At 36.7% G+C, this 72,089-nt stretch overlaps 2 pseudogenes; both read right to left on the bottom strand.

The window, feature by feature from the left end:
• Window positions 1–16,592: 16,592 nt before the first annotated feature.
• Window positions 16,593–17,723, bottom strand: LOC149160895 (adenosylhomocysteinase pseudogene; annotated as a pseudogene).
• Window positions 17,724–18,436: 713 nt separating this feature from the next.
• On the bottom strand, window positions 18,437–21,853 carry LOC149160894 (putative helicase MAGATAMA 3; annotated as a pseudogene).
• Between the last annotated feature and the right edge of the window lie 50,236 nt (window positions 21,854–72,089).

Genomic DNA, 72,089 nt, shown 5'->3' with positions numbered 1-72,089 from the left:
TTGGTTTTCTGAAAGTCAAAGCAGAGTATACAGCAGCTGGCATTCTCACGCTTTGGAACCCCCAAAAAATTGACATTATAGATGCAGAGGCAGCCGGGGATTATCTATCAGTGGTCATACAACCAGTGGGAGATAAGGAAGTCTACCTGGTAACGAATGTGTATGGTCCCCAAAGAATGGATGGCAAACCCAAGATTTTAGATTCACTGCAGGATCTCAGGGAAAGACATGAAAGTATCCCTTGGATCTTCGAGGGTGATTTCAATATGATCAAATCTTTGTCGGAGAAAACGGGGGCACCAGAACTCTAAATAAAGATTCTTGTGCTTTCCAGTCATTCATAGACAATATGAAGTTAGTGGATATTGTTATGAGTAATGGTACCTTTACTTGGAACAATAAAAGAGGAGGAGAGTCTCAGGTGGCTTCCAAATTAGATAGATTCATTATCTCATAGGATCTTAAGCTCAAGGAAAAGGACATAGTTGCAAGAGTTCTCCCCTTTGGAGGCTCTGATCACTAGCCAATGCAACTGGAAATTCAAGGCATTGGAACCCCCACAAATAGACCTTTCAAATTTGAAAAAATCTGGTTGTCCCACCCATATTTCGTCAACAACATAGCCATTTGGTGGGCCAAATTATTAAACATTCAGGGCACAAGCATGTTCCTACTTCCAAAAAGACTAAAACATATCAAACTCAGGCTCAAGGAGTGGAAAAAGAAGGATTTTGGTAATATTTTTGAAGGAAAAAAATATGTTGAGGGAAAAATGCAGGAACTCAACCAAACCCTTATCAGGGAGGGTTCTGATAAGGACAGAAATGAGTATGCAACCAAATATCAATAAGAATGGGAGAAATTCTGTAAACAACAGGAGATTTTTTGGAGGCCAAAATCTAGAGTGCAATGGCTAAAAGAAGGAGAATGTAATACCAGATTTTTCCACAAATCCACTATGGCGAACAGAGCTCACAACAAGATTTCTTCTATCAAGGATGAAGGAGGTAATCTTCTCCATTCTCATGAATAAATCAAAGCAGTGCTGGTTCATCACTTTCGTGGTATTGCTCAGGAATCCTGTTCAGATAGAGAACAATCCATTAGGGTTATATCAAGACATATACCTAAGTTGGTTTTCGAAGAGGACAATTTCAACCTTAGTAGACCAGTGTCGGAAGAGGAGATCAGTGAGGTCCTAAAAGAAATGCAAAATGGTAAGGCACTAGGTCTGGATGGTTTCAATGTTTATTTCTTCAAAGCTGCTGGAATATTGTAAAACAAGACGTTCTGAATGCAGTGGAAGACTCTAGGAGGGACAAAACCATTCTGAAGGCACATAATACCACCTTTATTGCCCTGATCCCTAAACAGAATTTAGCTCTAACTCCTGACAGGTTCATACCCATTGCCTTGTGCAATGTTGTCTACAAGATAATATCCAAGGTTGTGGCCAATAGGCTCAAACCTCTTCTTCCCACCCTGATGTCGGGGGAACAATATAGATATGTGGAAGGTAGGAAAATCCTCGATAACATAATTCAAGCTCATGAGGTGGTGCACTCACTAACAATCAAGAGGAAAGCTGGTATGATCATGCAGTTGGATATAGCCAAAGCTTATAATAAGATAAATTGGAATTATATCAGAAAAGTTCTCATGGCTTTTGGGTTTGATCACAATTGGATCAGATGGGTAATGGCCCTAGTAACTTCTCCTAGTTTTTCAATTCTTGTTAATGGTTATCCTTCGGAGACTTTTATTCCTTCAAGACACCTTAGGCAGGGTGATCCACTCTCTCCCTTTCTCTTCATTCTCATGATGGAAGGGTTGGGTAGATCTATCAAGCATGCTAAAGAAGTTGGTAAAGTCAAAGGTCTCCAACTTTCTGAAGATGGTCAAGCCTTAACACATCAACAATTTGTGGATGATACCATGCTGTAGGGCATCCCCATGGTCAAAGAAGCTCTAGCTTATAAGAAAATCCTGAGAGACTTTGCTATGGCTTCAGGTATGGAAGTTAATCTCTCCAAATCTAAGATTTTTTTCTTTAATACTCACATTGCTATTCAGAGAAATATTTCCAGAATTTTGGGCTTTCAAAGGGAGATCCTCCCTTCAAAATATTTGGGAGTCCCTCTAACGGCCAAACCTTTTCACAAGAGCATATAGGAGCCAGTGATTAGCAAACTACAAGATAAGATCAGGAAATGGACTATCAAATCTTTAAATTTGGCTGGTAGGTTGGTGCTAACCAAGGTTGTCCTTCAATCAATCCTAGTCTTCATGCTATCAGCTCTCCCAGCTCCCAAAGGTGTTTTGCAACAATTTATAAACGTGCAAAGAGACTTTCTTTGGGGCAAGGGGGAATAAATAAAGAAATGGGCCTTCGTAGCATGGGAAAAAATCTGCAAACCCAAAAACTATGGAGGACTCAGTCTAGATGATCCTGAGATTCTAAGTAAGGATTTAGGAGCTAAATTATGGTGGCGATGGGTTAAAGACCCCGAGGCTCAATGGGAAAAGATATGGAAAGAAAAATATGCACACATGTGGCAAAACAATGATCTAATAAGAATGTCGGGTTATAATAAGGGCTTTCACATCTGGAATAATGCTTGGGATAACAGGGGCTTATTCCAAGGAAATAGCTTCTAGGAAATCAGAGAAGGAAACCTCGCCCTATTCTGGGAGGATAGATGGCAACAAGAACCTATTTTGTTAAAGGCATACTTGAGGGATCTCAAGGAAGATACAAATACTAAAGGGTTATCTAAAGTAAAAGACTTTTGGGCCCAAACCAATAGTATTGGAAAATGGAGAACTTGGAGGAACTTTGATTTTAGGGATGAAAGCCCCCTGAAGGCTAAATCAGAAACTTTAAAAAACATGTTAGAGCAAAGAAGGATTTTGAAATCACAGGGGCAAGATCAACTAAGATGGGGCTACAAAAATGAGGGTACCTTTAATCTCAAAGAAGCAAAACTCATTCTCCTTGACATTAACTCACAAGCTGCAGATAAGACTTGGCAAGACCTATGGAGACAACAAGGCTAGATGAAGATTAAACTCTTCATGTGGTTGGTTCAGCATAAGAAAATCCTGACCTGGGATAATATCAGGAAGAGGGGTGTCCCGGGGCCTTCTAGATGTCAACTTTGTGAAGCCCAAGAAGAAATTATGGAGCACCTTCTCAACAATTGCATCTTCACCTCCGGTTTTTGGGATTCTTTTGCCACCATTTTCGAACAGACTGACAGGGACAAAGGGAGCATCATCAATACCCTAAACAGATGGAGAAGAACATTTTCAAACAATGAGATTCTTAGCTCAGCATGGGCCGTCATGCCAAGTTTCATTATTTGGAATGTCTGGAAAGAAAGGAACCACAAAATATTCAAGAGTGAAAAGAGGCCATCCCAATGCCTTTTTGAATAGATCTTAAAAAAAATCAAGGAAATGGTTGGCACTATTGTGCAAAATCTCCCCAAGAACCCTCCTTCAATGGCGGATTTGAGAACTCTCGGTGAACTGGGTTTGGAGGGACTTATACCTCAGGGATGGGATAGGAAAGAAATCTCCCTGGATTCTGAGCAAGACTTTTAGCATCCTCCCCCCAAGGGCTTTTTGAAATTCAACGCTGATGGGGCTTCAAAGGGAAGCTCGGGATCCATGGACTATGGAGGTGTGTTAAGGGGTGATAATGGTGGAGTACTTTTCATCTTCTAATGTCATTTAGGAAGAGCCACCAATAACATGGTGGAATTGATGGCTATGGAGCAGTGTTTAGATTTCCTGAAACAGGATAACCAACAAAATGTGATTGTTGAAGTTGATTCGGAGTTAATCATCGAATCAGTCAAGATGATCAGCTGGGGCACAAGACCGGAAAAAGTCTCAAGGAACTGGCGTCTGATCCAGGGCTTTCAATGGATTCAACAGCACCTCCAGAGCTTTCGGACCGTTAGCTTTAAACATGTACGAAGATCAGCAAATAAATTGGCGGATCTTCTTGCCAATCAAGGGGTGATCAGCACAGAGAATAGGGTTGCATTTGGCTGGCAAGAAATGCCTCAGAGTAGGTTAAAAGTGAAATGTTATGACCAGGCAGATGAAGACAAAATTGTGTTTCGAAGTAGGGCCATGGAGACGGAATCCAGTTGATTCAGGTGTTCTATGTTTCTTATATTTTCTACTTTCAGGTCTTCAGGGGGTTGCAGTTCATTTTCGACCATAGTAACATGAGTTAGCATTGTTTTTGAGATTCCAGTGGATACTTAGTTGGGCGGCCCTAGTTCTTCAAAGAAAGACCAGTTGGCAGGTGTTTTGTCCTTCTTGGTTTCTGGTAGAGAAAACGAAATGATAGGTAGGATCCCGAGGACTCTCAGCAACTGCAAAACTAGGGGTTTTCCATCCAGGATCAGATTATCGAGCCGGAAGAGGTTTTTAGGTGATCGTCGCCCTCACAAGCAAGATATGGTATTGCCGAATTTGAAGCGATTCCATACAGAGGGCTCCACGTGGCGGTGGGGTTGGCTAAAATACCGCCCTCATCGCGCACTAAAGTTCAGTGAAATTAGTCAATGCGAAATGATCCTCAGCCGTAGGATCATGCGAAGTGATTCGATGACCAAGATAGATCGTGCAGGTTATCGATCTAGTTGGCGAGAAGTGCTAATGTTCAATGATATTAGTCGGTGTGAAATGATCCTTAGTCGTCGAATCATGCGAAGCGATTCGATGGTCGGGATTGATCGTGCAGGTTATTGGTCTAGTTGGTGGGATTTCCGACAATGGCAATCTACCTTGAATCCACTTTCGGAATGGAAAACCATGCACAAAGCAGTTTCAAGGTGATCGCATGGCTCCTGAGCAGTAAATGGTATTGGAGATTTGGAAGCGATCCCATTAGGCTTCCAACACGTGGCAGGGGGTGGTAAGGCATATCGCCCCCCATCGCTCACTAACGTTTGGTCATCTTGGCAGCGTGAGATTGCTCCTGGCCGTTGGATCTTGCCGACCGAATCTACAGTCAGAAACAACCGTGTTGTTTTGTGGGGCCAGGTCTTTTTTCTCCACGAGTATTTTCGGGGTGTTCTTTTCCTCGACTGGTGGTTGGCGTGAGAGGTATGGACGGTGGAAACTATTGTTGATTTTCCAGGAAATGGGGAGTGGAATTACTGGAGTTTTCCACGTGGTTGGAGAATCATTTAGTCCAACTTTTTGCGCTTTTTGAGAGTCTGGTAATGACTGTTGTAGGGGGTGGGGCATGTCTATGGCAGGATGCCCTTTGTTTTTCTTGAGTCCATGAAGATGGACGATTTTTGTGTATATTTTGTAACTTTATTTTTGGATTAATGAAATAGAAGGATCATCTCTTGCTTCAGCAAAAAAAAAATAATATTCATTATTGGTCGAGAAAACCTCAACATGATGCTTCTATACCGTTTTTATACAAATATTCTTTTGTAAGTTCTATGGCAGTTCAAGGGCATATGTATAGAATATCATCCTTGAAATCAATATTTATAGCATGATTCCCGAGTTTCATGTCATGGAACACCATTATAGGGCCTTGCAACTCATTAAGCATGCACGAAACATAATAATGGTTCTAGTATACTTTTCATAGGAAACAATTTGTTAATAAGATTACATGGTGTTATGGGATTTTACACATGATATATGATAATTTAAAGGAACAATTAGGGATTAAGACATATTATTTAGTCCTAGATAATGTTTAGGTCCATATTTAAATCCTTGATACATTAATATTTAAATTTATGCACATATATCTCTTTAGCTAAAATTTTTGGGTTAATATCGTGGTAAATGTTATCTACATCACCCATGAGTGATAAAATTAATATTTATGTATAATTTTTGTTCTAATGCTAAAGTTTATCCCCGGTAGCCATGTATTAAATGAAAATATTTGAAATTATTTTCTTATAAGACTTAGTGGAATATCCCCTTTAAAGAGACTATATAGTGCCTATACATGGTATATCTATATTTTAAGAAATAATTAGCACATTAGACAATAGTTTTCATTTGTAATCTATGTATTAAGCATTGATGCAAGTCATAGTGCATAAAACATTGAAATATATCTTAAAACATGTGGGACATGTTTAAGGCCCAATACCACCACATAGGTCCTGCATATAAAATATTCTCCCTCTGAGTGAGATGTTGTGGCCATTTGACGTCATCTAAAGGGAATATTTTCCCTATGGGTTTGATATTGTGGTCACATGATGTTTGGAATGTTGATGATCATTTTTAATGTCTAATACATGATGTGGTGCCAAAATCTAGGTTGTTGAGCAAGCATATTTGACTTTATGAATCATTAGACATGTGTAGGGCCTAAATCCATAACATGTTTCCCTTTAAACAAAACCTTTGACATGGAAGTAATGCTTTTAAAATAAATCATCTTAGATTAAGTGAGGAAATGGACACTCTAACATGGTATCAAAACAAAAATAGAGGAGAATGCATTTCTTATCTTAGTTGCAAGGCTATACTTGCTCAAAAATTATGAAAGCCTATTTTAGAGTGGAAAAAAATTCAACTGCTAACATTTCTAAAAAAGATTGAAATCTGTCCTTAACTAGTTTTAAAAAATAAGAATCTTACATGGAAAGTATTACAAATGAGGAGTGGATTACGATTTAGTGATTTGTATGTTGTGTAGAAATGAGATAACGATTATATATTATTCGTTTCTTTATTATTTATATTCTCATTAAATTTGGAAGGATGTAGAACAAATGTTAGGGCTATGAAATTTGTGAATTGGTAAGTCTGTGGAAGAACATTTGAAGAAGAGATTTAATAAAAAGAATAAAAAAGTTCATATGTATTCCATATCTAGTCACTTGGGATATATGGCTCACCAAAGCTCCTAAATTTTCAATGGAAATTTGATTCCATCCTCTCAAGTTTATGCTCCAATGGGATCTATGATACTCAACTATAGATTACATATCAAATAAGGCGGTTCAAGATAGTTGAGTTTGTTGCCAATTGACAAATATGAAGCTTTAGGTTTTTTAATGAAGTTAAGGAAAGCCCTCTAAAACTAGGTGGTGTTGAAATAATACTTTAGTTATTTAATTCTTATTGTGTTAATTTAAAAAGAAAAATTGAGAAATAAATCCAATAATTATGCAAACTTGATAACATTCCAATCTCTACTAAAATATGGGTTAAAAATAAATGTAGTTCATTTTTAGATATTTAAAGATTCTTTCCGAATATTAAAATTGATGAAAAAATATCTTAAATAGATAATATACTTGACTTAATACTTATTAAAAGAAATTATAACATCTTTTATTTTTATTTTATTTACTCATATGTTTAAAATATATATATATATATATAATTAACGAATTATTATTAATAGAAAATTAATTACTTAAAATGGTCACTATGATTATGGAAGAAATTTGGCAGGCACTTTATTATTCCTTTAATTAGAATATAGCATGCTTTAGTCCCAAATATACATAGTATTTTCAGTAGCTATAGGATAAGAAGCTATGAATTTTGTTTAGATTAAAGACGTTCACTTCTGTTATCCTAATTGAATTATAAATTGTTTTTCTTTTTACTTTCCTTCTAAATATATTTTGTATTTTGGATAGCCTGCGATGTTATGTTTATATTTATATGATATGATTTGCTTTTTACTTTGCTTCTATTTTGGATAGCCTGTGATGTTATGTTTATATGATAGTAATTATGACTTTTCTTTGGTCCAGGGGCGTTGTTCTTAAGTTAATATTTTTTCGAAGATGTATTTTGAAAGCAAATTATGTAATATAATTTTTTTACATGTAAGCTCGCCGAATATAAAGTGAATGGTATATGTTGAGATAAAAGATTATAAGGGCAAAACTGTTTAGTTCTAAGTTGAGTGTTTTGTTTATTTTTTTAATTTAATTTATTAATAATAATAATTAAAATGGTAATCATTATCATATAAATAATTAAAAATAATAATATTATATATTATTTTTATAATATTAAAGTTGAATTAAAATTATTTTTAATATAAAGTTATATTAATTTTATTTTTATCATGATTAATTTTGTTTTTATTTTATTATTATTTTTAAGTAAAAACGTTATGAATGAAAAAAAATTAACTAATTTTATACATAATATTAAAAAGTAAAACTAAATAATTATATATTGTTATTATTATAGTAAAATTTTAATTAAATATTATATTAAGTTTAAATAATGTTGATTTTCTTCACTATTATTTCCCTGATTTTTGTTAAGAATTATGATCAAATGTCAAAAGGTTAAAAAGTTTAGACTTTGTCAACATTAAATTCCCTCTATATTGTTGATAATAGAATTAGATTTATATTTTTATAATTATGTAAAATTTGTTTCTTTTAGGATTGTAAACCATCTAATTTATTGTCATAATTGAAATATTTTTATTTTATTTTATTTTATACTATGCCATATCTTTAACTGATGAATTCTTGCATTTTAATTAAATTCAACACAAGTGCAAAATGAAATAGTAAAAAAAAAATTCTACAACACCATATTTTTTTTCTTTTTACTTATACATACTTCACCATAGTTTTAATGTCATCATTCTATGACAATTGAGAGTCCAAGTAATCACACTTTTCATTAACCGTGTGCATTCATTCCATGGCTTTCTTTTACTCTATATTTGCACTTAATTTCTTATGATTTCTGTACTGATATCTATCTTTTATTCCATAATATCTATATATATATTCTTGTTCATATATGTTCATGTATCTATAAGTTGTCACATTGTTTAACTTTGTAATGTAATTTAACCCCGCACATTACATGACCCAATGCATATACATAAATTTCAACCCTTAGAACACGGTTAATACATACATATAAAGTTTATTATAAAATTTCCCTACACCTTTCGTATTCCCTTCGCATATCACTCCTACAGGATTCGAGTGTCAATACAATGTTTTCCCGACTTGTCACCACGATGAAATGTTATGTTAAATTGCTTTACCACATTCATTAACATTTACTACCATTTGACAATGGTCACCTGAAGTGACACATCTTTCAATTTAGGTTTCGAAATCGATGATTAGTCATTGCTTTCATTAAATAATGACAGAGATTTAGTTGGTGAGGGTTAGGGTAACTACACTACCCAACCTTGCTGACGAGAGTTCATTGTGGTTCTGCGCTCGCAAAGGAATGGAGCTTTGTGCACTCATTCAAAATGGTAATTCTTTACCCTTGTTTACTGAAGGTCGTTCGAAGTTTTTGGCACTAAATCTCATAAGGAAACATTCGAGTGCTATTGACCGGTAGAATTTCACCTTGGGGATTTCTCACGGGTAACTTAATAGAAAATGGTTTTCAAATTTCTTTACCCTAATCTTTTGATTTGGAAAATTTACTCGCGAAGATAGATTTTCAAAAGTTTTTTTTTTTCATTGGCTTTTCCTTGAAGTGGGCTTGTTACAGTGTTTCCCTCCTCGATTAGGTTAAGGGTTTATAACCCTACCTTAATGTCTTGACACATTCTGGCAGCTTTAGAAGAGACACTCTTTGTACAAAATATTAGAGGTAATTTTGCAAACTTGGCTTTGCCATAGCTACATATCAATTATACATTAATAATTATACATTTTCGTTTGATAGTAATTTGTTTTCCAGGTTTCCTTTTTCTTCTTGTTATTTCTAGGGATGAACTAACCCCTTTCTCCTTGTGGGTTTTTACTACTGGAGAGCAACACTTTATCAATTATTATTATAGGTAATTTCTAACCCCAAATAGCTAGATACTCAATATTTTTAGTTCAATCTTTTTAGTGCAATACTCGAGGAAAATAGTATTCCTCACAACTCTTCTTGCAAGTAAATGTATTGTAAATGTCCATTATTTACATAGTTACTTGAAGACTTTTATTACAGAGTTATATTCATCGCAAATTATGCAAAGTTTTCATGTTTTCTTTTACTTTTCTTCCATGATAATGTAAATGTCCACTATTTACATAGTTACTTGAAGACTTTTATTACAGAGTTATATTCATCGCAAATTATGCAAGGTTTTCATGTTTTCTTTTACTTTTCTTCCATGATAGGTGTTGGTCGTTGCAACTACTTGCACTTGTTTATTTTCTCTACTTATGAATTCAGGAAATAAGAACAGCGTTGGCCATGGGTTTTTCATTGGGTGGTCACAGCTCAAAAGGACAGGGGTCGTAATTTTTTTTTGTTTTACTTGGCATATATCAAATGTATAATTAGTCTTCTATTAAATACTCTTATCCAGTAGCATGAGGATTTCTGTAGTGCAAAATTATAGTTTATACATATATAAAACTTTTAAGGGCCAAATCCACAACCCTAGGGGTTTGTAATGTTAATTTTATCTTGGAACAAGAATTTGATATTTTCTTTTATTTGATACATAATTATGTGTGTTATACGATAATATGGGTTCATTTTGTTTTATTAAAATTTTGTGTTTTTGCCCTGAGCAATCTTATGGAAAACATTTCCTTATTTCAAACTGTTAATAATTTTGGGTGTTTTACTTTTTCTAATTTAGTCTAGTAACTACTTTTGGCATAACTATAAATACATAGAATTACTAGTGTATGTTTTAATGAAATAGGTCTTTGTTTTATGGTTATGCAAACGGTAATTTTCTTTCTCTTCTAAAATGTAGCTTTGTACATTCTTTTACTTTGTTCATGTTTATTTACACCCATTTAAATTCTTATGTTTTCAAGAAAATAGAAATTGAATGTAGCTTTGTACATTCCTTTACTTTGTTTATGTTTATTTACACCCATTTAGATTCTTATGTTTGTAAGAAAATGGAAATTGAATGGTTTTTTATTCTAGTACAAGAATTTGTAAATTTGTGCTAATATTAACTATATAATTACTCAGTTATATATAAGCATATAAAGACTTAATTAGTCCAGAAACTCAGTATACTCCTATAATGGGAGATACTGTTAATTCTGAGTCCTATTTTTCCTCATGTTTAGGACTGAGTATGTAATGCTTAAGCCTAAAATATTCATATCAGAAATTACATACCTAACCAGAACATAAAACCTAGAAATTTAACCATATTATAATAATAGTAATATATGTATTTATCCATACTTATGTTTCCTATTTAATTCCATATCCAAGATGTTTCTTTGTGCAATTTCACTTCTGAAATTGTCAAAGATCAGATTATAATTTTGATCATTCATTGCTTCCCTTTTCATATGTTAAGAAAAATTATTATTTTTTGATTTTAATTATTGTTATCTCACTTAATTGTTTTAAAATATAACTCAATGTATCAACAACCACTTTATTTTCCTTTCCGTTTATATGCTTTATGTCAAAATGTTATGAAACCAGCTCACAAAAAGATAGAAAAGATAGATCAATGCCTTAGAAATAAGCCTCTTTGAGGGGGAAACCTCCTTTACATTAGACAAATGAACAATTCCTGGATGATACAAACGACAAGACCTCCTTTTTATATATAGGAGTCTAAGAGGTCATAATATAATCAGAGCCGACATAACAATAATAATATAAAGGCACAATAATAACAATATGGGGACTAAATGGGCAAAAAAATATAATAATGGGCTTGTACTAATAACAATAAGGGGTTACACTAGTTGTATAGGGACCTAACATGCCCCTCTCCTTCAAAAAGTGTTCTCCTCAACGCTTGAGTAGTTCTTGATGCTTCTGTATAAAATTCTTGTCCTCCCATGTGGAATCTTCAGCGGGTAAGTTCTTCCACTTGATGAGATACTCTGAAATTGATTGATTTCGTAGCTGTCGGGTTCTTGTTTCTGTGATTGCTCTAGGTTCCAATATGATTTTTCCTTCCTCATCAAGTTCTGGCAATATTGTTTGAATTGGGACCTTCTGCAACTTTTGAATGAGTGGCCACACTTCTTCATCCTTCTTCCATTCATCCCCTGCTTCGCTTATCCAATCTGGTTGGATAATAGAAATAGCACAAAACAATGCTTCCACAACCTCATCCTTTCTTGCGAGTGCATCTGCAACAAAATTTTTCTTCCCTTTTTTGTAGATGTTTTCAAAGTCATAACCCAACATATTTGTGACCCCTTTTTCTATTCTTCTAAAGATAATCTTTGTTCTAAAAAGTATTTAAGACTATCATGATCCATTTTTACCTTGAAGTGTCTTCCCATTAGGTAAGGTTGTCATTTCTTAAGTGCATGTAATATTGCCAACATTTCCTTCCCATAAATAGAATTTGCTTGAGATGTATCCGTAAGAATACCCAATCACCTACATCAAAACTTCTTTCACTGCGATGTTGATTTTCCTATTGTTTCATTTGATTATACACCAAAGTGGCGTTATCCTTTAAAAGTTGGAGAACTTCTTGTTGATGCTCAATGTGATCTTTCACTTCTTGAATCCTTTTCTTCTTGAATCCTTTTCTTCTTGATATGTTCTTCTATCTTGAGAGTTTGAGGAGTGGTAATTTCTTCCAATGCATTACAAGATATGGTCAGATTCATTTCTTGATGCTCGATGTGATCTTTCACTTCTTGAACATTTTTCTTCTTGATATGTCCTTCAATCTTGATAGTTTGAGGAGTGGTAATTCTGGCCAATGCATTACAAGATATGGTTGGATTCATTTCTTCTTTCTCAATGTGATTTTTCACTTCTTGAACCTTTTTCTTCTTGATATGTCCTTCTATCTTGATAGTTTGAGGAGTGGTAATTCTGGCCAATGCATTACAAGATATGGTTGGATTCATTTCTTCTTTCTCAATGTGATTTTTCACTTCTTGAACCTTTTTCTTCTTAATATGTCCTTCTATCTTGAGATTTTGAGGAGCGCCAATTCTTGCCAATGCTTTACAAGATATGGTCGGATTCATTTCTTCTTTCTCTGGGGTTGGTTCCTGGTGTATATCCTATTCTTTTGATGTTTCTTGATCCTTTTCTTCCTTCTCTTCACAATCAATGTAAAATAATTTCTTCACAGCACACTTATGACCTTTAATGTATTTTTATCACAATTGTAACAAAGTCCTTTTTCTCTTTTTTCTTCCAATTGTTGTGGTGTCACCCTTGTAGGTTGTGGAAGGCTACGAGAAACAACAGTTCCATCTTTATAGTTGTGAGGGGTAGAATTCCTTGTTTCCATAAAAAAAATTTCCACTTTTCTTGCCAACCTGAATTCCTTCTCCAATGAATCAAGTTCCCAAAGACGAACCTCATGTTGAATGTTATCCTTTAAATTTCCTATGGAGACATCAATCCTCTGCTTCTCTGGAATATCATTTTCCCTTACATTCAATTTTTGAATGTCCTCAATGTGCTCTGCCATTGAACACTTTTGTTTGAGATTTGTCAATTGGCTAAAGAAGGTGTTTCTCTTTGTATCCTCATAATGTGCTATCATTTCCTCCATGAAAATTGACCACGTGACAAGTGGTTTACGAGAACAAAACCATTTATACTATAAAAATTGATTCGGTTCTAAATAATTATATGCAATACGTACCTTTTGTAACAGTGGTACACCATGTAGATCAAAATATTTCTCCATCTGTAGTATCTAATTTACTGGATCCTTGCCATCAAACTTCCTCAACTCACTTTTTCTTGATTTTAGGAGCTCGATCTTGAAACCACTGTAACTATGTACTTTCATACCTTTAAGTTCTAAAATTCTTCCTACAGTAACCCTCTGAGCAATATTTCTAACCCCGCAAGTCTGATCAAGGTTGGATTCTCCAATGAAGAGTTATGTCAAATCTCCCATGATGACCTAAGTATAGACTAGTTCAATACAGTGAACATTTACGACATGATGCAAGTCACTGTTTCAACCTTAGGTTTTGAGAATGATACTCGAAACACTATAGTCTGTCGTATTTTTGTAACTTCGTACGAAAATTCAATCTAATGCTCAGAGTGAAAGCTATGACGATTTTCCCAAGGTGACCTGTTTGGAATGTAATTCGGGGGTCTACAACAACTCTAACTTCTTCAGATTATATCTCTAAAAATATAGCGAGACAAGATCTGAAATTCGGACCTGAGATTCAGATTGTTGTCTTCTCATATGGATTTTTGTTTTAGCTTCTGAAACTTCGTAGTGAACAAGTTATAGCAAACCTTCCACGATTACCTATTTTAGATGAAATTCTAGAGCTTGCAAAAACCCTAAATTACTTAGATCATATCTCCAAAAATAAAGTGAGACAAGATCTGAAATTCAGACCTGAGCTTGAGCAAGCTTTTTTTCTCAAATGGGTTTTTTTTTTAGCTTTTGAAACGTCGCAGACAAAAAGTTATAGTGAAAATTCCATGATGACCTGTTTGGAGCAGCGAAACCCTAGAATCCAAAGCTCTGATACCAAATGTTATGAAATCAGCTCACAAAAAGATAGAAAACATAGATCAACGCCTTAGAAATAAGCCTCTTCAAGGGGGAAACCTCCTTTACATTACACAAATGAACAATTCTTGGATGATACAAATGACAAGACCTCCTTTCTATATATAGGAGTTTAAAGGGTCATAATACAATCAGAGCCGACATAACAATAATAATGTAAGGGCACAATAATAACAATAATGGGCTCTACGGGGCACAATAATAACAATATGGGGACTAAATGGGCAAAACAATATAATAAGGGGGTTGTACTAATAACAATAAGGGGTTACACTAGTAGTGTAGGGACCTAACACAAAACCATATTCGCTTAGAATTTTCATCTACCTAGCCTACCTCGAATTCATGTTAGGTCAGATAAAAAAATATTTCACTCTTATATGATTTGTTATTAAAGTAATTTTCTTACCCATTAAATAATTTCTCGACATCTTAAAGACGTGAATGACCACTTCCAATTCTAAGTCGCAGACTGCATAATTTTTCTCGTCTTTTCTCATCTTCCTTTAATTTTTGAGAATCATAAGCTATCGTGTGTATTTTTTCCGTTAGTACTCCTCTAAGACCTTCCAAACAACAATCATTACACACAAAAAATATTTATCTCAACATGTTATCTTTAACACAGGTGATACTGTTAATAGATGTTTTAGTTTTTCAAAGCTTTCCTGACATCTTTGTGTCCATTCAAATTTCACTACCTTCTTCTGCAAGGAAGTTATGTGATGTGTTGTCCTTGAAATACTTTTATAAACCTTTGTTAATACCCAATAGTTCCCATGAATGACCCTATGTCTGCCACATCCTTCGAAACTAGTCAATCAAGTATAACTATGCCCTCTTTGGATATCACATGACCAAGATATTGTATCTTCTCCTAGTCAAATTCACACTTGCTATATTTGGAAAATAGCTAGTGGTCATGTAGTGTCTGTAACACTATTTCCAAGTGTTTTTTTACTCTTCAAATTACTTGGATTATATTAATATATCATCTGTAAAGATTAGTATTAAGACAATTTTTGAGACAATTTTTGGGTAAATTCTCTTAACTTGAGACAAAAAAGGCTTGTTGTCTTAAATATTGTCTTTAAGCAGGTGTCTCAAAAATTATTGTCTTAAAGATTATTGTCTTAAAAAATATTGTCCTAAAGATTATTGTCTTAAAAAATTGTCTCTATAAAGACAATATATAACACAAGCATTATTGTCTCTTAGGAGACAATTTCATTTTTGTCTCTCTAGAGACAACACTCAGATTAGAGACAATATGTATTTAATACTAGCTATTGTCTCTCTAGAGACAACACTCAGATTAGAGACAATATGTATTTAATACTAGCTATTGTCTCTTTAGATAAAATAAAAATTTTATTTAAATATCACTTTTGTCTCTCTAGAGACAATATAAAACAATGAATATCTCACCATTGAAATAAATTGATATAAAAAACATTTAATTAAAAATAAACTACAAAATCGTTGATTAATTCATGGTAGTGCACAATGGAATCGAACCACCAACCTCCTGCTTGTAAGGCAGACGCTCTTCCATTGAGCTAGAACACCTTAAAGAATTACGTGAAGAGTTATGGAAATCCTAAAAACTACATTTATAACCATTGATTAACACAACAATGAAAAACAAAAAAAACAAAAAACAAAACAAAACAGAAAAACAAAAATACTGACACATGATTTATAACCTTTATTAAATCTTTACAAATAGGTCCTAAGAAAGGTGCATGTGTTTTTTTTCTTTGGGTGTTTCAAGACCATGCTTCCTTACAACGAGATGCTTGATGTGATGCTGCAAGAAATTTAGCAACCACATATACAAGCGATAGAAATTTTTTATTATAATTTTACCTAAACAATGGAGATGCTGACAAAGAGAGGCCAGATCTTTATATGTCGAGGATCATTGCTACTTGATACTCATTGAGCAGGTCTCACCCAAAATGTCATCTCTTCAGTATGTAGTCAGGAGGCTTGTAAGGTCCCTTGAAACAATGGCGCTGTAAAAAATAAATGCTACAGTTTCTATTATTTGCAAACAACGAGGAAATTTGCTACTCGTCCAACAAGCCATCCCAAATGTTAGATCTTTTCACTATTGACAGTGAGCAGGCTTGTAAGGTCCCTCAACAGGAACATTGATATACTCTGCCTGATCAGGAGAAAGCTTTGTTAGCTTGGCACCCAACTTGGGCAAGTGCAGAGCAGCCACCTTCTCATCTAGATGCTTAGGTAGCACATAGACCTTCTTCTCATACTTCCTTGATTTCTTCTCGTTCCAGAGCTCTAACTGAGCAATGACCTGCAACAAAAAGTAGAGATTATGCACCATCTATGGAACATCCACCTATGTAGCAATGGATCATATGCAACAATATAATCAAGGGATTGGTATGCCTAAGAAATCTAGTATGTACAAGAAATGGTTGCAGGGCATTAGAAATATTTACCTGGTTTGTAAAGGAGCAAGACATGACAAAACTTGGGTGGCCAATTACACAACCCAAGTTAATCAGACGTCCCTCTATAAGAACAATGATGTCACTGTTGGTTTCATAGAACACCCACCTATCAGTTTGATGCTTGATGGTAATCTTCTTAACACTAGGGAAAGTTTCAAGGCCTTGAATATCAATCTCGTTGTCAAAGTGACTGATGTTACAAACAATGGAATTTTTCTTCATCTTCTTCATTTGATCTACCATGATGATGTCCTTGTTGCCATTGGTTGTCACAAAGATATTAGCAGTGTTAACTACATCCTCAAGGGTGAGAACTGGAAGGTCTTTTGTAAGCACTTACAAGGCACAGGTAGGATCAATCTATGTAACAATGACCCTAGCTCCAACGACTTTGAAGGCTACAGCATAACCCTTGCCAACATCTCCAAACCCACAAACAACAACAACCTTACCAGAAATGATGACATCTGTGGCTCTCATAAGACTGCCTAGGAGAGAGTGCCTACATCCATACAAGTTGTCAAACTGCAAAAGAAGAAAGAGAATCAGAATCAACACAAACTGCATCTCAAATAGAATTTTTTTGAAGAAAAAAAGATCTGAGAAATCTGACCATGGATCTATAATTCACAATAATTCAAAACTTCGATACAAGTCCAATCTGCTTATAAAACCTTAGCTAATATTAACCGACCATAACTGGATAATTGAATATATGTAAAGGTCCTTGATTTTAAATATGAAGATGTTTCTACACCCGCCATGAACTCACATTGATTCAGCACCCTGAAAATTGATATTTTTTTTAATGTAGTGGAAACTAGTGAATCCTAAAATGTAATGCAATGCAAGATAACTATACCAAAAGAATCATGATGTTATCTCAATGACACCGAAGAATCAAGGAAACTAACAAGAGCAGTGCAACTCATAACATCATGAATGAGACCAAAATGCCCTCAAGGCCATATCAGATCCAACATCAAGAAGCTCGTATTACATGATTAAGATTAGCATTAATATTAAGATACTTCCTAATGCTCTAAACAGATATAAGATAATACTCTCAAAACTGATAAATTGTGGTCTAAAATTTACCATATTATACTATAAATCTATATAGCAATTTGATGATGAGATCTTGAATGCTTTAACACAACCACAAAACTCATTGCTAGAATCAAAAACACAACATCTAATCAAGATTTCACATCTCAAACACCCTGACAATATCTAAACAACAACAAAACCACCAGAAAAGTGTGAGTTAAAAATAAATAAGAACAAATTTCAAATCCAAACCACAACACATAGACAAGATCCTACTTCAAAGCACCATGACCAAATCTCAAAAAATCACGCATCTACTTCATAACATCTATTAAAAAACAACAAGCAACAAAGAAATGAAGCAAGAATCTAAATCCATATCACAACATATAAGCAAGATCCCATTTCAAAAAATCTAGACGAGATCTCAACATCCCCACCATGCCCACCTGAAAACATCTATTAAAAAACAACAGAATGTTTATGAAAAAGCACAGAGAGCATGGTTATGACATTAATTGGTGAAATTGGACACTGCTATGACATGCATGACCCACTCCACCATATGTTGCATGAGTTTTAATGTAACGGGGCTAGGTACAGGGAATGGGGATTTCTGGAAAATAGCAATGGATCATACGCAACAATATAATCAAGGGATTGGTATGCCTAAGAAATCTAGTATGTACAAGAAATGGTTGCAGGGCATTAGAAATATTTACCTAGTTTGTAAAGGAGCAAGACATGACAAAAATTGGGTGGCCAGTTGCACAACCCAAGTTCATCAGATGTCCTTCTGCAAGAACAGTGATGCCACTGTTGTTATTAGGGAACACCCACCTATCAATCTGAGGCTTGATGGGAATCTTCTTAACACCAGGGAAAGCTTCAAGGCCTAGAATTTGTAAATAAATGGGTACTTGCAAGAGTTGATTTCAAGATAGGAGGGTTTCTACTAATGGCCATACAAGAAAACAAGTCAGAAAGCTTTTAATCTATATTTGAAAAATAGAAAGTGATTTTTCCAGATATCAAAGAATATATAAAACCATAAATGTAGGATTTGCAAACTTCGTTTTCTTGTGAGAGATTATAGAAACTTCAAATGTAAAAAGAAAATGTCCAAATAACTATTCTAAATTGATATTCATAGTGCAAAATTCAGAGTATCTTAAAGTGCACTCAAGCTCACCAAACCTCTCTGGTAGTGAAACGACAACATGTTTGACCTACAAAATCAAGAGCATATAAATTCTATTAAATTCTATTATGCACACTTCTGATTATGATTATTAAGTCTCATCATTTTCTCCCTACTAAAAGAAGTTCTCCCAACTTATGTTGATGGTACATTCTTTCCAACAAAGGGAGTAGATGTTATTGATGGCTACTAGTTTCCCAAAGGGGTTTAGACCCATTGGTGAGGAATTTTGAGCTTTTCAATAATGACCAATGTTCAATTCCCATGTGAGCATTTGGCCCTTGATATTTCCATGGGAGAACCCAAAGTTAGTGGTCAAACATGTGAAGCTTGCACTGCACTAACCCTATAAGCATATCAAAGCCAACACTCTTGTCATCCTTAAGACTAGACACTAACCCTTTTGGCTACAACCAAAATTTCAGCCCTAAGAGTTAACTCATTCGAACCATCGGCCCAAGGCATGTTGCTAATGAGGAGACTATAGGTCACAAGTTCAAATCCAACAAGAGTCCCTCGAGATTACCAACCACCATTATGGCTGGTAGTTCAAATGCCCTCCACCCAGATACTCTAAGGAAGAAGAGAAGATATTTGACAATTTTTTCCTTGGAACTGATACTAGTTTTCTAAAAGAAAAGAATGAACAATTCTTAACAAATGAAAAAAGGTATTCTCAATAGAACATGACCTTCTATAAATTCAAAAATCACGGATACAGACATTACATAACACGAAATCTAACTAATGCACATTTTTTTTTATGCTTTTCCTCTTTTAATTTAACAATAAGATTAAACAACCTTTAGAATGCATTTCTTCTTATTATATTCAGTATGAAGGGCCAAACCAATCAATTAACAAGTGCATTATTATAAATCACTTGAGATAAGCAACATACTTTTCAAAACTTGAATAGTCAAGAAAAAAAGCATTACTTTAGGACACATATGTACCCACTTGAAATTGTAAAGGTATTTCACTACAATAATATACCAATTTGAAAATGGTCTAATTAGACAAGTCACTACACCAATTTGAAAATGGTCTAATTAGGACATAAGAAAACACATTCGTATACATACAAATCAAACATAACAGTGAAATTACCTTTGTATATATTAGAAAGTATGTACATGACAACAATAGCCTCCATGATGTTCCTCTTACTCTTCCAAAAATTATCTTCCTCCTCTCTTTCGTCCTTTATATTAATAAATGTGTATGCTCCATACATTTCTGATGTGAGATAGCCATAGCCATATGGCTTCATTTCCACATTGGGACCATTCTCAATACGGTTGTCATAAAACTCCCCATTTGGGAAAAGACTTATCGATGGATGCATGCGATATTGTACATTTAGAAGATGAACTGGGTGTCCAAGCCTCTCCAATCTTTCAAAGAGACTTCTTCCATATTTCATTTTCTCCACAAGCTGATGAACCAATCATTGCATGGAATTAATAAATTTATAAGAACTTTTAGGAAAATGAAATTGGGAAGAGACTTTTGAAAAGGCCACTGTAAACAAACCTTGCTAATTACTGTTGTCGGTAGCTGCTTTGGATCTCCTATCAGAAATGCATGTGTTACACCTTCAATCTATAGTGCAATTGTAGATTCGTCCTCTTTGAGCTGGGCCACCTCATCAATAATCAAATAGTCAAATGGTGTTGCCAAGTTCATGCAGCTCTTTCCAGACGATGATACAGTTGAAAAGACCACTTTAGCACCTGACAAACACATTTTTAAAATGTTTTGCCTGGGGATTGTTCTTGCACAGTGTAGCTCCTTCCTTAGGAGATGGATACATTCACTTCTCGAGCAGCAAAGGGATTCTTTTAAGAACTTTCTATTGTTAATCACTCTCTCTCTAAATATCTCTGTGCACTTTGTTGCCTCTTCACATATTTCTCCATCACCAGAAAAGCATGCTCTAAGAATTTTCTCCTTACATGCATTTTTCTGAATTAGATTTACAAAACACTCAATAGCTTCAGTCAGATAATCCAAATCCTGTTTCTCTGAGATTGGTCCTGGATAATCATTCAATAAAATCCCCACACACTCAAAAAAGTCTGCAGCTAAGTTTCCAAGCCTTTTTCTAACAAATTGTAGAAAGTTAACTGATTGCGTCTTCTCTGTTGTTTATTGCATATTCTGTGTTGTTTCTTGAAAAACCTCATATTGTGAAACTACCGATTCAAGAAAATCAAGAAAATATGCCACTCTCTACCTCCATCCTATCATTGGCACACAACATTTTAACAGGCGTTCCTCTTGATATGGAAGGAAAATATTTTCTAGAGGACCTTCAACATCCAAGCGCTCCTCATTTCCAACTAGTAGAAGGTCACTCAAGGTCAAAACATAGGGAAAGTTGCATATATCGAGGCACTGATCAGATGGACTTGTAACTAATTTCAAGAATCTCAACGCAATTTCTGATATTGCAGCATTTGTTGGTGCACACACTAGTACTTTGTACCTCTGATGAAGTAAGACAAAAAGAAGTGAAACCAGCATCGAGGTCTTCCCTGTCCTAGGGGGGCCCTGGATCAGATTTATACAGGGACGCCTTTTCTTCTTAGCAGCATTAACTGCACTAAATATAGCAGAAGCTTGAGAATCATTCAACATGTGGGACTCATAATGTTTGTTTCTCAATATATCTATATCATCTTCATTTTCTTTGACATTGTCTTCATTATAGTCCTATAAATCGTAGTTAGGTTAGGGCTCATTTTCTAGCTTTTCCACTCAACTAGTGAGATTACAGTTCACTCAAAACCGATGAAAAAAATAGATATTTCAAATCCTATAGAGACCTAAAATAGTACAAGTGCACACCTTTGTATTATAGTATACTGCCTTCCCAAGCATAGCCAAATTGATTATTTCATTGCCCAACTCAAGATGCAAAGCATTCCAAATTCACAAATTTGTTGCCATGTTACCAAGATAAATACCAAAACATTCATTTCTCATATTGCTTTTTTTGGCACAAAAATGATGCATATCTGGAACACATATTTTCACCTCGAGAATACTGCTATCTTCATATTCACCACACTCTGTCCTACTTACTAAAGCCAGCATGGAGTCATGAAGATCTTCCACACGTTGAGGTACTCTTGTCGAGAGTATAAGAATATCATTTGGTTTGGGCGTAAAGTTTTGTCCTCCCTTCCTCTCTTGGATGTCATATTCTCTGTCAATAAGCATCTTGTATACCTCCATTGCACCATGTGATGGCCGTATTTTTTCAGGAAATTCTACAGCTACATATGGAGCTTCAGAGATGGATTCAAGGGTATTGTGGAATGTTGTGTCGTTTCTTCTATTAGATGTGAAATAAAAGAGGTACTCTTCTATGGATTTAAACTTCTCAGGGATACATTAGACCTGAAAAAGTCATCAAAATCCTTTGTTTGAAAATTGTAGATTTCTATCATAAACTTTGCAAAGTACTTTGATCACTAGGACTGACTCTATGCAACACATTTAACCTGAAAAAATCATCAAAAGCCTTTGTTTGAAAATTGTAGATTTGTATCATAAATTTTGCAAAATGGGAGTACTTTGACCACTAGGATTGACTCTAGGCAGCAAACTTTAGAAAATCTGTGGAATATTAATGGCAACTATTCTGCAAAATTAAAGTACCTCAAACCCACCAACAGTAGCAGGAGGTGCTCAAAGTCTACCTCCATCCTATCATTAGCACACAAAATTTTAACAGTCATTCCTCTCGATATCGAAGGAAAATATTTTCCAAAGGACCTTCAACATCCAAGCGCTCCTCATTTCCAACTAGTATAAGGTCACTCAAGGTCAAAACACAGGGAAAGTTGCATATATCAAGGCACTGATCAGATGGACTTGTAACTAATTTCAAGAATCTCAGCGCAATTTTTTATATTGCAGCATTTGTTGGTGCACACACTAGTAATTTGTACCTATGATGAAGACAAAAAGAAGTGAAATGAGCATCTAGGGCTTCCTTGTCCCAAGGGGGTCTTGGATCAGATTTATATAGGGATGCTTTTTCCTCTTAGCAGCATTAACTGCACTAAATATTGCAGAAGCTTGAGAATCATTTTACATGTGGGACTCATAACGTTTTCTTCTCAATATATCTATATCATCTTCATTTTCTTTGACACTATCTTCATTATAGTCCTAGAAAATGTAGTCATGTTAGGGCTCATTTTCTGACTTGTCCACTCAACCAGATAGATTACAATTCACTCAAAAACAATGAAAAAAATAGATATTTCAAATCCTATAGAGGCCTAAAATAGTACAAGTGCACACCTTTGTATTATAGTATACTGCCTTCCCAAGCATAGCCAAATTGATTGTTTCATTGCCCCACTCAAGATGCAAATCATTCGAGATTCACAAATTTGTTGCCATGTTACCAAGATAAATACTAAAACATTCATTTCTCATATTGCTATTTTTGGCGCAAAAATGATGCATATCTGGAACACATATTTTCACCTCAAGAATACTGCTATCTTCATATTCACCACACTCTATCCTACTTACTAAAGCCAACATGGAGTCATGAATATCTTCCACACATTGAGGTACTCTTGTCAAGAGTATAAGAATATCATTTGGTTTGGGCATAAAGTTTTGTCCTCTCTTCCTCTCTCGGATGTCATATTCTCAAGTGGGATTTATTTTGATTAATGAAAAATCTTCGACATACAAAAAAATTAACACACTATACTCACACACAATGTAATAAGCAAGCCCCCATTGATGTTATGCACTACTTTAAATGGGTTTAGTAGCCTTGGATGGCTCTAACAATCATAGTTAAATATATATGATGTTAACTAATTTAACCAATAAAACATGCCTTTGACAATGGTAAGTAGACTTACACTCCATTTACTACATTAACCAATCAAGTGAGGCTTTAATAATTGTAACCAAACATACAAGTCATTGATCAAGTTAACCAACCTAACACACCTTTAATAGTGATAACCAAAATGTACATGTTACTAATCAAGTGACCATTGTGGCATGCCTCTAACATCTGCAATTGAACATAAATGTTGTTAATGGGGTTGACCTATCTAACGTTTCTCCCACAATTGTAGTCAAACATGCATGTTGATTCGGTTAATCTCCTAGATAATGTTAATAAAAAATACATGTTAATATCCAACCTAACATGTTACTAATAGTGACAATGGAATGTGCATGTCAATGACTAAGATAATTTACCTGATATGTTGTTGACTGAGACTATTAACACATAACTCACTAAGCTAACCAAGTTGACAAACCATTGGTTTTGTCATTGAACTAACATGCCTTTAATAGACACAACTAAATGTACATGATGTTAAACCAGTAAACCATCATGACATGCCTTTAACAATAGTAACAAAGTGTGCAAGTTCTAGATTGGGAAAACCAAAATAATATACCTATGATAATCATAATTGACCATACATGTTTGTTGTGATCAACCCTTCAAGTTTTCCCTTGCTTCTATACAAAATTAAGCATGTCGCAAATCTCAAAGTAACTTTGATACATATACAAATTAAGTTTGTATTTACTTGTTTGATTTGTGTTAAAGTGTTTCCTCTTTAAAGGTACTAACAAGTAAAAGCAGAAAGCAACTGAAGCTAGCAAAGTTAACTAGGAGGTGGTTTGGCTAGCCCAGCTTGGCTGGAGATCTCATACAAAGATCGAGTTGGAGCTTGTTCCTGGGGATTCAATAGTGCCTGCAACCACAACTGAATTATCCTTAATGGAAGGGTCCCAATCCACCACCTGAAACAGAACCCAAATGCTTCTCCTTCTAACCCCATGAGTGCTTGATTCCAGATTATTCTTGGGTGTTTGGTTAGCCATGGCAAAAGTGGTGCCGACAATGTAAAGGTAAGACTACAAACAGAGTGTGTGAGTGTGTGTATTTTCAATTGGGCCTAGCCCAGGCAGTTGAGAGGAGTGTTAATTTTGGAGATCAACCGTGTCAAAGTCAGAGTAACTCATTTCAGCCTAAAAGTCAACATTACAAGTCAAATGATTTATTTGCATTTGGGCTTAATGTTAAATCAATCCAAAGCTCAGGCATGGTTTTCAAAGTTGTAGCCCTACAGCAGCAACATTTTGTTTTGAACATTCAAATCTTTGGCATATCAGAAGTACTCTAGATATTATGGGCTTCAAAGTCAAACCTTCAGAAAGAAGGATATTGAAATTTAAGAATGAGGCGCCCCTCCAGAACCTTAGAAACTATGTGTAATGTAAATATTTTTAGCTATACAGGTTACAGTGATATAATTATTTTATACCAAAAACAAAAAGATAAAAAATAAAATAATAACCGAAAAATAAACATAGTTTTAGACTTTTTACTAGACAAACATATGTTAACTATTTTATTGCAGTTTATCAAAGGAACATGTTGGAACAAGGGGTGTCAGATTTATGGGAGGAGCCATGGTTTGGCCATGCTATAAGTCACATCTCTGTTATAAAATCTTCTTAGCATTCTACACTCGTGACTCCTCTATTATGGCAAGGTTGGTGCTAGAGTGTCTGGTAGGTAAGGGCTTTTTGGTTGTACGCAAAGTGTTTGGAAGAATGCTTGAATGAAAGGTGGATGTCTAAAATATGTTTGTAAGAAATTTCCACTAGAATGAAGAGGGTATACATGCATTTGTCCCTCTCTCCCCATAGATAGAACTTGTAAAGAAAGGATCTTTAATTTCAGACCTGCCCCTTTTCACCATATTTGTAAAACATCTATCAAAAGGGACTCTTTGTATTACGATGTCAGCAGTTGACTCGGTAGAAAATCTTGCTACCAAAATCCAAGAAAATACAAGAATTTTGGCTACGCTTTTGAGATTTTTATACAAAGATAGAATACTAAGAAAGGAATGCCTTATATGTGATTATTATATCACAAATGAGGCTTCAATCTCCCTCATTGTAGAGCTGAAAGGTTGAGCCAAGGGAGGGGGGCGCTTCTTCTATTATTACGTCCAAGTATTTTAGGAAAGCCCTTAAGCTTGGTCCCAACTCTTCAAATTTTAAGGATCTTTCAAGTCTAGGTTTGGTGGTTGAGCACTCACTGGACACTCCTACCCTTGAAGTGATGGATACTGACATTACTATGAGGGTGGTAGAATTTGTAAATCAGCGAACTAGGAAGGGACTTTATGTGAAGTTCCCAATTGATTCAGAAAGCATGGGGAATTTTATTGATAAGGATTGGAAACAACACTTATGTTCACTAAAAGTGTCATGCCATGAAATTGAAGAATGTGAAACTACACTTGAAGCAAAAATCATTCAGTTCTTTTGTTTCCCATTTAGAATAGTACCAATCAATGTGTCTTGGAATGTCTATAATTTTCTTGTGTAGTGAGCTTGGAATAGAAATTAAGATCATATGGAAAACTTCTGAATTCATTAATTGAAATTCTATTGGGATTGGGATTGCTATTGTAATATATGTGTGCACACTTGGAATTAGCATTGTTTGTGATCTCCTAAATGCTTGAGTAGGTGGAGATCACTAACCAAATGGTACTCAGATAACAATAAGATATGATAACTGACAAGGAATAGAGATTATAGAATTGAATTTATGGAATTGCATGAAATTTTCATAGATTTTGTAACTGTAAAAATTATTGTACCCAAACTATCAATGGGAAAGGTCCAACTTAAAAGTACAACCCTCAACATTCCTTTCAAACGCAACTGATGATAACGTGAAACTCCATTATCTAAAACTGGATTTCATTTGGAAGTCCATTATGTAATAGTGGATTTCATTTGGATTTTTATATGTTGACAGAAGCCATGGTTGGTAAACAAAAGAAAAACAACAACATTGGTCAATAATGTCATATGGATATTATGTGGAAATTAAGTACTGCAGAGATACCCTACCAGTTATCAGGTCTGAGGTTTTGTCACCCAAGGAGGATAATCAGAGGAAGATAATCATACTTATCTTTAGATGATAAGTAATCCAATTAGAATAATATGAACATAATATGAGAAGATAAACATTGATTTTCATGGATGGGAAAGTGTTGTGGTTCATGTGGGCATCAATCATATATTCCCTTCTCTTTTAGAACCTTCAAAAGTGTTTCCAAATAATGTTACTACATCTAGAAACATACAAGTTTCAAAATCAAATTCCAACATCTAGAAACACACATCATTTTCCTCTAATTTAAAACTTGAATCGTTCATTATTAGATTGTGTCAAATTTGTATTCTAGTTTGAAATTGATGTCAACTGCATAGTTAGTAATCAACATTTGTTAAGAAAATAGTTACTGATGATTATTTTCTACATCACTATCAATTTTCATTGTGAAATAAATAACATGAGATTAATAAAAGTCTATGCACAATTTAAGGATGGTTTTGGATTATTTATATATTTCTATAATTTGGTGAGATTTAAGTCTTCTAAGCATAGTCATAAATAAATTAATGAAAATGTATTTTTATTCAATCAAATTCAAGTCATACAAACATGGGAGACTAAGGACCACAACTCTAGCATAGATAAAGAAAGCAACATGGACCAAGAACTGGGATTTCCAAGAAGGAATGGATGATATCCAGATCAGAGATTGCAAGATTTATGCTTAAATTTAAAAATTACTAGTCAAGCTATGTCAAGTTAGTGTAAGCTCAAATCTGAATGTACACAAGAAATCGTACTTCTTACCTACTTCCATTACTGATTACATAAGCTAGAAAAGAAGACACGAGCATTGTTGGAGAATGATTGGAATTTTATAGTGGAAACAGAGGAAGACATTTAACATGACAATCAATAGAAGTATGTTGGTCTCTCTATGCTAAAGGATGTAAGAGGATAATAATATTTGTATAATTTTAATCATACATGTACTCAAAACTATCTTTTTGATTATTGAATCATGCATCTTTGCAAACTTGATCCAAAATCTGTTAACCTATTGCGTCTATTACTATCATAATATGTTGCCTCTAATATTATCACTATTTAATTATGATATTGGAACAAAAGCTATAAACCCAGCCATTTTTCCATTGATTATGATAATTTGAAAGTATGAGTTGCGTAGTGTTAATGGGAGAGGCAAACGCAGTAGCATCCTATCACAGATAATATTGATGACAAGTCCCCAGAAATATAGATGATTTATTAGACAAGCAAAAATAAAAACTGCATCACACTGCACTAATATAGAAACAAAGCTAAACACATAAATGGGCTGAACTTAATAAACTCACAACTGAGTTAAACATTGTTATATATGGAAAGCATAAGTGAATTTTGACATATAAAAATGTTTTTCTTTGACCCTGTTGGAGTTGGGAAAAGGCCACTTGTCAAGGAAAGCTAGTGGGTAACGAAAACATTATTTTGGTTTTGTTTGATTGGACCATTTCTAGGTTTCATCTTGTCATGATTTGTGGCATTGTCGGAGTAAGGAAAAGAGTAATACTAAGCACAAGAATAGTAAATTGAGTTTGATTTTTATTGGCTCTTAGCAAAGGATGCGACCTAATTGCTTAATGTCTGGAACTTGGAAATCTCTCACTGATAGACTTTAGTGGGCTTCAAATAGATCTTGAGGTTGGACGATTCACAGTACAATGTTATAATCAAATCTCACCTATATTCTTTAATTATAAGTTCCAGAGTATGTCCCAGTGAAGTACTGTGGATGGCTGAATAAGAACTATTAGAATACCTTTAGGATGGCTTGGAATCTCTAATAGTAAAATCTTGGTTGAAGGAGATGTGGGGAAAAATGATGGTTGGTCACTTTTATATAGATATCAGAGCTATTATAGAGGATTACTTCCGATCAGGATTCATTCTGTGAACAAACTATGGATGAATTGGCCACCTAGAGGATGCATAATGCAACAAAGTGATTGTTCATAGACATATGAAGCATTTTGTTAGATGAAAAAGTGAGGACAATAGTTTACAGCCCAATCATACATTTCAATCAAATTTATGGAAGCCTATATGAAAAATTGAAGAAAAGCCATTCTGTACTAACTAAATCTATGATCACTAGGTAATGGTACCTTGTTGTTAATTCTTATCTGAAAGGTGATTTGGGAAGATAAATTTCGATGGAGATCTCTAGCGTACTCAAATGATAGTGAAAAATGTTCATGGTGAATTACAAGTAGCTACGGTCACCAAACTAAAAACACCTTATCATTAAGATTATAACCAATTTTGAAAGTTGTTATTTACTATGTTTAGGGAGTGACTCAACTACCCACATTCAAGGTAGTTGAAGTTTTTCTCGTGTGTTGTAATCTCCCCAAATTCTTTTTTAGTTAGTCTCTTATCAAATTATCCTTTTCTAAAATGTAGACATTAGGGTTTTCCATAGTAAGAAATAGAGAAAGGTATGTAACTTGTGTCTATATATATGGTTAACATCAGACATGTTGTCCTATTTATGATTTTCACTTTGGGGCACGAGTCACTCTACCTATTAATGGCGTTCCATTTTACAGAACTCTCAACAGAGTCTTTTCCAAATTTATGTTGTGAAGTACATATCCTACTATTCACATTAGAATTCTGCCATTAGAGTCCGATTTCAAAAAAATAGAGAGGAGAAGTGGTTGATGGAGGGGTTTTGTAATTCTTCCCACTCTGTTTTGATTTTGTCACAACTGCTTAATTAGACAGAGAAATCAATACAAATACAAGTGAAGCTTCCTCGTTATGATCAATTTGATGGTGAAACACAAATGTTTCCATGAGGTATTGCTAATAATTTCACATGAAAATAAAACCGAAGCCCTCATGTGTAACCATTAACATAACCTATCATGGTGATTAACAAATCAGGCTTGTTAACTAAGCTAAAACTACACCATACGACAAAAGTGAACACACAAGCATATTGAATTAGGGTAAAACTACACTAATGGCATGGACAAACAACAGTTAAGAAACCTGACCCTCCACATGAATGGGATGATGTTAAGGAGACAGAGTAGCGTTTAGATACCCTGCCCCTTCCCATCATTGCAAGGCTGGAAATCAGTTTGTGCCATTAACAGAAACAAAGCTGGACATGGGATTGTTGAAACTAATAAAAGAAGATTTGGACCTAGGATTGCTAAAATAAAAAGGGTTGGGGCTTCTGAGAGGAAATGTACCTGAAATATAAGCTTCACGGAAGCCTCACAATTGTTGAGAGAGAGCATTGATCATTGGATTGATCATTTTTTTCAAATGGAGGTTCCTATCCAACACAACAACAAAACATTAAAATATTGAATGAAACCCTCAAGGCAATGCTGAATAATTTTGACAGAATGAATTGAAGGTATAGGAAAGTCCTCAAATTGTACAGGAAAATCCTCAAATTATATAACAGACTAATAAAATTTAAACAGTGGAATATAAAGGAAAATACTAAAGCCATATAACAATTTATATAATTTGAACAGTGAGATATAAAAAAAATTCACATTCTAATTACAAAATCAGTGGATGAGTTTATATTGATTGTAGTGGAATAAAACCATCAAACCCTGACCAAGAACCTAGAAGGTATCAAGAGGGTTTCACCATATTGAAATAACCTAACCACGACCTTGAGGAATAAAGGATGATTTCTCAAACAATACTACAGTGCCGCATGGAAAACAATGAATTTCCAATCGAAGGGATGTACCCTTATTAAGATGCAGGGAACCAACTCAAGAAAGAGACTTGGTGTTATAAGTAGACTACTCTCAACCCACACGCATACCATCAGGGTGAAGGTCCTAAAGGAAATCTCACCCGTTGAAAATTCAACTAGAAACAAGTCAATTCATGAGAGGCATTTTTTTAAACAAAATGTAAAATAAAGAAAGACAAAGACTCATTTTGCAACCTGGGACGCTGTCTTTAAATTTGGTGGCACCATAGTTACTACAAAGGCATCAGAAAATTGGTAATTAAAACCCTTTTATGCAATCTCAGAGTTTGTGTCTCTGTGAGCTTAAGCATGGAGAATACCTCGTATGTTGTGGCCACCATTACTCTGCCTAAATGTTAATGAGTGAGGAATGGGGAAACTCGGTGAGAAAACCATGCGTTCAACCCAAGCAACCGGAAATTAACCCGGCATATTCCAACTGGAACATATGTAAGGTACTGGGCGCAGTAGGAGACTCTACCTTATAAGAGTTTCATCGTCTTCTCAGGAAACCTCGCGATATTGCAGGGCACCTTCAACCCTAAACTGACTGCCAAAATTCCCATCAGATGCAGAGCTTGAGGTGAAAGTGGTTACCTCAACTGTCCCACCTGAAGTCTTACCATTAGATCATAAAGCTATGATCACACAATGCATATCGGTACAGGTGTTTAGGGGATAGAACTCTCCAAAGACCACCCTTGGGATTTATAAATAAATTACTAAAGGCTGGTACTGTCAAGATTTATATACATCGAGGTTTTCAATGTTAATTAAACGACAAGGAATGTGACGATAAACCAACCTCCATAATATGTTATATATATGTGATAACATGGATATGAGTAAATAATTGTAAATTATTAAGTTAAGAAAATGTAAAGGGTTAGGTTATGATGGTAAATTATTTCAAAACATTTATATAACATTAACATAAATATCCTTAATCCTTACCAGAAGACTATTTCCAAGTAGCATATCAAAATTTATAAAATTCATATGGTAAGAATATGGTTGTGAGTATTTTTTTGGTATTCCTATAATTATTACAAGTGGTATGAGAGCCAAGGTTCCGACACCATGGCATCTTGGGAACTAAAGAAAACAACATGTGAATGAAGACAGAGACAATGAGAGACAATATACAAAGGGGAAGTATACCACCAAACACACCAGAAGCATCTTATGTAGGGGCCAATCCTTAAATGTGGATACAATTGGGAGAGGAGTCTTGCGAGGGAAATGTATCTATGATAGAAAGAGTCCAACACTTGCTTGCATAAATGACTAATTTAAGAACTCACAAGGAGAGGCTCATAGAAGAACATGAGAGAATTTTGAAGAGTTTGACCCATAGATATAATCAACAAGGGCCAAACCACAATGCTCGCAATGGAAACAAAACCCCAACCTTTCATCAAAAGGAGGATAACGACGAATTGGCATGAGGATGAGATGAAGATGAAGTACGATTTCTAGGTTTCATCTTGTCATGATTTGTTGCATCGTCGGAGTAAGGAAAATAGTAATACTAAGCACGGGAATAGTAAATTGAGTTTGATTTTATTGGCTCTTATTAAAGGATGCGACCTAATTGCTTAATCTCTGGTACTTGGAAATCTTTCACTAATAGACTTTAGTGGGCTTCAAATAGATCTTGAGGCTAGATGATTCACAATACAATGTTATAATCAAATCTCACCTATATTATTTAATTATAAGTTCCAGAGTATGTGCCAATGAAGTATTGTGGATGGCTGAATAAGAACTATCAGAATACCTTCAGGATGGCTTGGAACCTATAATAGTCAAATCTTGGCTGAAAGAGATGAAGAGAAAAATGATGGTTGGTCACTTTTATATAGATATTAGAGCTATTATGGAGGATTACTGCCAATCGGGATTCATTGAGTGAACAAACTATGGATGACTTTGCCACCTAGAGGATGCATCATGCAACAAAGTGATTGTTCACAGATATCTGAAGCAATGTGTTGGATGCAAGTGTGAGAACAATAGTTTACAACCCAATCGTACCTTTCAATCAGATTTATCGAAGCCTATATGAAAAATTTAAGAGAAGCCATTCTGCACTAACTAAATCTATGATCACTGGGTAATGGTACTTTGTTGTTAATGCTTATCTGAAAGGTGATTTGGGAGGATAATTTTGATGGAGATCTCTAGCATACTATAATGATAGTGAAAAATGTTAATGGTGAATTACAAGTAGTTATGGTCACCAAACTAAAAACACCTTATCGTTAATATTATAACCAATTTTGAAAGTTGTTATTTACTACTTTTAGGGAGTGACTCAGCTACCCAGTTTCAAGGTAGTTTAAGTTTTTCTCATGTGTTGTAATCTCCCCAAATCCTTTTTGAGTTAGTCTCTTATCTAATTATCCTTTTCTAAAATGTAGACATTAGGGTTTTCTATAATAAGAAACTAAAAAAGGTATGTAACTTGTGTCTATATATATGGTTGACATCAGATATGTTGTCCTATTTATGATTTTCACTTTGGGGCATGAATCACTCTGCCTATTAATGGTGTTCCCTTTTATAGAACTCCCAACAGAGTGTTTTCCAAATTGAGGCTGTGAAGTACATATCCTACTATTCACATCAGAATTCTACCATTGGAGTCCGATTTCAAGCAAATAGAGAGGAGAAGTGGTTGATGGAGGGGTTTTTTAATTCTTCCGACTTGGTTTTGAATTTGTCACAACTGCTTAATTGGACAGAGAAATCAATACAAATACCAGTGAAGCTTCCTCCTTATGATCAATTTTATGGTGAAACACAAATGTTTCCATGAGGTATTGCTAATAATTTTACATGAAAATAAAACCTAAGCCCCGATGTGTAACCACGAACATAACCTATCATGGTGATTAACAAATCAGGCTTTTTAACTAAGCTACAACTACACCATACTACAAAAGTGAACACACAGGCATATTGAATTAGGGTAAAACTACACTAATGGCATGGACAAACAACAGTTAAGAAACCTAACACTCCACATGAATGGGATGATGTTAAGGAGACAAAGTAGCTTTTAGATACCCTGCCCCTTCCCATCCTTGCAAGGCTGGACATCGGTTTGCTACCATTAACAAAAACAAAGCTGGACATGGGATTGCAGAAACTAATACAGGAAGATTTGGAGCTAGTATCGCTGAAATGAAAGGGTTGGGGATTCTTAGAGGAAATGTACTTGGAATAGAAGCCTCACGATTGTTGAGAAAGAGAATTGATCATTGGATTGATCGTTGTTTCCAAATGGAGGTTCCTATCCAACATAACAACAAAACATTAAAATATTGAATGAAACCTTCAAGGCAATGTTGAATAATTTTTACAAAATGAATCGAAGGTTGTGCATGATATCTGGATATTTGATAGAGATAGAAAGAGATTTAAGTACTATGTTCGTTAGCAAACCTTACATTTCCATTATGGAAACTGGTGATAAAATTTCGCAGGGAAGGGTGTAGAGGTTACCTTGCCAAACATCTGGAACCTGTGAGGGAGAAGCTCTCTGGAAACCCTAAAGAAAACAACATGAGTGAATTTTTGCCATCATGGATCGGGCGGGTAGTTACCATGACCAACCTCAAAAAAACCTTCACCATCGCATGGGCATCTACGTCCTGGATGGGCAGCTGCGTCCCAAGATAAAGACAAGTGTAAGGATTAGAAAAGGTCTCCATAAGTTTCCAGTGTGTGAATTCACCATGGGTAATGCCTCTAAGAATATGATAAAGATTCATTTTACCTCATTTAATCCAAAACCATCAAGGTAAGTTAACAACGTATGGTAATCATTTTATGGAAAGATAAATTCTTATTCATTTTCCTCTTCAAGGGTAACCTCCCAATGAACTAGTTCTTAAATATAACCACTATACTTAACAAATCCAATAAGGAGGACTTAAATATTATTCGTTTATAAAACCTAAATTTTAACCACTATTGGTGCCTACGCTAATGAATAGGCCATATCACATTTATCACATGAAAGCTAGCTAGTATAAATTATTCAATAATAACTAACATAACAGAATTTGTATACATTAAATTACCACCATACTTATAATATTATTAACCATTATGGACCCCATTACATCACTAGGGGGGATCCCACCATTTCATCCCTTTTGAAGCATATTACTCTCAAATTTTATATCTATGATGTATCTCAATAAGCCAACTTTCTGTGTATGGGCATTGCCCCCAACCCTAAGAGTGAAGTAGCCCAAGAAGTGTGTCCATAAAGGGATCATCCATAAACCAAGATCCCATGTACAAGTACTACACTCCACACTAATAATGAAGTCATCCAAGCAATGCACAAAAAAATCAAACTATCAAGTATAAATGTTTCCTTCAATGTTGACAATGAAGTCATCCAAGAAAGGATTACATAATCTTATATCCTAGGTACAAGTGTGCAAGTTGGGTCTCGACCAATCACAAATGAAGTTGACGAATAGACATGAGGATTTTGTTAAATATTATCACCATGGTCATATGAATACAAACATCTTGCCACCAAGATACAATGTCATCCATATCCAAAATATCATCCACATAGATACAAAAGGTTAGTTATTGATATGGAGTTATGTACTCTATGGTATGTACAAGTATTATTAAACTAGAATGTCATGACTAATCATCAGTGGAATTATTTTACCAAGGTCCCTTAAGGTTGTGGTAAAAGCTTAGCAGGAAGAATTAAAGTGGAACTTCAAAGTTTAATTTGTTTTACTGTGACTAGGTTAGGTGTGAATAGGTTAGGTAGGAGGCACCATTTGAGATCCTGACAACAATATCAATAGATTTTACCGAACAACTCTCTTTCACCACGTTTCTTGATTGAGGCCCTAAATTTCATCGAGGCTTGCTCACATTGCTTAGAAGAAAATATTATGCCATCCTCAAAATCCTCCACCTCCTCAAGTTAAAAATTAATATTAGGGGAAGGAAAAATTACTTTGAATCCTAACACATCAATAGGAATTTTGCTATTGGTTTTATCAAGAAATATAATTCTATTAATGAAACAAAATGACTATATAATCAACAAATGTTAACGCTCAAAATAGTTTTGTGAAAAATTTCCATCACCTAAGCAGAACATATAGACGAAGGAGATACTAAAGATGAGGCTCCCATAATAGGTACAACTTAACCTCCACCCATCAATATCCCATTCTAGTAGTTTGAGTTAATTTGATTGTCCCTCTTTAATGCATCCATCACTACAACACATGAACTCTTGAAGCCAAATATTTTCATATATTTAAAAGGCTTGGTTGGTCCAGTCCCTCTACTCTATTACTTCTCACATGGATACGTTGTCAATATATTGTGTGTAAACTTAAGATAATTTGTGATCCCATTTTTAGTATCATGAATTAAGTATTCCCATCCATAACCAATTGGTTCTTTCTCATATAACTTTTCTTGATGAATTAAAATAGTGTATTTCTTTGTAGAAAAGTATGAGCTCTGAAATGTTCCATGATAATTGCATATTATTGGGGCTTGGTTTTCAAGGCAAAGTCCAACGTTCACTCTAAACTAACTATGATCATCAATAACCACTTGGTGAATGCTAGTAGTCAACCAGTAAACCAACCACACTAGAATTTGAAACCGAATAGGTCAAAATGAAAATTAAGTATGTTAACACAAGAGTTCAATAAGAACTTGAATTTGGTTACTCGTGCCTACTAGGGAGATATTTCCATTAAAGTAAATCATAACACAAGAAACAATACAACAAAGTATAAGTGATCTGAATGATGACGTTACCAAAGATGTAAGTGAAGGACTGGGAAATTTATGGTGATCATGGGAATGATAGATCTCAAACACAACATGATGATGTTGTTTGGAGAGGGACATATCATTGTGGAGGGATAGATTTAGTTTGTAAAAGGATCTCAACTGAATCCACCAAGTTGGATGGGTTGTTTATCTCAGATACAATGAGATTGGTTAAATTTAGCTTATCAGGTTCATGAGGGTAGGAGAGGGAGGCGAAATAGAGATGGGAAGCTTAACAGTCCTCCACAAGGAAAATATATGCTTGGATGTAAAGGTAAAGGGAATACTAGGGGGGGGGGGGGGGTGGGGGGCGGATTTTATGCAAAGAAGGGGTGAATTATGCCTCCCTGAATGCACATCATGAGACTGTGTTTAAGATTCAGCATTCTGAAGTTGTGAGAAGACTAGAGTGTAAGCACAAGGGAGAAGCTAAACATATTATGGGTTGAGAAGAGGTCCAAGAAGGCACTTTCTGGTTCTTCCTCTTTTAGATTGGAGACACAGGATTTAAGAGTGTTTATAAGGTACTAGTAAAGATGAGATGGATTGTCAAGCATATGTTGATAGGGGTGTTGCTGGACTGTCACAGTGGAAAAAATGATCTAATGGATAAAATGAATGCCTACTTCCAAATAAAATTTCAATGTTGAGGAGCAACTTGGGAGGGGTAGTTGATGGTTCCATAACCTAGGTCAAGTGCTTGCAATGGATTAAAGATCAAATTAAGCTGCAAAGTCTCACGAGGGATATTATTATGCAATAAATGCACATGAAAAATTGGCAGTGAAAGTATAAGACTCATTACAAAGAAGCAGTTCAAACAGTCACCACTAAGTTTTGAATGGATTTAAAATTTGACTTTCTCAAAATTGAATGAAGTTGGAACCAATCTAAAACAACCCAAAACAATTAATGTTAATATTAAAAATTAAATTAAAAGTTGACATTATATTTATCTTTCCTTTTCAAAAAGGAAAGATAAGGAGAATTTCAACTTTTACTTTAATTTTAAAAATTAAATATTACCATCAATTACTAGGGTTAGGTTTTGTAGGGTCCTAGGCTTAAGATAATTTTTTTCCTTTTAAGTTTTTTTTATTAAAAAGTCATTATTTGGTGGTCATTAGCTATGTTGCACTACATTCTTCAGAATTGATCAATTTAGTAGAGAACTAGTCACTTTGGTGTTTTAAGGTCAGTTCAATACAAGACCAACCTTAGCCAATCTCAACCACAAAACTAGACTAGTTCAACTCTAAAACCATTGTGACCAACCAATTCCACTAGTTCTAGGATAGTTCCAGTAAGAGTGTGCCCTTCTCATCCTCCTCTCAAGTTGTTTTGTTGGACTCTTGTGAGCACCTAAGATCATAACTAGTTAAGCCTTGACAAACAAAAATTTTCAAGGAACTAGTACAGACATCCCAAAACATATTTAGTGAGGACGTGCATGCAAGGAACTATTACAGATCTCCCAAGATACTTAGTGAGGATGTGCATGACCAAAAAGCATCGAAAAAATTTATCCACCCTCAAAAACCCTTCCTAAAACATTGAAGTGTGGTGAAAAACAAATCGCTAGTAGGCTATTAATGCTACCAACAATCATTCCCTCTGCAATTTCATAAGAAGCTCCTACTAAGGCTACCTCCTCCACTATGGTTATTCTCGACTGGATAAATCTTTCTTGCGGACAAGACCGATCTCCCTAGTATGTATGGATATCTAGTGACAAGCAAACCAAACAAATTCTATCTTTCTCTAAATATTGCAATTTATAAATAAAAGCCAAGAGATGTTTCAGACCCTACCTCAAGTCCAGTGCTAGTTTGTTGAAGCCATGCTCCGTTCGTTCAAATGAGCTACCTTTTAAAGAACCTGCAAACACAAATAGGCACACATCAAATAACACCTGCATAGCCAATATAATAAACCATATTTATCATGATGATCAAGGAATTCATGAAATAAACCATAGAAAACAATTTATTGAGAAAAATGAATCTGATTGTATTAACTTTAATCAAAGAAGAAATTTACAACCTTGGTGCCTTGATGTTGTACAAGCTCCTCCCAGGGTCCAACAAGAATCTCCTCTACTTTGACAAGTTTCACTCTCTTCCTAAAGAGATCAAAAGGTATGTAATCTCTCCTCTTAAGCTCAATTAGGAAGTCTAAATTCCAACAGCATTTACCCTAAAAAATGTTCAACTTTTTAACCTCTCTAGCAACCAGCCCAGTGCCTCAATTTATAGTGCAGAGGAAGGAAGTTACCAGGTCCACCTTCAAAGGGATAGAGTCCTCCTTCAAAGGGATAAGCTCCTCTTATCAAGGGGTTAGCTCCTTTAGTTATGGGATGCATGAACCACCTAGGAGAAAACTTGCCACCTTGAGATTCTTTCTAGAAGTGTCCAAAATTAATCCAAAATGAGTTTTTAATAATAAACTTGCGCCTTTTTGAATTTTACAGGGGTCCGCACACTTTCCTTTAGAGATAGAGCAGGCAGGTCTGCAAGTAACATGACCAAGGGGTGCGGGACCGCAGGTAATGGTAAGAGAAAGTGCGGAACCAGAGTTTTAGAGCTTTTCAAGGACTTTCTCTCATTTTTAAGGCTTGACATGAAGAGCTGAGGTTTAAGACTTGCAAAGGAGGACAGTATGAGTGGTGATAGACTCACACTGACTGCAAAAAGTCATGGTGACAATATTTTGTGTAACAGATTGCCCCCTAAAGTGCGAAGTCTATGGTAGACGAGGATTTCATTTATCATCTAAGAAGAGTGAAGTACTTTATCATTTCGAGGATCATCTTGTGGAGAGCCTGGTTGGAACCTGTAAAAACATTCAATACAAAATATATATATGAGATCATATCATCGCTGAGGTAGGCATTCCCATACTCAGATCAAAAACTGACTAGAAAGCTAACTAAACTTCTTTGATAGAGGAATGATCTTGCAATACATCATAAGTATAAACACATGTAGACATAATATGGGCGCAGCCATCTGTTTATGAATAGTCCACTGCATAATGAATACAAAATTCCTCGCAGCTTGGATGGTGGAAACTAGATCCAGGGTCTTGATTTCTACTTCCCGAAATAATACGATTCTATCCATGTGAATGAATGTGTCGAAGTCGAACATGGTAGAAACCACTTGATTACCAGTCGATGATGTAAACTGTTAACAAGTGTGAGAGAAACCACCAGTAATGTCAATGGCTCTCAAATGACTTAGTACAATCCATGAAATGTGAATAGATGTGTTGATGTCGAACATGTCACAGAATCCTTTGATTGAAGGTCAATGATGCAACCTATCGTTGAAGGCAAGAAAACTGCCATTGAGGCATGCAGATCCCAAGGTACTGACGATTTCTAGATCACCTTTCTAGATAATGAGCTGAAGTCGATAGAAAGAAATCCGTCGTAAGCAAGCCCACAACACGAAATCATAGATCAAGTTTGAAGAAATATAGTTGCAAGGACTAACTCAGGGATGGTCAAGATGGATGACAGATATTTTGCAGATGAATGGTTTATTTGCACTAACCTCTTGAACACATAATGACACTGCAGATGGTTTGGTGACAATTGACCCAAAGCTAATACCCAGAAACTGGCTGAAGACTTTCAATATGGTTTGATTAACTGTTAGGCAAAGGATTTCCCAACCTAGGTGAACAAAAAGTGTCATGTTCAAGAGTGGTTAAATTTTTTTCTGAGACACAAAGTATGACAAACAGGATCATTTTTCTCTCTTTTCCCCCACCATTTCTGGCAAGTACCTCTTTATTTTGACAAGCTTGAGGAGGATAATATTTGCTTGATTATAAGCTCATCCTTTGGATGAGTCCAACTTAGTTTAAATTCGAACCCTAAGAAGGAGTGGTCCGTTCCTGTTTGTAATTGAACAAGTCCTTTACTGTTAAATTTTAATGAGTCCAGTATAGGAGAAACTTGGAGTTTTTCAATTTTAGGGAGTCTGAAAAAACTTAAGAAAACTCCATGGTTGTCCTTTTTCGTAAATTTGTGTCTCCCAAGCCCGAAAAAGTATAAAATAATACTTGAGAGAACCGCCTGACCGTTACGATCAAGGAGCACTTTTCATAATTAGTGTCTCTGATCTGAAAAAGTAAAAAAGCGATCAACCACACGTCGTTTTATAACCAATATCGAATTTGAAACAACAAAAATCCGGCAATCTTTTCATGTTTATACGGTCAGAAAAGAGCTGTAAGTGGACCATCCTTTTAATTCTGTTTTAATGAGCTTAAAAAGAAAAACTCGGAAATCTTTTCATATTTTAGGAGTCAGAAAAGAGCTTAAATATGACTCTAATGTTTTTGTCGAAAATGATCAATTTTGCTTGAAAAATCCGATATTCTGCACAAAAACTCAAACATTACTCATACCTGTTTAAAATAAATAAAAATGCTTCAAAAGTTACCTCTTTAAAGTGAAAAATAAACAAATTAAAAATTCATTTATTCAAAAAATCTTATAAAAAGGGCTTTTGTAAATTCATTTTTACCATTTGACTTCAGAGTGAGAAAGAGAGCTTTTGGGTAAGAAACTTCCCGTGAAGATTGCGGAAAATCCATCCATTGGATTCGAACACCGTCACCTCCACGTAATCCACATCACTTTACTCTTGCATTTCATCCATTTGAAATTTGTTTTCAGGGTTTTATTTTGATTTTTAGGAAGAAATTTTGTTTTAAAGACCGCTCGCGGGGGTCCACAGGTGTAGCATGCGAATCCTGCAGACCCCAAATTTTTCGTATGCAGGAAAAGCCAGGGGCCCACACCCGTTGTATAGGCAGAGTGTGGACCTACGCACTATCTCTAACTATAGAGTGCGGTCCCCGCGGCATAGGTTTATAATTTCAAATTATTCAAATTTCGCCCAAAAACTTCGATTTAAAATGTTCTAATCCGCCTTTTCTTTCTATGTAGGGTATACATCATGCTTAGCTGGAGGGAAAGGGAGCACGAGGATGTGGAACTCACTGCAATCAATCATCAACCTTCAATTGATGCATTAAAGGCATGCGAGTTGTTTAGATTCTGGGCCATACCTGGCATGAGGGCCTAGGTGGACTTTTTGCAGTGGCTGGTGGACAAGTGGAATGTGCAGGACCAGTGTTTCATTATTGGTGGCCACCAGCTCGAAATAGAGCCAGAGGACATTTACTTTTTGACTGGTTTGCCTAAGAGAGGTGAACAATTGACTCTATTCGGGACTAGGCCAGGTGGCCAATCTATCGATAGCCTCCGGCTATAGTTTTGTAACGACCAAACCAAGGACAAAGGGATTGATATCAAAACCATCACCCATCCTTAACTCAAAGTGATTGAATTTACTGTCACCAGACTCTGCAGAAGCGTAGCACTACATATGGCCACCGGATCCCAAATGCAGATGGTAGTGGACTGCATTCGAGGCACCGTCTTCAACTGGTGCGAAGCTGTGTTGGCTAATGTAAAATGCCAACTGACTAGAGAAAAGAACGAACAACTGAAAAACTTTGGATATGGTTTCTTGGTTGTGAGCTTTGGTCTAGAGAGGGTCCCAATGTTGGTCCCACAGCATCTTTCCATTGAAGCTGGACTTCCCCGAGAGCCCAAGCTGATGCGTTGGGTTGCAGTTATGGCCCGTCATCCTGAGGAGGGTTCAGAGGTTGTTCGATTCCCTCCTGAATATTTTCATTGGTTGGAAAACCAAGTTTTTGCGATTCAGGATTTTCCTTATGCTGGGATGGATTATCATGGAGACCCAGACATGGCTCTTCCACCAGGAGAGCAATGGGATGACTCAGGTAAAATCATTTTCAACATTTTCTAATTTATTATTATTATTATTTTTAAATCATCTCAAAACTGATAGTAAAAAGTTTCAAATGCAGATGTAGGTCCACGGCGACCAGCCACTCTCCGGCCTTATGAGAGGAAACAGCTAGGTGCAGCAGTACCAACTCCACGGGATGAATCTATAGAGACCCTGGCCGAATTGGAAAACCATCTAGAGCGTTTGACAGCAAACATTCCAGAGACTAGCATAGATGACATTCCTCTTAGGCTACAGCGCTATGTGATTGGGGTCCCAGGACCTTTCAGGAGGTTCCTTTGTAGGGTGGCCCGTGGTTTCTTATCGTGATCATCACCAGTGATAGGATGATCGCCTGTTGTAGACTCATATGACATTTTTGCTTTTTGTACTATCATTTTTGCCGATCATAAGGTGTTTTTCAACCTATGATCGAAGACGATGTATATATGACACACTTCTATGCTATGCTATATCACTATTCCTGGCTATCTTGTAAAACATGTTATGGAATGTTTTTAAACTTACTGTTTGATTATTGCAAATGCCTACTTAACATTTGAGAAGCAATTGCATCTGCTAATGTATTTAAATATCTTGGAATATGCTGATATTCAATATAGTCAAACTCATGTTCCAAGAGACGAACTCTCAAAAATAATCTCAATAACACCGGATTTCTGATGGCATAAACTCTATTAAGCTACAATACAACGAGTTCAGAATCTAGCCTCACAATCAAACTCCGAATTCCAAATGAAATGGACTCAGATAATAACTCAATCATTGCACTATACTCTGCAATGTTGTTCATTGTTTGATCGAGGCTTGCCCCATGCATAGATACCAACTCATCAGAGGGTGAATAGATAACCCAAGCTGCGGAGGAAATGTTCCGTGTATTACGACAAGCACCATCAGCAAAACCAATGTATGTTTGAAGAGACATCGACATCTGCAATATCAATAGTAAAATCAAGATAAGCTGGAATAATGACAAAAAACACTCTCTAAACTAAGCACACTTTTCTAATCTAAAACACACCAGCTAGAAAGAAAACTAATCTAACTAAAAATCTCCACACCCAGATTTAAGCATAATATCTCTTCAGATAAAGACCATTTCTATGCTTACCTAAAGAGACACCATCAAAGTCTACCAATGCATAGGCCCCTTTTGCCAGCTTTCGCTTAATAACATAAGGACCATGCCACATGGGTACGAATTTTCCAGTGCCTAACTTATCATTTGCTTGATCATACAGTAAGACTAGGTCTCCTTCCGAAAAATTACGAGGAGTAACATTTCGATCGTACTGAGTTTTAATACGTTTGGCATGAGTTTCGATTGCTAGTGCAACATCACGTCGATTCTCATCTAGCTGAGCCAAGTACAACAAACGCTTCCCCTCTTCAGAAGTGGTTGGAAGTAATTCTATGGCCATTTGCAATGACGGGATTTCGCATTCAATGGGTAACATAGCTTCCAAACCGTAAACTAGTTGGAAAGGAGTGAAACCAGTTGATGTTTTTACTGAGGTTCGATATGACCAAAGCGCTAAAAATAACATGTTATGCCAATTTGACCTATGAATCCCAATGATTCGTTGGATCATAATGACTAGAACTTTGTTGATGGCTTCAACCAGACCATTAGCCTGTAGGTAATATGGGGTTGAACTGTCGTGACGCAGGCTAAGTTGTTCTATTAGTTCAGTCATCATAATGTTTCGAAAATGACGCCCATGATTAGTGATAATCGCTTGTGTAACACCGAATCTAGCAATTATATGATTGAAAACAAAAATTGCAGCAGTTTTGCCATCTGCCAAAAATGTAGGCATCGCCTCAGCCCACTTGGTAAAATAATCTATCGCAAGGATGATATACGCATGCCCCCCGGTCGAGTGAGGGTTACATGTAATAAAATCGATACCCCATTTCACAAAAGGACTGACGACAATTATAGGGTGGAGAGGAGCAGGTGGAGCATGCATCTTTCGATCAAAAATTTAGCAGTTGTGGCATTTTCGGACTGCGTTAATACAATCTTTAAACAAAGACGGCCAAAAATAGCCAACGCGTAATATCTTTTGGGTTGTGGCAAACCCAGACATATGATCGCCACACGCTCCAGAGTGACAGTCATTTAGAACCCTTTCAGCTTCCTCATGAGTTAAACAATGTCGGAAAACAGAGTCCGCCCCACGACGATAAAGTGTATCTCCAATAATTTTTTATTGTTGGGATTGGAATCGTATTTTCTGACGCTGAGATCTTGAAATTTAATGCCGAAAGGATTGGATTTGGAGATAAAATATGACATCTCCATACCATGGATCAAGAATGTTGATAAGAAACAATAATTCATCTGCAATGGGCTCTTCCACCACAGTTTTAGTATCAGCACGCGGGAAGTCACACATCAACTCCGCAAAAACTAAAGATTTCTTTGACTTAGATTTTTCAAACTCCAAAGTCAAATTCCTACAGGATAACAATCCATTTGGAATACTTCCCCCCTAGCAATTGTTTTGTCAAAATATATATCATAGGGTTGCAGTCGGAAATTACAGTAGTTTTGCGTAGTAAAATGTAATGACGAAATTGTTAGACAGCTTGAACAACTGCCAAGTGTTATAGACACTTTTGGGCACTGCAACCCCAAGCATGAAATGTCCATAAACCAAGGGCTCCTAAGTCCCTAAAAGTGTTGTTCTAACCCCTAAAGGAACAAGGTCAACTGATTACAGCTTCTCGCAGAAGTTCTCCATGAAAAACTGCTCAGAATTGGTCAAAACAGGATCATTTCAGCTGCTCCATAGGCAAAGTGCGTTGCATCTCACCTAAACACATTGTGTGGGCGCGTTGCATTCCAAAAATCCCTTCTATGGGGTGCGATGAGCGAGAAGTGACAAATGGCAGTGTCATTCCACGAGGTGGAGAGGCATGGAAACTTCCAAAAACTTCTCCTGTGACACTTGCCTCTCTGAATTCGACCAAGGATGAGTAAGAGATCATCAATCTCCAAGTGGAAGCAAGAACTATCAGAGGGAAGACACTAATCAAATCACAAGCTGACTCATCTCCCTTACAGATATCTATATATGGATCCCTCATCCCAGAGATCCAAAGGCTGGAATTTTGCATATTGTAAGGAATTGCTGTTGGTTTCTTGAGACAACATCAGATTGTTGGGTGATCTAAGCTTTGTATGAGGTGAAGAGGGGCTTCCTTGCTGAGAGGATGATACTGGGTCAGAACAACTGGTTGTAACTTCCCTTGGCTCTTTCTTTTTTATCAATAAAAGCTATTCAAGTTTTCCTCCATACTCTTGTGTCATTCATGTTTGCTGCATTTGTATGGTCAATTTACATCTGATCCTAGATTGTTTATGATTATAGATCCATGTTCTTGTATAGTGCTATGCTAGTGTGATCTTACAGGTACTTGGTGAAGTTGGGCGTGCAAGGGAACAAGTAGCGAAAGACTATCAAGAGAGAGAGGAATCGGAGCAGGAGATTAGCGCAAGACAGAGGTTGGTCTTCTTTGTTCTTCTCTCATCTATACTTCATAAAGGAAAAATGAAAGTAGCTTTGCTTTGTTTGTTTCTAAGGTAGCTATCACACCTTAGTGGGATAAGCAGTTCTGTGTAGACACTTTTCCCTGTAACAAAATGGCGACCATACTGGAGACGAATTAGTTTGTTTGTTTATCTTCCTTGTTGTCTATTTTATAAACTTACAGACGGAGCCTGAAGTCGAGCCAGGTAGCTTTCGAACTGCATTTGCTATGCAAATGCAAAGTAGATAAATGCCGCTTCAGTCAATCTCCGGGATTTGTTTATAACTTAAACAACTGATTCACAAACTCTCTGATTTCCCCTTGTGGTAGCTCTTAGAACCTCCTTAGATCTACCCCTGATTGTTGCATTACTGATTACAATTTGCTCGGCCAAAACCCATGAACTGAACTGCAAACTGTGACCTGGAACCCAAGCAAAGTCTCGTCTCTGGCCCAGCGCAGGTACTGTTCTGAGAATCTGAAATTTAGTGCACTTCCCGAGTGTAGTAGGTGCGTTGCATTTCAAATTCCCTATGTTACAGGTGTGCTGATCAGACTAGGCATTGTTCAGTTTTGGTTTCTGTAGTTCATTCTTTCCAGTTCTATTCATGAATTTTGCTGCCTGTGATCAGTATATCTCTGTCTGAAATTCCTTTTCTTTGTTGTTATTCCACCTCCTTTGTACAAAATAACTCTAAATGTTTTTGTGTGTTTGTTGAGTCATTTTCAGTTCTCCTTTGCAAAAGTAACGTAATCGTACTGTCGTCCTTTGATTTGAAAGCGTCGCAAGTGTTGTTTTCAGGCATAGGAAAGAGTTTGATTGCTGTAGATAGTCGATTATCCTGTTACTATTGTATTTGGTCTGAATTTGTAATTTTTCTAGTGTCAAAAACAAGTATTCATCTCCAAATCGTAAGGTGTTGTGATTGCCTCCATTTTTTTATTTCGAAAAGAAACTTGTTGATAACTGTCGCTTGAAAAGTAATTCGGATTTGTGCATCAAATTTCTTTTTATCATTTACATACTAAGAAAGTTGAAAAAAAATACATGCATGTGCATTTGCATTTAGACTGTCTGATTGGTTTGATTTAGGAAAGTGCATTTAGAGTGTTCTCTTTGCTCTTTGTGAAAGAATTATGTCTCTCTTTCCTTAGTAGCTAGGATTTTCATTGCACAAAGAAGATAAAAGACTATTTATCATCTTAGATTGCATTTTAGGAATTACACATCTACATCTCGCGGTGAACCTAAAAGGAAAACTTCATAAACAAGATCAACTATAAAATAAATTCAATGAATCTAACAACGCTTTGGAACCTAACGCACAACATTTAGAAGTCTAGGCTAGAGACGTATTCCGACGTCGTAAAGCCTGGTAATTGTTGTTCTCATTGATGGTTGGGCGATTCCTCCACTTTGAGACGATAAGTGCCAGTACGGACTTGTGCTCCCACGTACCGTCGAGTATATTTTGGGAGACTAGAATAGGCTTAATCCTTTATCCGTAGGAAGCCGTGTCTGCCGCCCTATCAATCGCAATACACTGAACGCAGCATTCGGGAAGATTGACTGCCGTACCATAAAAAGTATTCTGTAGTTTTGCGATTGGTTTGGTAATCCCTCTACCTAGATTTCCAGAGCAGTCCCTTTCATTCCTTTTCAGACTCCTTAACGGAAAAGGTCCATCTGAGCACTTGTCACTTCAGGCTCATTAAAAATCGAAGGCGACTAGAGTCATCTTTTGTTTTTTCTCGACTCTTAAAAACTGAAAAAACAAGTTGTGTCAAAGCGTCTAAAATTCATCTAATTCGGAAACATACTTCCACTTTATTTTTAGTTGATCAAGTAATCCACAATCGTGGAAGAAAGTCAATTGAAACCCCGTCGTTCGCGGAGGCTTACGAGTCAACTGTCTTTGTCTCCGGAATCGAAGCTAGTACGGACAAAGCGAACTCATTTAACCGGTTCCAAATCTCCTGTTAAAGTTAGAACAAGTGTTCCAAAAACATCAGAGACTCCGGTTACTCCAAACATTTCTGGTATCCCTGCCTCTACAGAAGAAGTTCAGCAGCCACAGAAGGACAGTGGTACTGATCCTAGTATGAGGGTAAACACTTGTGTCACTGAACCAGTTCTATCTACAACCAGTTCGGAGAGTGTTGCTCCTCAAACATCTGTCGTTGCCGATTCCATACCTTCTTCGGCACCAGAAATATTCTACGGACCTGACGGTGTACCCCTTCCACCTGGTCTGATTGCTATAGAAGAGATTGTGGAAGATCCTCCATCTAATACTCCATCACAGTTTGGAGTTGGGATCACTCTGTATCCTTCTTCATTAGAAGTTAGTCTACCGCCAGGGGAAGCTCCTGAAGAATCGCTAGGTAATCTTTTGGATAGACTAGAAATGTCTGAACAACCGTCAACATCTAGGACTGTGTCGTCTGACATAGCGATGGCAGAACTCCCTGCTATCACTCCAACAATGTTTGCCAGTATACCTTCTGTCCCAACTAGCTCTCAATCGCTAGAAGGAGCCCACTCAGGGGCCATTTCGACAGTATGGTCTGTTCCTGTTTGTTCATACGGAATAATATCCGGAAACTCTTATGTTGAGTCTCAACAAATTGATCCATTTGGAGGTCAATTTGGGTAGTCCGGCCCTCAAGGACAAACCATTCCCTTAAGTACCAGATTGCCACTGTATGGGGGGTAGTATGCCCTTTCATTATCCCCTCCAGGAGGATAGCCATATGGGAGTTTACAACAAAATTCGGGTTATGCTGGAATTACTTCAAGTGGTTGGGTACCGATACTACCTCAACAACCAACAGTTGTATATTCAATGCAACAATGCTTACCTATGTCAAGTATACCAACTACGCCAGCTATTGTGACGGTGTCGCAAGTTCAAGCGCTGCCTGTTGTATGTCAACCTCAGGTTTCTCAGGTTGTAATGCAACAGCCCCTTGACCCTGCAACTCAACCACAATCGCCGACTGGTGGAATGTCACAGGTTCAAATGGGTACAATTACCCCTCATCTTGGTCAAACAGTTAGTATCGGGCAACAGAGAATGGCTTCACAACCATGGCTAGTGCAATACCAACAACCACAGTTCCAGCAATTATACCAAGGTTCTGAGCAACAAATCTTTGCAAATAGTGGGCAGCCGTATATTCAAAAGGGTCAAAATCAACCATTTTACAATGGTCATGCCCACCAACCTTACCAAAGTTACCAGCATCAAATGCATTATGCTGGTATGCAAAGACCAACTGCTCAGGCAATCCCATCTTATCCTGGGTATGCTTCACCTAACCTCAATCAGCAGTTACCCTTCGTGGCAACTTTAGAGTTACCTGATTTAAATCGGTTAACAAACGATCCAATCGCTTACGCCCCTTGGTGGCCAGCGATTCCACATAAACTTCCATCAGATATTCCTAAATTTAATGGAAATCCGGGTGAAGATCCATCGAACCATGTGATGACCTTTCATCTGTGGTGTTCATAAAACACCCTAAACGATGATTCGATTAGGCTTCACCTTTTTCAGAGGACGTTAACTGGTCCGGCAGAAAAATGGCATATCGAATTGCCTAGAGCTTCATTCGACAACTTCAGTACCCTAGCCACAACCTTTTTAACCCATTTTCAGTTACCCATAAGGTACGAAACAGGAACGGAACTTCTAACCAACTTCAAACAAACGACGGCCACTCACATATCTAATCATATACATGAATGGCGACGTCGTCGTAGAATGGTGAAAACGTATGTTCCCGATCAGCTTTTAGCTGAATGGTTTATTAAGTCATTACTGCCTTCCATCACGGAAGATGTGGAAAAAGGGGGTGTCGTCACAGAAGAGCAAGTTATCGCTCGTGCGCAATATTTGGACTTGATTTACACTCAGTCTGGCACGCTCTACGATAAAATACTTGACGCCCCTAGACCGGAATTCTCAGTTCCTCCTCCTCCTAAATCAAACAATGACTCTCATGCCGGCGATGGCATGATTGGCGCAACTGACACGAAATCGACAAAGGCTACATCCAAAAAGGGCCGTAAGATTTCAGGTCAAAATGCAAAAGATGAACTTCTTGCCTCGGAAGTAAATGCCGTATCGACATATAAAGGCAAAGAAACCAAGAAACCAGGGGGCAAGAAGAAAGGCAAAGGGAAGAAGAAGAAACAGGAAGAATCATCACCTGAAAAATCTTCTGCAAACCCTCCTGGAAATAGGAAATCAAGAAATCCATGCTTTATATGCGATGAGGATCATTGGACAAAAGATTGTCCACACAGAGCTGAGCTTAAAAAAATCTTCAAGAATTCAAAAACCTCAGCAGTATTGACTGATCCGGTTCCAAACCTGGGAACCAAGCTGGTTGCTAATCAAAATGCTTCCCGATCCCAAGTGCTTATGTTGTCTATCTCAAAGCAACAAAATGATGCTTTGACAAGGAATAAAGATTACGAGAATCCACAGCTGTCGAATAACAAGGCTAATGAACAACCTAGTAGTTCGACAACAACTTTGACCGAAGTTGTGCCACCCATCATTCATGAACCAATGATAAAGTCGCTAAAGGGATTAGTACACAAATTGACATTTAATCCTCGTGCAAAAGTAGCACAGAATTATAATATAGTAGAGGAACTGGCCCAATCGCCGTCCGCTATGTCGACACTTGATGTACCACAAAATTGCCTCTCCCAAAAGCAGGATCTATTATCAGTAATATGTGGGATTGACCCAATGGATTCCAATCTTGTATCCTTTAATCACAAAGGATATGACCCTCAATTACCAGCTCAACTAGCTTTCCTTATTCAAGTGAAAGCCCTCAACAAAACTGTTCATCGAACAATTATTGATGAGGGGGCATCTACATGTATTATGTCGATGAGTTGCTGGAAAAATTTAGGCTCACCACCCTTGTCGCGATCATCAACAATGTTAAAAGCATTTGATGGACGATCATACACTCCATACGGGATTTTAAGTAACTTGCAAGTTGAACTAGGGGGAAAAATAGTAGAAATTGATGTTGAAGTAATCGACGGAAACCTCGATTACAACATCCTACTGGGAAGGCCCTGGATATATGCCATGGCCGCAGTTGTGTCGACCTACTTCAGGAAGATTGCATTTCCCTTTCAAGGAGAAATTAAAATCTTCGACCAACAAACATTTCTCCCCAATGGTTCACAAGTTACGGGAAGCATTCCAATGATCCATGGAAGCAATCATTCACTCCAAAATATCGGAGTAGGTCTCCTAAAAGACCCTGCCTTAATGGGTACTTTTGCCCTACCACCTCCGAGTAATCTCAAGGAAGTGGCTGCAGTGGAAACCCACAATATGAAATCTTCTATACCTAATGGATTCAGAAGATTCCTAAACATTTTGTCAGCATGGATCATCGCCCTTTTAGAAATATTGTAGCAATCAATTTTCTTGGCCTGGGGGGCAAAACCCAAATCAATGCTCATCGAGTGTTTGGATAGATAGGTCTAAGGAATATGGTACCTCTTCAGATCCTTGGTCATGTACATTCTACAGACAAAGGAATCATTCAGTCAATGATGTTAGGAGAGGCACCATGGGAAGCTTACCACCATCATTCCCATCTCCCGGATTACAACAAAGATTATTCCAATGACCTTAATCATCCATCAGTTTTTGATTTTCTATCAAATATTGTAAATACGGTGGATTCTAAGGATAGTTCTTTTACACTGTCAACCTCATTAAAAAATGAAACAACTCTCTTTCCAAATCGAGTCTTTGATTATGATCTCGTAAAATCAAAGTCGAGTCTTTCGAAGATCTCGAAGGTAAACCTTCATTCCAACCACCAAGATGAATGCAATGAAGCTTGGGGGGCATGCACCTCGATTTGCGTTATTATGCTGGGGGCATGCAAACTTATCACGAGCAATGTTACTGCAGGGTTCAAGCTCGTTAAAAAATAAACCCGCCACGAGCAGTGTTACTGCAAGGTTCAAGCTCGTTAAAAAATAAACCCGCATCGAGCAGTTTTAGCGCATAGTTCAAGCTCGTTAAAAAATAAACATAAGCCATGAGCAAATGTTTCCCCCCGCATTTAAGCTCATTAAAAAATGAACTATTTCCTGGTAAATCATCATCGTGAATGTAGTACTTCAGCCTTTAAAAGCCTTGGTCGTGTTCTCACCATCACCTCCACTCTGTATTGGCCGATCATTCACCTCCATTTGATTGTTTACCCCTTTTGAGGAACAGCTGCGAAGAGTGATCTCACTAGCCATCCTTGTAACACTGTCGTGATTGGAAAATTCCAAACCTTACCTGGAATCAGCTGCTACCGATTTTATCACTCGTTCCTCAAAAGACAAGTCTTCTTTAAGCTCTTTTCAACTGACTCGTAAAATATGAAAAGATTGCCGAGGCATTGGCCTCTCCAACTCGTTAAGGGGACTGGAAGTGCTATCCCTCCTTTAGATTTTAATCTTTTTGGACCTGAGGGATTATTACACAAAAAGATCGAGCACTTGTTTTGTTCGGCTCGTTAAAAGGATCGAAAATTCATCCCTTCTGTATTATTTTATACTTTTTCGGACTTAAGGGATTAGATGACGAAAAAGGAATTTTGGAGTTACCTTTACATTCCTTTTCAGACTCTCTAAAATTGAAAAGGACCGAGTTATCTTTGTCGTTAAACTCGTTAAAACTTGATAGCGACAAACTTGTCTATAGACGAGAATGAGTTTCACTATCGCTAGGCTCGTTAAAACATAGCGATGGGTTTGCCCAAAGGGCAAATTATAGAACAAGCATATGTTATCCTCCTCAAGCTTGACAAAAATAAAGAGGTATTGGTCAGCAATGACTGGGGAAAAATTGGGAAGAAAACTTCAAGAAACTTTGTTGGTAGCAAGTCGCTCTTGAACATGACACTTTCACTCCGCATCCAAGTCGGGTTGGGTTGTTTCATTCACCGATCACATCGCCATGGTCCCATCACACCATCCACATTTGGGGTAATGCTACCAATCCATCATGTCAGTGTCACTGATATGTTCAAGAGAAGTCATTCAGAGATTTCACCTATGTCTCACCCGCTACAATACATTTACACTCCATTCTTTCATGACTGCCACCCTGAACCTTATATCACCATATCGTTTTCACCTCCATTAAAATCATTTGCTCCGTTCCGTGTCATTGATGTGGGATTCATTAAGGCCCTCCTATGACGGATCGCTTCTTGTCGACATCAGCTCATTATCCAAGAAGTTGATCTAGGAACACCCCATTCAGTACTTTGAAGCTTGCATGCCTCAATGGCAAGTTTCTCACTTCCGGCGACAGGTTTACATCAATGACCTTCGACCGAAAGATTTTGCGTGGTGTTCGACGCCAAGTCCTTTATTCACACCACATGAATTGTACTGCAGTACCTTGAGGGTCATTATCATTATCGGTGATTCCTCTCGCGCCCGTTAACAACTTACATCATTGGCTGGTAATCAGGCGATGTCTTTCCATGTTCGACTCCAGAACATCTCTCACATGGATCGACTTGTACTCTGAGTGAAGATCGATCGAGATCGAAGACCCCGGATCTAGTTTCATCCATCTGGGCTACGATATATATTCAGGGAAATAAAAGCATCAAATGTACATCATTGTTGCACAGATAATCATCCAATCAAAGGCATGATGGCTCTACCAGAATCATCAGTCTACACTCAGATGATTGTCTGTCCTATGTACATAAAGATGAATTTATAAAGCTGAGCATGGGAATGCCCGCCTCAGCTAGATCATGAAAATATTATGAAGATAATGTATTGTATTGTATCTTATTACAGGTCTCCTCCCGGCTTGAAAGAACTTTGGATCCTCATAATAAAGCATTTCACCCCACATCAAAAGATTAACGACCTCATGCTTTAGGGGGCAACTGTTATAGACATTTTTGGGCACTGCAACCCCAAGCATGAAATGTCCATAAACCAAGGGCTCCTAAGTCCCTAAAAGTGTTGTTCTAACCCCTAAAGGAACAAGGTCAACTGATTACAGCTTCTCCCAGAAGTTATCCATGAAAAACTGCTCAGAATTGGTCAAAACAGGATCATTTCAGCTGCTCCATAGGCAAAGTGCGTTGCATCTCACCTAAACACATTGTGTGGGTGCGTTGCATTTCAAAAAGCCCTTCTATGGGGTGCGATGAGCGAGAAGTGACAAATGGCATTGTCATTTCGCGAGGTGGAGAGGCATGGAAACTTCCAAAAACTTCTCCTGTGACACTTGCCTCTCTGAATTCGACCAAGGATGAGTAAGAGATCATCAATCTCCAAGTGGAAGCAAGAACTATCAGAGGGAAGACACTAATCAAATCACAAGCTGACTCATCTCCCTTACAGATATCTATATATGGATCCCTCATCCCAGAGATCCAAAGGCTGGAATTTTGCATATTGTAAGGAATTGTTGTTGGTTTCTTGAGACAACATCAGATTGTTGGGTGATCTAAGCTTTGTATGAGGTGAAGAGTGGCTTCCTTGTTGAGAGGATGATACTGGGTCAGAACAACTGGTTGTAACTTCCCTTGGCTCTTTCTTGTTTATCAATAAAAGCTATTCAAGTTTTCCTCCATACTCTTGTGTCATTCATGTTTGCTGCATTTGTATGGTCAATTTACATCTGATCCTAGATTGTTTATGATTATAGATCCATGTTCTTGTATAGTGCTATCTAGTGTGATCTTACAGGTACTTGGTGAAGTTGGGCGTGCAAGGGAACAAGTAGCGAAAGACTATCAAGAGAGAGAGGAATCGGAGCAGGAGATTAGCGCAAGACAGAGGTTGGTCTTCTTTGTTCTTATCTCATCTATACTTCATAAAGGAAAAATGAAAGTAGCTTTGCTTTGTTTGTTTCTAAGGTAGCTATCACACCTTAGTGGGATAAGCAGTTCTGTGTAGACACTTTTCCCTGTAACACCAAGGCCAATTTCTCCACATGTGAATATTTTAGCTCAGTTGGATTCAAAGTTTGACTAAGGTAATAAGTCACATGTTCACTATCGAATTAATCTTCCTCAACTAACACCATTCCGATGGTGGAATGAGAGGCGGCGAGATACAAGAAGTAATCCTGGTTGTAGTTGGGAGGATGAAATAATGGTGCATGGGTCAACGCGTGTTTTAGTGCATCAAAAGATTTGTCAGCTATCTCATCCCAAAGGAATGGAGTATTCTGCTTCAACAACCTGGTAAAACCCTTTGTGGTCTCAGCATAGTTAGGAATGAATCGATGTAAAAAGTTTGCTTTCCCTTGCAAACTTTGGAGTTGGCGAAGAGTCGAAGGAGGAGGCAATTTGACAATAGCTTCAACCTTCAAGGGATCGACACGAATGCCGACTTTCGAAACAACAAATCCCAGTAAACGACCCATTTCTATACAGAAAACACATTTGTGTGGATTCAACCTAATTTGATAATGCCTACATCTCATAAAGATTGCTCGTAAATGAATGAGATGATCGGCTCTACGTAATAAATGAGCAGGTAAATCATCGAGATAAGGTTGCACAATGTGCTTGATGTCATGAAACGCATAAGACATGGCTCTTTGAAAAGTTGCACCAGCGTTCTTGAGCCCAAAAGGTAATTTGCAATAAGAAAATGTCCCCCATGGACAAATGAAAGCCATTTTTGGTTGATCAGCAGGTAGAATGTTGATTTGATTGTAACCAGAAAAACCATCCATAAAGGAGAATATTTCACTATCGGCACAATCATAAATGATTTGATCGATATAGGGAGTTGGATAATTATCTTTTGGACAGGCTCGATTAATATCCCTATAATCGATACATATTCTTATTGTTCCATGCTTTTTGTTAACATGAACAATATTCGATACCCAATCCGTTAAGGGAATTGGATAAATGAAACCTGCTTTAAGTAATTTTTCAACTTCTGCTTTAATAGCAGCAACGTTTCGTGGGTGGATCTGACGCAAACGTTGCCGGACGGGTTTAGAATCCGGGTAAGTTTTGATTTCATGAACAACAATTGCTGGATCAATTCCTGGCATTTCCTCATATGACCAGGCAAACACGTCGCAGAATTCTTGAAATAGGGCCTTATATGTTTGAAATTCATTTTCTGTACAAGAGGCACCTATATGAATGTTTTCAACAATTCTAGGTTTAATTGAAGTGTCAATAGGAACTGTTCGAGAAATATTGCCCAAATTTAACTCAGAATCAGGATTTTGCATTGGATTCTGTGGTTCCTTGACAATATCAGTCGTAAAAATAGATGAAAAATCATTCTCAAAATGATCAATCTCAGGTAAGAACGAAGATCTATGATGAAGATCTTCCCATGGTAAATCATCAACAGACAAAATTTCACGAATCTGCTCATCAGTGTGAACAAGTTCGGAAAAAGTTGTTGAATCTGAGTTTGATGTTGAAAGTGATTCTTCATGGACCACATTCATTAAGTCAATTTCGGTTGAAGAAGGGTCAGAAAATGACTGTACGGCCTGATATGCAACTTCATATGGACTCAAAGGCATAGAATCACCAAATGAATCCATCTCAGATTCGGAAGGTACGATCCAAGGATCATCATAAACAATGGTGTCTGATGATATCATATGAATGGTTGCAGTAGAAGGAAATACGTTAGGAGGAGGAAAGGAAAAAGTTCCTAGTAAACCAGAATCTTTAACTAATCCTACTCCAACATCCTTATAAGGGATAGTTGTTTTGCCGACATGCTGGATACTTTCAGAAGAGGCTGGGTCGGATGAAATGTAAGTTAGCTGGTCTATAGTTACGATGTTTCCATTATGAGGAAACTTTATAAGCCGAAAGACCAATGAAATAACAGCAGTCATAGCGTAAGACCAACTACGACCCAAGAGAAGGTTGTAATCTAGAGGGGCATCAACCACTTCCACATCTAGATTAACAGTTTTGCCTTCGACCCCTGTAGGTAAATCTTGTAGAATGCCAAAAGGATGGAACCCACGGCCATCAAAAGCCTTTAGAATCATCGGGGATTGATTAAGTGTAGGAGAACGAAGCGATCTCCAACACTGGATCGACATAATACACGTTGAAGCTCCCTCATCAATCACAGTCCTATAGCAAGGTCTATTTTTGACTAACACTGGAATCTGGAAAGCCATTTGATGAGGTAAACGAGGTGTACTATTTTCTAAATCGAAGATTATAAGGTTCGAGTCCTGAATATCAATAGCTCCTATAGCCGACAATAGCAATTTACGCTGTGCTGAGCATGATTGCAGCACTTCCAAAGCTGACATTGTTGAAGGAGAAATAGATAAATCTTCAACAATGTTATAGTTCTGAGTAGCTCTCGCAAGTGGATTGAAAGCTGACTTTTGAAGTATACCCTTAGTGGGCGGTTTGATTACTAAGTCTGGGTTAGGTTTCTCGATATGTAGCAGATCGAAACCAGGAGTTGAAGTTGATGGGTTCGAATTAGAATATTCTGCTTCCTTACCACCAACAGGACTTTTACTTCCATAATCTTGCGATCGTGTCGCAATCCTAACATGGGACATCATCATTATGGGTTCTTCTAAGGCATTTGAGGAAGAACCTATCATCTTACTATCTTGACTAGGAAAAGGATCCTTCAAGACAGCAGGCATTTGAGAACCTTTGACGATTTTCATAACCTCAACCGATGAGGGCAGTCTCTTGTAAAATGCTCTTCGTCACAAATGAGACAAGGGTAACGAGGTTTACGTTTCTCATCAGTAGATTATGTTTTACTTGGTTTCTCTTTCGAATTTTTATCTGATTTATTTTTCTTCTTCCCCTTCTTCTTACTGGTGGATTTTGATTTGGCTGTAGATGATTCTACAACATGAATATCGGCAGAAATTTCAGCGGAAGAGTCTCCTGTCGGGGAATCTGGTAAAGTTATAATAGGAGAAGAATTCTTGGAAGATTTCTTCTTACTTTTGGTGTTAATTGAACCAATCATACCGTTAGCGACATGAGATCCTGAAGGAGCTGCAATTATTTGATTTTGTTTAGGAAGGTCAGGGATTTTCTCGTGTAACGTACCTGATTGCGTATAAACGAGGTCAAGGTACTAAGCTTGAGCAATTATTTTCTCTTCAGTAACGACTCCTGCCTTAGCTACATCCTCAGTGATTTTAGGTAATAATGATTTAACAAACCATTCTGCTAAGATCTGATCCGGAATAAAAACTTTCACTAAACACCGTCGACATCTCCATTCATGAATGTGATCTGAAATATTAGTGGACATGGACTGTTTTAATGAAGTTAATAATTCTGTGCCATTGTCATATCTGACTGGCAACTGAAAATGAGTTAAGAATGAAGTAGCTAGCTGACTAAAATTATAAAAAGTGGCTCGTGGTAACTCAATGTACCACTTGGCCGCAAGACCAATTAGAGTGCGTTGAAAAAGACGTAAATGAATTAAATCATATGAAATGGAGTTAGATGCACACCAGAGGTGATAAGTCATCACATGGTTCGACGGATCCTCTCCTGATTTACCTTCAAACTTTGGGATGTCACTGGGCAACTTATTTGGCATTGGCAGCCAAAACGGAAGATAATTTATCGGATCGTTCGTAAGGCACGACAAATCATGCAAGTCCAAAGTTGCAATGAACAATAACTGATGATTAGGGTCTCGAAAACCCTGGGTCATAAGACCAGCCCCAGGAGGAGGATATCCAGGATAACTTAAAATTGGGATTGCATTTGGGATATTATATCCTCCCGGAAAACCAGGATTAACTGGATCGTACTAGGGTTGTTGAGGTTGCTGATAAGTATATCCAGGATACGGTTGATACTGATAGACTGGGTTCTGCACAGCAGGACCGAATTGGTACTATCCCTGGTACGGTTGATAAGTAAATTGAGGTTGACTTGTGACAACCGTACTTGGACCAGGTTATCCTATAGGCATTTGAACTAAAGTCTGAATTGTAGGTCCAGACTAAGGTAAAGATGATTGAGGAATTGATGCATGAACAGTAGAAACTGGAGTTGCCGATACTCCAGAAGTAGGTGGGGTAGATGGAACAGATGTTGCATCAGTTGTCGCAGTCATTTGAGGTGGAGTTCGACGCGAACGAGGCCTAGGCTGAGAAACTACAGAAGGTGCAGAAGTTTGAATAGTAGGCTGGACAGGTTGCTGGGTTGAACCAAAAACCAAGGGTTGTCTAGATTGAGATGACAACTGCACATTCGGTTGCAAGATCTGTTGAGATTGAGATGGATCCCACACTATATTCATTCCGGGGTACGACCCATAGAATGTTGAGCATATTGAGGACCACAACCGGGTTGAGGGTAGGGTTGATAATTCAAAGGTACATTTCCAGCTCCTTGGACAAATGATTGACCTGAAGGTGGTTGGAAACCTTGGGTTGGGTACTGACCTTGAGGTTGATAACCTTGAGGCCCGTACTGAAACTGGGGTTGACCTTGAGGCATATATTGATACTGGGGTTGACCTTGAGGTACGTACTGAGTTTGGGGTTGACCTTGAGGAATGTACTGTCCCGAAGGTATGTACTGTCCTTGAGGTTGCCCCTAGGCGGTAAGTGAGTACCTTGAGGTTGCCCCCCAGGCGATAATTGAGGACCTTGAGGCTGCGCCCCAGGCGGTAACTAACTACCTTGAGGCTGCGGATTTGGAATGGTACCTGACATCATAAGAATATCTTCTACACTCAATGGATTAGTTTCGTTATTACCAGTTAATAACCCTTGTTCAACAGGTTGAGGAGATGCTCCCGAAAAAGTACCAGTAAGTGACTGATACCCAGAGGGAACAGAAGGACCACCATATAAAAATGTTTCTAGAAATTGAGAAAACATGGATGACTGTCTCGACATATTCAATGGAGGATAATAACCTCTAGGTGTTGGATGAAAAGGAATACGAGGTGGTGAAAAACTTAGTCCCGGGTTTTCTAGAAAATTGGCCAATGAAAGATACTAAGCGTCCCTCCTAGGTGGACTGTAAAAGATTGATTCACTCTCCCTAAATTCTATAGTTGGTTGATTTTCAGGGATAGATATACCTTCTTCCGGAGTAACAAGTTCTTCAATAGCAATAAGTCCAGAAGGAAGATTTTGGGTAATGATTCTTCCTACCCTGGGTGAACCAGGACCACTGGAAGTTGGAGAGGCAAATCTTGATGATGGAGTAGCAGCAGGTTCAGTTTCAGGTTCAGAAATTTCAGGTTCCTCGGCTAATTCACTAGTAGAAGAAAAATTACCAGTAACTTCGGAAAATGAAACAGGTTCAATAATATACTCTGGTGCTTGAACTTGATAATCAGGATGCACAACTAAAGAAGATTCTCCTTCTTCTGGTGACCCAACTCTACTCTCACTAGGAGTTACAAGAGCTTGTAGCCCTTCAAGATGGCTTGGTGAAAACTCAGGAGGTTGGCGCCAAAGTCTACGAGACTGTCTCGGTAATTCAGCCACGATTAAATATTTTAATTACTTCACACGCAAACAAAGAAAAATCTCAATGAAAACCACCTAAAGTCTCTAAATAACCAAACAATTTGAATCACACGCTTAAAGAATCTAGGAGTTTAAATCACACACAAACAGTAACTTTCCGTACCAAAAACACTAGTTGGTGATGAAATCCAACCTCGCAGAATTCAATACAGAAATGGCGGTTGGAACAGTTACCCTGACAACCTGCTTAATGAAACAGACTAACACAAGTTTCTCCACTAAACCGTCTCAAGTGAAGATAACCCCCCAGAGAGTCCAAGTGAGTCTAGTCGACGTCTGCTTCAGGTACAGTACGATCTTCCCTCCACCGTCACCTTAGGAAAGAATCCTATAGAATATGGTCACTATGGTTACCAATGGAAACAAATATACCTGGGGGAGCAGTCTGTGATCCGATACACACACAAGGGTAGAGTAGCAAAGCTCAATCCCCTTGAAGGCTCCTTGACATAATCCAAGTTTTACCAGCAAGTGACCCCGGGCTCCTCAACAATGGTTAATCCGAGGTTTACCATTTTTAATACGTGTATATCTGCTATCGTTCCCAATGAGAAAGGATTTATTACCCCACTGGTTCGGATATGACCTCGTGATTGAATCCTTTAAGAGGAGCTTCCCAGAGCATAGATGTAATAATTGGAATTTATCTCCTACTGCAAGATACAACTACTTGTTTGTTTTTACTATCTTGGAGAGTTAATTACTCCCTACTCCAAGATACTAGCCTAAGCTATGTTGGTGATAAAGAGCCCTAGAAATAAAAAGATTGCTAGATTGATTTTACTTTAAGCGTTATTTTTATGGTTGTTTCTTAAGTCAAAAGGTGTGGAGATGAAACTTTATGGTGTGAAGACTCGACTCCAAAACACTAAAAATGCACCTAAGATGATAAACAATCCTTTTTCTTCAATGAATTTCTAGCTAAAGAAAGAGTTGAGAATGCAATTGCTTGAAAAAACAAATCTTTTCTTAACAAACGAATGAAAAGAAAAACTTTTTTGTCTTTTTCAATAAATTCAAAAATGAGACTACTAATTATGCTCACGAAAAATATCCCTTTCTTTTCAACACTCGAACACTACAGAAACAAACTTTTCAAAAGAGAGATTTTTTTTTTTTAATTTCTAGAACACACTCAAAACTATTAAAAATCTAATCTTGAGATCTATAAAATTTAAAAAAATCTAATGAAGCAAAAGCTTACAAAATTTCTTTTCAAGGACGTTTTACTTAGTTATCAGCAAACTAAGGACTAACTTGCTCAAAATAACAAATTAATCAAAAAACAACCAGCTTTTCTTTTCATTTTTAAAAATGAAATCCAACACTTTCAAAACAAGTTCTTTCGAAGCTTCGCAAAGAGAAAAATGAGATGTATTCCTCACCAAGGCAGATTTTACAAATCAGACAGAATCATAAAGAATACCAGCAAAAACGAGGGTGATCTGAGGTTTCTAAGGCTTCTAAGCTCTGAGTTACTACGAAGACCAAACGAAAATCAAGCCAGGCACACAAAACTTCTAGAAATTCACCTAAAACCTAAATGCCAATGGAATTAACCTACAAAACATTTCTGACAAGACATGTGTAGATCTGGGCAGAGGGTAAAACACATAAACAAATCCTAAGCATAACTGAATGAGAAAATTTTAAGTCTTTCAAAATTTTGACAGGGTCCACGGGCCCCCAGTATAACCAGGTGTCGTACTGCTCTGTGTGTAAAGCAAAAGTGCGGGTATGTCCGCACTGTGTTACAGCCAGAACGTGGGGTCCTCTTCCAAAAGCGTGAAAAACAAAAAACAATTCAATATCTAAAGAAGCTACCCAATCCCACACACATCAAGCAAAAACCAAAAACAGAGAAAAAGTTTCTCAAGTCAAAGTAAAAGCAAAGGCAAAAACCAAAATTCAAGTCCCCAGCGGAGTCGCCATTTTGTCGACCGAATAAATCGTTCTTGCGGACAAGACCTATCTCCCTAGTATCTATGGATATCTAGCAACAAGCAAACCAAACAAATTCTATCTTTCTCTAAATATTGCGATTTATAAATAAAAGCCAAGAGATGTTTCAAAACCTACCTGAAGTCCAGTGCTAGTTTGTTGAAGCCATGCTATGTTCGTTCAAATGAGCTCCCTTTTGAAGAACCTGCAAACACAAACAGGCACACATCAAATAACACCTGCATAGCCAATATAATAAACCATATTTATCATGATGATCGGGGAATTCATGAAATAAACCATAGAAGACAATTTATTGAGAAAAATGAATCTGATTGTATTAACTTTAATCAAAGAAGAACTTTACAACCTTGGTGCCTTGATGTTGTACAAGCTCCTCCCAGGGTCCAGCAAGAATCTTCTCTACTTTGACAAGTTTCAGTCTCTTCCCAAAGAGATCAAAAGCTATGTAATCTCTCCTCTTAAGCTCAATTAGGAAGTCTAAATTCCAACAACATTTACCCTCAAAAATGTGTAGCTTTTTAACCTCTCTAGCAACCAGCCCAATGCCTCAATTTATAGTGCAGAGGAAGGAAGTTACCAGGTCCACCTTCAAAGGGATAGAGTCCTCCTTCAAAGGGATAAGCTCCTCTCATCAAGGGGTTAGCTCCTTTAGTTATGGGATGCATGAACCCCCTAGGAGCCAACTTGCCACCTTGAGATTCCTTCTAGAAGTGTCCAGAATTAATCCAAAGTGAGTTTTTAATAATAAAATTGCGCCTTTTTTACTTTTACAGGGGTCCGCACGCTTTCCTTTAGAGATAGAGCAGGCAGGTCTGTAGGTAACATGACCAAGGGGTGCGGGACCGCAGGTAATGGTAAGAGAAAGTGTGGAACCAGAGTTTTAGAGCTTTTCAAGGACTTTCTCTCATTTTTAAGGCTTGACATGAAGAGCTGAGGTTTAAGACTTGAAAAGGAGGACAGTATGAGTGGTGATAGACTCACGCTGACTGCAAAAAGTCATGGTGACAATATTTTGTGTAACAGTTATAGTAAGTTCTTACAACTGTGTGATCTACAAGAAATTAAAGTTGCCTTGGAATCTCCACCAATCTTAGGGAACCTGACTTCTCTGCATGCCCCAACTATTTTGGGTTGATTGATCAGTTAACTTGATGATCACTGAGTTTCACTGAAGTCCCACTGCTTAAATGAACTTCAACTAGTTCCTCCAAAAGTTAGAGCTAGTTTAACTAATAACAACCTGAGATAATTGACGTTTATTGCTACAAATTTCCAATCGCATATGAAGAACTAAACTCTAACTCCCCCAACTCAAATTGATTGAGTAAACTAGGTGACACAAGCCATGTCACACAGGTTAATATCATCCAAATTGTCTCTTGATGTGGAAATTCAAATTTTTTCAATTTAATTAAGGAAAAATCAAATTGAGAATTTCTTGTTGCATTTTTCAACACATAGTTCATTGGGATGTATTACTTTCACTATGAACTTGGCATAGTTCACATGTTGAGTTTATAAGGTTTTGGTCTGATGTGGTTCTATGTGTTGTGTATATAAAGAATACGTGTCCATCTCTTTCTATTAGAAACAAGACTCCCTATGGAATGTGGTATGGCCACATTCCTTCGATGAGGCATCTCAGGGTTTTTGGTTCCTCCTGTTATGCCTTCATACCTAAGGAACAGATTAAAAAACTCAGTGAAAGGAGTCACAAATGTATCTTCTTTGGGCACTCATACCTCCAAAGTATACCATCTCTATGATGAAGTGAATAAGAAATTTATAATATCTAGAGATGTGATCTTTCTTGAGTCTTCCAAGGTTGACAATGTTGTTGAGTGGCAGCTTAATCGTTTGGATAGATTTGAACATGAAAAGTATTTTCAATATTTTGATAGTGAGATTCCACATCTCCTTCTCTTAGCTCTATACTTTCTATGAAGAGCCTTGAAGAAATCAGGTTGAAGGAAATTCCTTCCCCTGCTTTGTCAGGAAAGAGCTAGGAGACTACTGGTAGCAAGTAGCCAAATCTGACAAGCAGTGAGTGTACATGCAAGATACAAAGCAAGGATTAATGCAAAGGAGTAATGCAAAGGATTGTAATGACTATATACATATCATCAAATATCTTTCATCCCACTTAGGATGCCTTGCATCGTACTTGGTTAGTCATAAGATCATGTTGGTCACAACCTCCGTAGCTTAAATAAAAAAGTGGTAATTCTCTTCATATTCTAAGCTATGTAATAAAAAAGTGAAAGGGAACAAGAAACGTAGAGGAAACACATGGAATGACTTTCATTTCTTGCAACCATGCATGTCATTGAAGACAGAATGATACATCAATGATAAGCAAACTTTTAAGCTACAACAAGAGGTGTATTTCAAAAGATGTGCTTTTTTTTCCATACCTAGCCTCCGAAGGGTTATGCATCAGATGGAGTCTTCATGCAGTCCTAATATTCTATTATACCTTGGGTTCCTTCGTCTGCTTATTTTTCTCCTCAACTCCTTGAGAGTCATTAATCATGCATCTTTCTTCATGGCCCCTAAGAGATATAATTGTGTTGTTTCAGCAGGCAGTGATTCTTGCAGGAAGAGGTCCTCAGAGGACTCATTTACATATCTTTAGGATGCAAGGCACTGCCATGGGATGAGGACCTAGTAGGACACATCTACGCAATTTCAGGATGTAAGGTAAACTAGGTAGTCAAGGGACAAAACTGCACAGTTTTTGGAGACAATGGGTTCCAGCTGAGGGAAGGGCATTGGAGGAAACCACTGTGCAGTTTTGAATGCTAAGGGAGGTTGTTATTTCTTCACATTGCATAGCTCCAACAGGTAAGGGAAAAGCTTGAGGGTTACATATGTGAAGTGCGCAGTTCAAGAAGGTTGGATGAGGTTAGGTTGCTAAGGAAACTCTGAAATTTAGCTAAGTGTGGGATCAATGGAACTGATGTGAACAATGATAATACTCAACTATGATCACACACTTGAAAACTTAGTGATAAAACATAGACCATCTAGAACATATAACATATACTTCGCTTAATGCAACAACCTTTATGGCAGCTTATGGAAAGTGCAGCTCCGATGATAGACTTTGGGAGGATAAGGGCAACACTTGTGTAAGAGTGTGTGAAATGAGTGTGAAACATGTCTATGTGGTGAGGACAGCCCATTCTCATAAATATTTCCCCTTGAATCAAAACAAACCTCCCTTTGCATGACAAGCGATAACCCCCGTGCCCAAATACGACACATTCTATGTAAAGATAAAATCATGAACGACTCTTAAGATCGAAAAGGGGAGCTTGAGCTCATCAACTTACCAATAAGTGACTAAGGAACGATCGACCACAATATCCAAAGTAGGCTCTGAAATTTAAGCGCAGGCCAAAATTTTGGAGGGTGTTACAGCCGCTATAACAGAGCTTTCACCTTCTTGCTAGCTTCTTTTTCAACCAATGTCTTGAATTCTACGAACTTGGAGAATGTCTCATCTTTCTTCCACATGAAGAAGATCCAACACTTACGTGAGAAGTCATCAATAAAAATGAAAAAATATTTGTGTCTGATAGTGTAGGTTGTTGAGAAAGGTCCATAAACATCATAGTGGATCCTTTCTAGGACTGCATGTACTTTGTTGTCCCGATCATGGAATGTGGATTTTATGTACTTCTGTAACGTACATCCTTTGCATATATCCTACTGCTTAAGTGCTCCTTTAGGGAGGCCAGTGGTTATTTGTTGTATAATATTCAAGGTACCATGATGCAAATGACCAAGTATTTTGTGCTAAAGTTCATTGACATCGCGACCTGCACTTTCTCCGCCTTAGTGCTTAATGTAGCACAGTCTTCCACATCTAGCTTATACAGGTTCTTCACATGAACCCTGTTGTGCTTCACCTACTCCATGGCTATGTGTCTTGAGAACACTTTTCCTTTGTTGAATATCACGTCACAACCATGGTAAACCAACCACTTGGTGAATGCTAGTAGATGGACCCCTAATCCTTTACCTTTACCTTCTTTTACTAGCGCCTCGTATTGAAAATTTGGAGACAAAATATTTATTTTATCTTTAAAAAAAATGTCTTAAAATCCCCCTCCGTGTAGCAGTGCTGAATGAAAGGATAGACAAGTTGTCTCTAATCGTATCAACAGATATGAAAGGGATAGAAGAGGAATTGATGTCCGAGAAATCTTGTCAGTAAAAGTTGTCGCGTTCTTCTTAGTCGACTACCCCCACAAAACAAAGAGACCATCAAATTGTTTTCTTAATATAAGATAACGTGAATGGTAAGTAGAATAACAACCTCAGTATAGGCACAAGATAGTAGTTGCATGCACGCTGGCTGACTTAGGGCACACTGTCAGAGTCAATTTTGCAGTTGTTAGATAATATTGTCTTAAATTTATATGTTTGTGTCTTAATTGTTAATTGTATTAAATAGGTGTCATCTAAAGTGGTCATTGTCTTAAATATAAAGTTTTGTCTTAAAATATTTTTGTCTCAAACTATTTTTGTCTTAAATATAAAGTTTTGTCTTAAAATATTTTTGTCTTAAATTGTTTTTGTCTTAAAATAATTTTGTCTTAAATTGTTTTTGTCTTAAATATAATGTTTGTCTCAAAATATTTTCGTCTTAAATTATTTTTGTCTTAAATATAAAGTTTTTTCTTAAAATATTTTTGTCTCAAAGTTTCTATGTGATGCTGTAAACATCAACAAATATTGGCCATCAATTCCAACTTACCATACCATATTTGTGTGGAAGTTCTAAGTGATGTTGTAAACATCAACAAATATGGGCCGTTAATCTTTTTTAAGATGGCCCATTTTTTATTTTGTTACTATCTAATATTGAGTAAGAATAAGGGTTAGGGTTTTGGCTTTCAGTGATGACATATTGGTCATCACCTATTTTACTTGTCCTTTTTTATATGGGTATGGTTGAGTGATATATCTTTCTTAGAGAATTTGAAAGCTCATTTCTGGTGTTGAGGTGTTGGCTGGTATCTATATTATTTTTCCTTATGGTAAGAGAAACAATAAAATAATACTACATGTTTATAAGTTTGATTTGAATTGATTTTACTGCTACATCAAAAAGTTACACTAGTGATAGGCAGGCTTATGATGTGTTTATAATGACTATCAACACATTTGCTGATGGATTTTAAAATTCGTATTTGGTGTTAGTTAGTACGCATATTATGTCTTAATAGTGTAAAGTTAAGGAAAACAATAAAATAATAATATATGTTTATATATTTGATTTATAACCACTTTTATCACTCCACCAAAAAGTGACATTGGTGATAGGTAAGCTTGTCATGGGCCTTTAATGACTATCAATACATCCACTTATGGTGATGGCCATTAAAGAACTAGTAAATATCCCTAAATTTCCCTTAGATTTATTGATTCTTAATATCCATAAATTATTATAAATTGACCCATAATGACTCTCACTTGATGAATAATTATTCATAGATGACCCATTAAAGAAACAAATAGGGCCTTACACATATGATTTTGACTTGTGAGAATGGATTAGTTCCATCGAGGAAATTTTCATGTTTAAAATTGGCTTCTTAAGGATAATATTGAAATCATACTAAAAATAATCAAATAAGACTTATAATTTTTCAAAGGGAGATGAAGAAACCTACATTTATTAATCATATTTTCACCTTGTCTCCATATAAATCTATGTTTATTATTATGGATCCAATGAATACCTACACTTAAAATTTGAGTAAAACTATAAGGGCATAAGATGGAAATACAATTAAAAAAAGTATTCTTCATTTCCCTTAAAAAAAAATTACCCCTATGGTTGACATTATTGTCTTGAATCCTATTTGTTCTTTGAAATTTGATTTTGATAGTACATTTTATTGTTTCAAAGTTTATTTTTTACTTGAAAATGTCCCTAATGTTGAATTTCATTCTTGGTTGACCAAACCTCAATATGATTCTTCTATACCACTTCAATGTATAGATTTCCTGTAGGTTCTATGTGGTGGTTCAAGGCCATATATATAGTACATGAGCATTGAAATAAATATTTATATAGTGATTCCTTAATTTCATGTCATGGACCATGGATATAGGATCTTACAACCCATTTAACATAATAAGGTTTCTCCTATATTTTTTATAGGAAAACAATTTGTTAATAGGAATTATGTGGTGTTATGGGTATTTACACATGATGCATGATCACTTAAAGGAAAAATGAGGGATTAAAACATATTATTTAGCCCCAAATAATGTTTAAGTCCTTATTTGCATTCTTAGTATGTTAATCCTTAAATTTATGCACTTATCTCTCTCTTAGTTAAAATTTTGGGTTAATGTGATGGTCAAATGGCATATGTATCACCCACGAGTCATAGAATTACTAGTACTGTATTACGATTTTATTTTTTATTTTCCTATATTTTTTTATAGGCAAACAATTTGTTATTAGGAATTATGTGGTGTTAAGGGGCTTAGGTAAACAATTTGTTATTAGAATTATGTGGTGTTAAGGGGATTTACACATGATGCATGATCACTTAAAGGAAAATTTAGGGATTAAGACATATTATTTAGCCCCACAGGGGCTTCACTAAATGGACCTTTGACATATCATGTGAATTAGTGGCATACTAAACAATACCCCTGATTTGACTATATATTGGAAAATACCTCAAAAAATTACATTATTTAACCCCAACAAATATGAACCCAATACACCTTCCCAATTTTAAAAACCCCTACTTTCACTAGATATTGTCAGTATCCATATTTTCATTAACATTTTTATACCCCTTTATATTTTTCCATTAACTTTGAAATCCATTTTTTATACCTTCACATATAAAAGCCTTTTACCCCCTATATGTCTCCCAATATATATTGTCATTTTTTTCACAAGATATATCCCCCAATATGAACCGACATGGTATGGTATTGCTCCACTAGTGAATCCCCCGTGTTTTGCCCCAAATAATGTTTAAGTCCCTAATTTCATTCTTAATATGTTAATCCTTGAATTTATGCACTTATATCTCTCTTAGTTAAAAATTTGGGCCAATGTGATGGTCAAATGCCATATGCATCACCCATGAGTCATAGAATTACTAGTTATATGGTCTTAGTTTTTCTTTTCCAAAGCTAGGTTTTATCCCCAATAACCATGTATTAAGTGAAAATACTTGCAATTATTGTCGTATAACATTCCTAGGTGGAATATCCCCTTTAAAGAGACTATGTGTAGTGATTTTACATGCTACATGATACTTTTTGGAAATAATTGGCATATTGGACACTAGCTTTCATATGCAATCCATGTCTCTCCATGTCTCTTCAGCCTTGATACAAGTCTTAGTGTACAAAACATTGAAATATGTGTAAAAGCATTTTTTCATAACACCCCATGTATGTAAAACATAATTTTGTAAATTATTGATGTGTATAAACGTATGTGGATATAAACTGAAGACTGGCTTGAAGGGAGGGACATACATAACCAAAGCTTTGAGAGGGAAACCCTAGATGGTGGGTTATTGCATGGCCATTGAGTGTTTGTTGTGTTTTGGTTGTTTTTCCTCTGGCATGTTGTGAGAAGGTCTATACCAAAGTCACTTAAATTATCATGACTACCTACCTAATGATGTATTTGCCTAAGTGTGGTAAAACTTTGTAGACTTGCCACAAAGTGATTGGTGCAGAAGTAACTATGCAGAGAGACGCAAAGTGTCAAAAATTATAGAACAAGGAATTTCTAGGTGAAGACACAAAGATTATCTCTATTAAAACCTACTGGAATGCAAAACTGTAGGAGTGAATATGGACATAGATTTAACTCCATGTCCTAAGAATTGGGAAAGTGTTCCCTATGACGGTGTTGAGGCTAGTGGGAAGTATAGTTAAGCCTTATTGATAAATGAGGAGTTCGATGGAGAACTAGGTAATTGTGTTGCTTTCTTTGGGGCTATGAAACCACTAGGTTCTTGTTGTTTGGTTGATAAACTAGTAGGATAGGATGATCCAATTGATTGTGGAACTTTCCTTGGGTTTATCAAACTATTTGGATAGTGGACTACAGGTCCCTGTAGTGATTACCATGAGAGGTGACTGCTAAACTACCAAAACACAGTGATTCCACCTCCTGGAACTGAGAATGAGCTCAATTGATCTTAGGTGAATCCCTATGCTTTAACCAAATAGCAAGTGATTCACTGACGGTTTTTCCTTAGGTTTGTGGAACCACCTATATAGTGGAATCCTTCTCCTTGTCATGTGATTATGCCTTGTGTGTGAATGCCCTAGATATGCATCCACTCAAATCCTAGAGTTGGTTCAAGGGTGGTTGGATACAATAAAGAATGTAGTACAGGTGGCCTATGGTTGAGTGGAGAGTTTAAATCATCCATCAGTTGTGAGTTGAATTAAACACACATATTAGTGTACATCACTCATGAATATTGTCTTATGGACTGTCATGAATTTATGTTATGCATGAATGATGAAATATCTTGTATGTTATGGATATGAATGAATCTTTGAGCTAAGAAGCTCATTGATACGTCCATGAATAGAATGTGGCTTTATATTTTCCTAGGCTATGTTATTTATCATAACGTTCATGAATAATGTATATATTTGTATTAATAGTTACATTGATGAACCCTGAAAGTACCTAAATGAATACTTAGTTCCAAATACATTCGTTTTGGTTACCTTGATTAAATTTATAGGTTGGGACTTCAGACCTTGGGCTACAACTCCCGGAGGTAGGCTTATGTTAAGACTTTAAGCTACTGAGCATGAGAAAGGAGGTCGTCCTCCCCTTTTACATATAATAACTCAGGATTTCAATTTTCTGTTGTGGAAGACATATCGTCGACACCAATAGGAAACAAATTTTAAGCTCATGTGAGTGTTGGAAAGATGACATTGAGCAGATTCTCCCGGAACTACACCCCAACAAGACCATGTTGTGTGTGAATGGTAAACATTCATTGGCTATCATTGGTAGTGGTCAAGTTTAAGGAATAGGTGGGGGGATAACAAACTTGATTAAACATGGTTTGATAGTGGGCGAGAGACCTAAGGGTGGTGTATAGTAATATAAGCCTAAGGGCACAACTTCCTTTATTTCTCATTGTTCACTGATTATTGTTGAAGTAATTGTGCAATACAATGGGTGTGAGTGTGTCGATAGAGGTTGATTGACATGGTCAGACTTCCCCCATGGAACCCTGTTTCCACGTTACTTCTCATTGCACACCACAACCTTTCCCTTATTTGGTGTCGAATGCCATGAGTGGTGATAACTATGGTGGTATGACATGGGCCT

Source organism: Pinus tabuliformis, chromosome 5_2 (assembly GCF_031772625.1).
Source record: "Pinus tabuliformis cultivar Carrire ecotype Pingquan chromosome 5_2, CPIR1, whole genome shotgun sequence".
Taxonomy (NCBI): domain Eukaryota; kingdom Viridiplantae; phylum Streptophyta; class Pinopsida; order Pinales; family Pinaceae; genus Pinus; species Pinus tabuliformis.
Note: the sequence above shows the minus strand (reverse complement) of the source record. Positions and strands in the feature narration are given on the sequence as shown.